This window comes from Portunus trituberculatus, chromosome 42, assembly GCF_017591435.1.
Source record: "Portunus trituberculatus isolate SZX2019 chromosome 42, ASM1759143v1, whole genome shotgun sequence".
NCBI classification, from domain to species: domain Eukaryota; kingdom Metazoa; phylum Arthropoda; class Malacostraca; order Decapoda; family Portunidae; genus Portunus; species Portunus trituberculatus.
In genome coordinates this window covers 6,145,674-6,217,762 of record NC_059296.1, presented here as the reverse complement: position 1 = coordinate 6,217,762, position 72,089 = coordinate 6,145,674, and the positions used below count along the sequence as shown (strand labels likewise).

Here is a 72,089-nt window from a genome sequence, read left to right as displayed (position 1 = left end):
ATGAAGTTCCAAGCGAGTATGAATTTGTGTTCAATGGCGAATAGAGGCCTCGCCGCTCACCGCCCTGCCTTCCCGGGTCAAGCCGCGCTCCTGGACCCCTACTATCACCCACATCCTATGGCTTACCCTTCATCTCGGTGTTATCTTCACTCATCGTCGTCTGATCTTTGGTAATCACCCAGCACTCAGGATAAAGCCGAAAAAACAAAGACGGTATCTCCCCACAGCCAGGCACGGCACGACCCTCACCAACTCTCGCGTGATCTCGCCTTTGACGAGATTTATAAGCCTCGTTTTTGTTGTCTTGCCAGATCGATCTTGAGCGCCAACACTAATCTTTATCGAATACGATTTTATGATTTTGAGTAAGATCTCTCGTTAGTTTTCTTAACAATACGCATAGTTTTTTTTTTTTATAAATAAGTCTAAAAGATCGTATCCGTCGAAATGAGACAATATAAAGAATATAAAAGAGTTCGAGATGAGGCCATTTTAACATAACAGACAGCGAGATTCTTCCAAAGATTTTAGGTACCTACAAGTATTCATAAGTATATCTTAATTAAGTACAATAATATGGCATAAATGAGATTCATTCATTGTGTGTGTGTGTGTGTGTGTGTGTGTGTGTGTGAATTAATGGTTTCAAAGGCGAACTTTGCACGAGACTGCCCATTCTATATGTAATTAATTCACTGGAAGAAAGGTCCACCAGAAAAAAAAAAAGCCCATTGGAAAAAGGACCCAATGGAAAAATACCACCCCCCCCCAAAAAAAAAAAAAAAAAAAACACGGAAAAAAGGCCCACAAGAAGAAAATATATATACATTTATTTCTTTTTACTTTCTTTGTCATTACATTCAGACCCTGCTCCACCAACTAAAGGCGCTCTGCAGAGCCTCTATTATATAGTAATTGAATATAAAATACAAATATCAACAATACCTAGCAGAATACTATATAAAATATTGTAAAAACTGATCACACACACACACACACGATAAAATCTAGCTATACATGTAATGTAGTTTAAGTAATCAAAACATAAAAATTGCACATTAAAATCTTACACAGTATAATGTTGAGTGACAGTCATATCTGACATATCATAGGCATCCCTGAATAAATATGTCTTTAGTCTTTTCTTAAAAAAGTTCAGTGCTATTGCTTGCCTTGACCTGCACTGGAAGCCTATTGTACAGTCTTGGAGCACACACTTGAAAGGCTCTGAAACCCGTATCTGAGTTACATCTTGGCTCATTTAGCCTGTACTCATCTGCTGCATGCCTCACTACAACACTTGTCCTAACCTCAAATGGATGCAATAACTTTCTTAAATAAACAGGTTTTCCAGTAGTCATGACTTGATAAGTTAACACACAAATTTTATAAGCAATACGAGCCTTTATCGGTAACCAATGCAACTCAATGAGTACAGGCGTTATTCTGTCGCGAGGTGAAACATATTTTATCATTCTGGCAGCCCTATTCATTGTCAGTTGTAATTTCCTTAATTGATAATTTGGCAGGTTATAATACAAGGAGTTGCAGTAGTCCAGCTTGGCTATTACATGATTTTGAATCAGAGACTTGACAGAATATTCATCCAAATATCTCCTTATGAAAGCAATGTTCCTCAGATTATACCTTGCCACTCTCACAGCCTCATTTATTTGATCATTTAAGCTTAAATACTTATCAACTATGACTCCCAAATCCTTAACCCTCTCAGATAAATAAATATTTGTACCATTTACATGTAAACTTTGCACTTCGTTAAACCTCCTAAGGCCACTCTTTTTTCCAATAAACAAACATTCAGTTTTCTCTACATTTAATTTCAACTGTTTTTTATTCATCCATCCCTTAATAAGAGCCATAACTCTTGTCAATGTATTTTCTGTATCTAAAATATTGTTAACTGTTAAGTAAAACTGAGTATCATCAGCATAGAGAGCGAAGGTTACATCAAATTCCTCCAAAATGAAAGACAATTCTATAGTATAAACACTAAATAATACCGGTCCCAGCACACTGCCTTGGGGAACACCTCTGTTGAGCTGACAGTGCTCAGAAAAGGAGCTCCCCACTTGGACACAATAACTCCTATTTACAAGGTAGCTCCTTAGGTACTGCAGTGCACGTTCTCTAACACCTATGATCTGCAGATCTTCTAACAGTACATCATGCACTACAGTATCAAAGGCAGCACTCATATCTAACAATATTAAAACACCACACTTTCCCTCATCCATCATACACAAAAAATCATTAGTGACACTACACAACGCTGTTTCAGTTGAGTATAACTTCCTATACGCAGACTGATTGTCAGGCAATACATGAATAGTAGATAAATAATCCATTAGCTGAACATGAATCACACTTTCAATAATCTTTGATAGGAATGATAGGTATGAAACTGGTCGGTATGAAGAAAGGCACTGCCGATCAAGTTTACCCTTTAGAGTATGTTTAACAATAGCAAGTTTCTCACTTTCTGGAAAAACACACTCACATATGCTCAAGTTGACAATTTTTAAGAGAATACTTGTGAGCTGTAAAAGTCTTCCCATTGGCTACATCTGACAGGAAATGGATCTCGAACACAATAAGTCTTTTTAACATTTTTTAACAATGTTTGTAGAGTATCTATACTGACCTCACTGAAAGAGACCAGACCAACATAGAGTATGTATATATATATATATATATATATATATATATATATATATATATATATATATATATATATATATATATATATATATATATATATATATATATATATATATATATATAAATAAATATATATATATATATATATATATATATATATATATATATATATATATATATATATATATATATATATATATATATATATATATATCATATATATATATATATATATATATATATATATATATATATATATATATATATATATATATATATATATATATATATATATATATCTTATGGATAAAATTGCTAGATATCCTTTTCCCCAGGGCACAGAGGTAATTGTCTATGCTGACATCTTGCTACAGTGTAATGCTCCTCGGACCCTTACCTCGGCCTTAAGCCATCATCCAGAGTTTGCAGACCAAGCATAAATTCCATAAAAATCAGTCTTGTGCAGTGCTGTAAATACTTGGGAGCTTAACTCAGTTTTACTAAGGATTCTCACTGTATTACCTATGTTCGCAATCAATGTTTGTTACGGCCCCTTACCTCGGCCTTAAGCCATCTTGAGTCCGTGTACTGACATGGGCCTTGTCATCAATGAAACAAACTAAATTTCAAGCAACTCCCAGAGTTTGCAGACCAAGCATAAATTCCACAAAAATCAGTCGTGTGCAGTGCTGTAAATATTTGGCTCAACTCAGTTTTACTAAGGATTCTCACTGTATTACCTATGTTCGCAATCAATGTTTGTTACAGCTTGCTCCCCTACAAGTGCTAGCTCACAGGGGCTATGGTGTGGGTATCCCAGTGCTTAGGATGTTCCACATTTCTGTTTTCAGGGCTTTAATAGACTACGCTGCTCCAGTCTTGTTTCAGCATAGTCCAACACAGCTGAAACCCTTGAGTACATTCAGAATGAGAGCGAGAGAGTAATCTTAGGCTGCCCCAAGACTGCAAAGCTTGAAGTTCTCCGAGCAGAATTGGACCTCCCCACCATGGTTTGTCGAATACATGAAATCACCTGCTGTGCACTGTGTCGGATGGCATGTAATGGTGCCAGCCAACCCTTGCATTTCCTTGCCCACAGAATTGGACCTCCCCACCATCGTTTGTCGAATACAGGAAATCACCTGCCGTGCACTGTGTCAGATGGCATGTAATGGTGCCAGCCAAACCTTGCGTTCCCTTGCCCACCTTCATGCTAACCCCAGGGCCCTTGCTAACTTACTTGAGACAGCTTTTAACATCACTAACCAAATTTGATGTCCTTGACTCCCTCAATTTTATTACCACCTCTGGTTCCCCCTCTTGGAGACCTCACAAAGCCAGTGTAGATATAGAAAAACTTGATGCTCCTGAATATAATCGGTTCCCACATGAACTTAAAGATCATTTTATGCATAAATTGTCTAACTACTCAAGACCTGTACATGTTTACTGTGATGGTTCAGTGGATGGTAGCAAATCTGGATTTAGCTTGTTCATCCACAACTGCACCTCTCCCTCTGAATACACTGACACTGAGGTGTCCAAGAGGCTTCCTGACAACCTGTCCTCTACAAGGGCAGAACTATATGCCATGCTAGGTTTACAAATTGTCCTTTGGGGAAAGATGTTTACTTTTTTGTTGATAGTCAGGGTGCCTTATATTCATTGTTGTCTAATTCCCCTGCTGATTGTGATCTCATCGACAAGGTCTTGGTGTCATTGATCTCTCTCAGAGATAATCTCAGTATGTTTCACCTGGGTGCCTTCTCATGTTGGCATTTCCCATAATGAAAAAGCTGATGTTCTTGCCCCTCACTGAGGACATTGCTGACTGTCCTGTTGAACACACTTATAATAACATCAAGGGTCAGCTTAAACGTCATGTTTGCAGCACCATTGCTCACCACACCAGTCCATGTTTTTTATACACATGTCCCAGCCACCATTTAAAAAACAATGAGACAACTCAGAACCTGTCTTCTCGGTGTCAGAACTGGTGGTTTAAAACAGTCAGTCCCTTGCTAATTCCACTGTTAATCCCCCTGTCTGCTCAACTGTGGCTCAACTAGGCTCATTATCAGAGAAGAAATTCAGGTGAGCCAAGCAAAACAGCTGCAGAGGGAAGGCCAGGAAATGAGGAGAGCTGGAGGGACCACTATGTTAGGACAGTGTTGCCATGTGTAGGCCTTATTTCATTTTTTCTTGTGTTCTAATGTGATTTGATTTTACAGAATGTCAAGAATGGCTAATCGTCTAAGAGACCTTAAAAGGGCAACTGAAAGGTTTTCAGGAATGTGTGGCACCTGTTAGAAGGCCAAGCAAGGGAGACGTGGCTGAGGACACTGAAATGAGAAGTGGGTGATGAATGTTGGGGAGACCTTCAAGAGATAGCACAAGATAGACTGTGGTGGCGAGAGTTCATTGAGGCCCTATGCATCCCCAAGGATGCCACAGGATATGATTAATTGATTGATTCTGGAACAAATGGCGAAGAGCAGAGTTGTTAACATTACCTGTCATCAGAACTCGCAGACATTATGTACAAATAAAGGCAATACCATCTCTGTTTTTTTTATGTACGAGGGAAAACAACCAAGGGCAAAAAAAAAAAAAAAAAATTGAAAATAAAGGCTCACTGGAATTGTAGTCTCCATAAAAGATTCAAGAGTTAGTCAAAATTCAGGGAGAAGTAAAAATTCGGAGAAATGTCTCGATAATTCTTTTAAAATAATTAAAATCATAGGAAGATGGAAGTATATACAGGAGCAGGCATTAGTGGTACTGTGTGGAACCATGCGCGCTTTGGGGTAGATGAATGTGTGGCAAGATTGCTTGTGTGGGTGTGAGGATCGGGTGTGGTTGAAGTTTGAGGGGGTTTGACGTGGTGTGGTTTACTGAGACTGGCGTGGGAGATGAGAATAAAGGGATGGGAGTGTCGGGACGGGAAAGTGCCGTGATGCGGGAGACGCTTGGAGAACGAGGGAGAAGGGTGTAACTGGAGTGTAAGTGAAATAACGATCGAGGAGGGAGAGTGAGTCTGACTGAGGCAGTGAAGTGTGTATTGGACAGTGTGGTGTTGTACATATGGAGATAATCAGTTAATTTTTGTCCATTACAGGAGTTGGTGATCCGAAGCCGTGACTGCAGCGATCCCGTGAGTCCTGCACCATCAGGGAAGGACTCCGGCTTCGCACTACGCCTTCATTGACCCTCCTCCCCTCACCCTACCAACTCCGGCGCCTCCGTCCCCGCCGGCCGCCGCAGCGGCAGCTGCAGCCGCCGCAGCTACCGCTCTCGGCGGTGGGGTACTGCCTCGCATTGGGCCTTCACTGCCGTCCCGCTAATACGTGCCGCCGTCGCCGCTACCGGCAGTGAAAGATTCTGCCTCGCATCGCAGACCACCTATTCAACGCCGACCTATTCAACGCCTGCTGCCACTTTACTTGACTTGTGTGTGTGTGTGTGTGTGTGTGTTCACTGTTTGATCTGCTGCAGTCTCTGACGAGACAGCCAGACGTTACCCTACGGACAAGCTCAGAGCTCATTATTTCCGATCTTCGGATAGGCCTGAGACCAGGCACACAACACACACCGGGAAAACAAGGTCACAACTCCTCGATTTACATCCCGTACCTACTCACTGCTAGGTGAACAGGGGCTACACGTGAAAGGAGACACACCCAAATATCTCCACCCGGCCGGGGAATCGAACCCCAGTCCTCTGGCTTGTGAAGCCAGCGCTCTAACCACTGAGCTACCGGGTGTGTGTGTGTGTGTGTGTGTGTGAAGTACACGACGATGTGTTGGAGAGCAAAACACCTGAAAGAAGCTGGTGAACCTTACAAAAAGATCTTCATTAAAAAAGACACGCATCCCGCTATACGAGAAGAATGGAAACGACTGAAGGAAGCCGAAAAGACCGAGAAGGAAAGGCCTGAGAATGCAGGATCCAACATTCACATCAATTATAAAGAACGCCAGCTGTACAAAGACGGTCAAGTTATTGATAAGTTTAATTTGATGTGTTTTTAGAAAGACCACGACAACAGACAGTGAAAGATATTAATGTGTTGGCTTGGAACATTAATGCAGTAAGAACAAAGTTAGAAAAACCTGTGGTTGAATCACTACTGTTACAATATGATATAGTCAGTCTGAGTGAAACGAAAACGAACCTAAGAATAAGTTTGCCGGGTTTTGTTACGCTTAGTGGAACGAGTAGTGTTTCGTCCCATCGTGGAGGAACAGTTGTTATGGTAAAGAACTACCTGGCCCGTTTTATTACTAACGTTGACTATTATAAAGACGATCAAGTGTGGTTTATGTTAAAATGTATTCCTAATGTGTTGTTTGGGTTTTGTTATATTCCACCTTATGATTCTGAATACTTCACCCATCAATCGTTTGCAGCCATACAGGAGAAAGTGTCTGACAATGATTGTAATTATATTATCATGGGGGACCTTAATTGCAGATTTGGTGTTTACGCACGTGAAATACCGCTCCGTAGTGAGATTCCGAGCGCTGAAAGGTATGAGTATCCAGTCCTCCCTGATCACGTGAATACTCCAAATGATAATGCCTATGTTTTATCAACTATATGTATTGATAATAAGATATTATTAGTGAATAACTTAAAGACAGAACGTAGCCATTTTAAAAGTGATATGACTTTTCGAAAAGGTGGAAATTGGGTGTCAGAACTTGATGTTTGTTTGGCTTCTCATGAAATTGTAAGGCATGTGAAATCCTTTTGTGTGCATAAGGTTGAATGCTTGCCATCGGATCATGCTCCCATCAGTATTTCGTTTAATGTTCCTGACGTCAGCCTTGACTCATTGTGTCGTCGTGCGTCTCACCTTGGAGGGCACGTGTTTGCAGAAATCCAGGATGAACGTGATTCGATGGTACGCAGACCTATTAAATTTGCCTCTATCGATAATGATGTGTTCTGTCGTGTTATGAACAATCTCGATGTGTCAAACTATGATGTTATTGCTGATGTTGATACTTTTTCCCAAAATGTATCTGATGATATATATGAGTGTGTGAAGAAGAGTCGCAGCGAGAGCGTGAGTCACCGGGTTGTCGATGGTAATACCAACCTTACTAGGTGGGAAAGGCTGCTGCAAGATAAAGATGACAAGCGTGTGTGGCAAGCCATCAACTGGAAAGGTTGTTTACACGATGATGCGTATACAGATTTGAAGCCCTCTGATGATGAGTTTAAATGTTTTTATGAAAACCTTTTAAATGTTCCAACAAACAACTTTGAAGAGGTATGCCAGAATACAAATGTTACAATACCACTGTTAGATGACCCAATTACCCCTGCCGAGGTTACCACTCAGGTTAATATGATGAAGGCTAACAAAGCTTGTGGCCCGGACGGTATCGCACCTGGAGTGTTAAAGTTGTTATCTGTTCAGTGGTTACTACTCATTACAACACTCTTTAACATGGTTTTTTCTACAGCACAGTATCCCACACTTTGGAGTAGAGCAAATTTCTTTACAATTTTTAAAAGGAGACAGGAGAGAGACACAGAATTACAGAGGAATTAGTGTAATAAACAGCATATCAAAATTATTTGATATGGTGTTGTGCGCCAGGTTAGAGATGTGGTTTACTCCGTACCGCGAGCAGGCAGGGGCACAAAAAGGCAGAGGCTGTACTGAACACATTGTAACGTTACGTATTTTAACTGACTTAGCGAGGAAGAAGAAGAAAAATTATTTGTCACTTTTATTGATTTTAGCCGAGCATATGATTTAGTTCCAAGGTACATGTTAATGCGTATATTGAAACGTCTAGGTTGTGGCGTGATCATGTTGGCAATCATTAGAGCTATGTACAGTATAACAGAAAGTGTTATTGGTACTGCAGTGTTTGCAGCTACTATTGGAGTACGTCAGGGGTCTCCTACATCTTGTTTATTATTTATACTGTATGTTAATGATTTGATTAGGCTGATTAAAGACAACTGCCGGGATGATGGCTTCTTAAAATGGTTGCATATTTTAATTTTAATGGATGATACTGTCTTACTTTCAACATCTAGAGAAAGAATGATTGAGAAATTGTCACTTATGAGTAAGTTTTGTAATGAGTATGGTATGAGGATGAATGAATCAAAGACCAAGTTCTTTGTGATACACGGCACCGCAGGGGACAATGAGGCAGTGCACGTCGGTGATTTAGTAATCGGGCGATGCACACGGTATATGTACCTGGGATCTATGTTCACTGCCGACGGATCGGTCTCGTCGTCAGTCAGGGCTCACGCTGATGCAAAAATGTCTCATGTCATTAAATTCATCTCCTTCTTAAGGAAAAATAATGATATTCCATTTCGTATCAAGAGACGCATATTCGATGCTTGTTTAATGACCTCTATTTTATACGGATGTGAGTCCTGGCTGGACGCAGATCTAAGGCCGGTACGAAAATTATATAATTGGTCATTGAAAAATTTACTTGATGTAAGATTGAGTACTTGTACCGATGTTTGTTTAGTGGAGGCGGGTTACCCACCATTACACTCTATAGTTAAGGATAAACAGAGAAGGTTTTTCTCAAAGATGTGGTCAGAGAGAGAAACAATGGTGGATGACCCGTTAGCTTTAGCAATAAAATTTCCTCAGAATATCGTTATCGGACACGTACTTATATTGAAAGTTTGTTGTATGACTCAACAAGTGACATAGATGAAGGTGTTAATGAAAGAAAATATTTATAATTCAACCTCCTCAAAACGTCTCACTTACAAAGTAATAAACCCCACCCTTTCTGTCCATTCTGTGTATAATACAGATACCCACATAAAGGAATTTCACCGGGTTGCGTTCACGCGTTTCCGGGTGTCTGCGCATTCACTTGCCGTAGAAGTTGGTAGGTGGAATAGGAGAGGACGAGGAAGGGTACCTTTGGAAGAAAGACTCTGTGTATGTGGGGATATCCAAACAGAGGCACATGTTGTTGAGCTGTGCACCTTCACTCAACACTTGAGACAAAGTTATAATTTCTCTAATATCTCTGATTTGTTCTCTGACAGATATAGCGATGCTGAAAGATGTTGTATATTGTATAAAATATTGGATATTTATAAGCCATAGACAATTGGTCACTCTTTTCAATACACTTCTAAAGTTAAATTAAATCAATTCCAGTTACTTGAATGTTATAAGATTTTTAGTAACTCATGTAAGTTTACTTCGGTTTTATTACTTTTATTGTGTTTACAAAGTTTTAGTTTTATGTGGTTAGTTTAATGTTTTAGGAATTGATTTAAGTTTACTGGGTTTTATTGATTTATTGTTGACAAGGTTTCAGTTTTATGTGGTTATTTAAAATTTTAGGAATTAATGTAAGTTTACTGGGTTTTATTAATTTTATTGTTTACAAGGTTTTACTTTTATGTGATTAGTTTAACGGTTTTTTGTTTTTTGTTTGTCTTTTTGAATATATTTCCTAAGATTAAGCTTTGTGTATTCTTTGGGTGGTAGCTTTAAGAGAATTTTCTTATTTTCTTTAGTTTGCTTGTTTGTTTGTTTTATTTTGTGAGTTACTGTGATAATAATATTGTCTTGTCATGCTTGAAAAGCTGATGTATGGTGATTTTGTTTATATGTAACGAGATCGTTAACACTGTCTATTTTTCTGGACCATTCCTTCAGCTGTATTAAAATTTGTTGTCGTGGTCAATAAAATTGAATTGTGTGTGTTTGTGTGGGTGTGCATGTCAGTACAACCACCACTGTTGTCACCAACACCGCTACAAGACTACTGCCGTAAAAGAAGGTTGTCTGTGAAGACAGTACGCATGTATATATGTTTATGATAACTATCTGTTACTAAATCTCTTACCAATGAGACACTATACTTAAACATATACCACATGTCGATTTATTGGCTACTGTGACATCTTTCTCTTCGTTATCGTGTCCAGCTTTTGTTATTTGTCAAAGCAGGAAATATTAATTGTGTCTTGTTGTATAGCGAGTGTTGGCAAATCCCAGGAGGCAAGAAACAAGGTGCTTAATTAAAAGGCAGACTATACTATTTCTCTCATTCTCTATTTCTACCGCATGATATACGAGTATTTCTGACAATAAACCACGGTGACAGGATACCAAGTAGAGGAATATAGACATTTTTCTATCTACGTACACATCTATCTTGTTATTTATATACGAATTCATTGACTACTCTATCTGCCTGCCTATCCATCCATCTGTTTGTTTATCCAACTGTCCATTTACAAATCTATCAACCTATCAAAATACCCGCTTATCCATCTATCTTCAGACAAGCATGTAAATACCACCACCATCATCACCACTGCTGCTAGTACCCGACATTCGCCCTCATGAACGGCAGCGTGTCAGTTATAGGGCGTGGGCATGGGCTTGGGTGGAGGCATGAGTGAGATATACGTGGTGTCAGGCGCTTATCCCATTCCCTTTTCCTGTGTCGTCTTCAGAGGTTCTCTACACACTTGTCAGGTTGTTACACGTGCACACTGGCCTACCGTAACACGTGCGGGGCCACGCGCGCCACACACCACCTACGGTACACTTCTTAGCGCCCTCGTACCGGTACCGCGCGCTGCCTTTTTGTGCCAAGGACCGACGCCGTCACTCTACCAGCCAGTCAGCCATTCAGTCAGTTATTCAGTCAGTAAGCCAAACAATCACTCAGCTAGACAGTCAGTCAATCAGTCAGTAAGTTAGTCACTCAGTCAGTCCCTCCATCAGTCAGTCAGTGAATCTATTAGTCAGACAGGTAATCTATCCGTCAATCTATCAGCCAGTCTGTCAATCAATATTCACGATGCAAAACAAGCAAACACACCACCAATAATTACCTCCACAATCACCACCACCACCAATACACAACACACTGACACCATCACCATCAACACTTTCTAAAGGTGCCTACTGACTTACTGCATTTCAACGCATCGTTTCATCGTTGCGTATCACCTTAAAATGCGATACGGTGCAACACGGTATTGTAGCCACTGTTTCCTAACCGCGTGGTGTATCATCGTTGAGTGATGCAACAGTGTCATTCAGTTTCTTCCTGACCGTAGCCATGAGTGCAAATGTGCAGTTGTCTGTGGCCACGTTTAGTTTTATTCATGCACATCAAATCCATAAAAGGAAAAATGAATGACGGCGTTGGTGGGTGTCTACACTCTATGCAAGTGGGGACATGTGTAATGGAACAACTACTGTGTTGACTGACTTAAAATTCCAGCATGTGACGGAACTGTATCAAAACGTGACAAGGATACACATATATAACTGATTTTGAGTTTGTCTGCAATTGGGGTCAAAATTGGAAAGATACTTGTGCCCGTCCACGACTTGCAACGCGACGATGCCACGCTTCTCGTCCACAAACACACACACACACACGAGGAGTGGTGAGTTATGTATAATTCCTTTGAGGTGACGCGGAAAGACCGACAAATAAGGATCGAACCCGTTGCGTATCATATTTTGATAAGTGGAGCGCTATCCCGTCAACACGCCTACGTAACAATGATTCGATACGTGGAAATGCAACAACTGCGTACCCGCATTAATTAAAACACAAACAATATTCATACACAGTGTTACACCCACAACCCTGACCGCCGCCCCTCCACCGCTCGTCTGGTCCCGCTGCCCGTGGGGTGGCCAGCCAGCCAGCCGAGGTGACTCGGCGGCGGAATAACCTTCCTTCAAGACGTGTTGTGTCCGTGGTGGAGGGAGGAACTGATGGCTGTGGTGGTGGTGGTGGTCGTTTTCTGAATTGTTTATTAATATTTATTAAACTGACCATGCTCATGTCATCTATTTCAGGTTATTTGTTGTACTTAATGCTTTGTAATACTGCTTGAATGATTTCTTAATGATTACACAGTATTTTACGTACATTTTATAGTTTTATACGTACTTTTGCAAAGAACGGACTTTTGCAATCTACGGACAGGGTCGTGCACGCATTTGTCCGTTGTTTCGAGGGTCGAGTGTATATAGGAGTATCATTCACAACATATCGTCATACCAATAGGTATGAAAAATAAACACAAGCAACAAAAACTGCACCACGTTACAAGACATTGGCCAGACACTTAAATTAAGTATTGCGTTAAAAGACTCACAAAACATCATCTTGGGAAACACGTAACAATACCTTTGTGCTTCACAACAGAAAACAAAAAAAGACACTTTTGTGATCTTTCTTCGAGACAGACAAGAAGGAACAAGTTGTTGTGATCACTACAGACACAGCCACGTCTACATCACACCTTGCAATAGTGTGAGTGACAACCACTACTACTACTACTACTACTTGGTACTAATTTACTGTCATGGCTTGGCAGCAAGATACACCGCGACGCACAGCTGAGCTCTCCGCCCCAGCCAGTGCCGGTCCCTGTCCAGCCAGTGACCCAACCTGCCCGCAAGAACCACTGGTGCCCTACACAGCCTGACACCCCAGAACATCTGCTCCTGCACTGCCCTCGTCACCATTCACACCGTGTAGCCCTCATCCACTCACTGTCTACCATTCACCCTCACAGGCCAACACCGACTGACCTCCTGGGTAGCTGCACAAATACCAATCAGGCTTTCAAGACTCTCAACCTCACCAGGACCTTCTTACAGAAAACAAATCAACTCCACCGTATTATAGCCTGAACACATCACCACCGCATACCGGACTTTTGGGGCACTAGAGGCTGTGACACACATCCTGCACGGCTCCAACAAACTCTTAAGAAGAAGATATTATATTTTTATTATTACACCAGACTGAGGAGTGGCTACACTCGCCTCTATGCCCACCTGCACAGGCTGGGCATGACCAACTCTCCTCACTGCCCCTGGTGGTGCCCTGCACAGTCTGACACCCAAGAACACCTGCTCCTGCACTCCCCTCATCACCACACCATGTGGCCCTCCTCCACTCACTGTCTGCTACCCACCCACACAGGCCAACACTGACTGACCTCCTGGGTGGCTGTACAAATACCAATCAGGCTTTCAAGACCCTCAACTTCACCAGGAATTTCTACTGCACCGCATATATCCTGAACACCTCACCACCGCATACCAGAGCTTTTGGGGCACTAGAGGCTGTAACACATAGCCTTCACGGCCCCAACAAACTCCTAGAAAAATAATTTTGATAATTAGTTACACTATATATTGTGTCTAAAAGTGTAGTGTATACTAGTCTGGGAGCCGTTTTTTAAGATGAATTAACGTAAATATTGAACCCCACAGGGGCACCTCCGCCTTGCCGTCCCGAGGTCAGTCCATCAATGTCTGCTTGCACTCCCCCTGTGTTTCCACACCCAGAGAGAGAAGCAATGCCAGAATCAACCACCACAGTAGATAAATAACCATTATTGTGGTAAATAAGACCGCCGTAGCGCAGTGGGACTGCATGCACTTTGTGGGCCTCAGGGTTCTCAATTGCACGGGTTCGAATCCTGGCCACAGTCTGAGGTTAGGAAGGGCATCCACTCGGGGTAACAGTTCCTAAATGCCAATACCGTACTCCTGACTTCTCTGTCAGGAGGCACCATCCTAGCCCTAATATAATAGGGAAACCGGAAGTGAAAAAAAGAAAAAAAACAGTGGTAAATATGGCAATGGTTGTGTATAGCCCCATTCAGACCAGCCGGACCCCACAATGACCTGGACCAACACCACGCCCAGTCCTATGTCAACTCCTCGACATTTCCTTCAACATAATCACCATCTTTTACAAACACTGATTTAAACTTGTTATTTAACATCTGAGCTATTTCTCGCTAATTTTCAATAATCTCTCCTTCCCCTTTCAGCTTCTGAATTGCACCTTTAATTTTTGTTTTACCATTAATGTATTTGTAAAAAAGTTCAGGATCACTTTCATATTTATCCACAATGTTTTTCTCATATTTAGCCTCTTCCTCTGTATACATATTCCGTGCTCTGTGATACTTTTCCTTTGTCCCTTCATTCCTTCTTTTTCTCATATTTTTCCATGCTTTATCTCTCTCTTCTTTGGCTTTTCTGCATTGCTCGTTAAACCACACTTTTTGATCTCTCTCTCTTGGCTTATATAAAGGGACTGTTTTCTGAACCACTTCGTCGTATACTCTCAGTACCTCTTCCAGCATTGCCTCTGTATTCAATTCCAAGATCCTCTCGAACCACATCCTCTCTCTAAAATATTTCTACATATTCTCTATGTCAGCCTTCTTAAAGTTGTACTTATTAATCGCAGTTTTCTGGGACTCACATTCCAATCCATATCTGAGCCACACTTCACATATTAGGACTACATGATCTCCTCTTCCTAGTGGGCTCTCAATCATTATATTACTTATTTCTTCTTCCTTTCTAGTAAATACTAGATCCAATCTTGGTGGGTTATCATCTCCTCTAACCCTTGTCATTTCTTTGATGTGTTGGTACAGAGCATTTTCTGTCATTTGATCAAATACTTTAGCTCCCCAACTCCCTTCCTCGCATTTCGGCTCCATACTTCCCCAGTCCACTTCTTTACAGTTAAAATCACCACAAAGTATGATGCGATTTGATCTTCTGATTAATTTTTCTAAAGTATCCAAGGTCTCTTTCCTCATTCTCTCGTGGCTTTGTCTTGTCCAAGCTCCTGTGTATGGTGCTATGTACGTCGTTATCACTGTTATTTTTTCATTTTCTTTCGTTGTAATTTCCACTGCTAACACTTCAGCTAATTCAGACTCAATCTCAATATTTTTCACCCTTAAATTATTGTGGACCAGAATACAAACTCCTCCACCAAATCTACCCACTATGTCTTTCCTCCAAATGTTGTATCCTTCCCAGCCAAACAACTCCAAATTTATCTCTTTTTTTACTTTAGTTTCCACCATACAAAATACCATGGGATTTTTTCCCTTAGCAAGTCTGCTATTTCTAGTCTTTTGGAGCTTATGCCATCCACATTGGTATAAATTAACCTTAGATCCACAAAGACTTCTTCCTTCACACCTCTTGTCACTACTCCCTGGGGGCCATCATCCTTCCTATGGCCCCTTCCACCTCTACTGGCACACCTCTCTTGAACAGTCTCACCAGTTTTCCCCTCCTTACAGCAAAAAAATATTTCTTAGCTTCTTCATCTGTTCTGTTTTCATTTTGACTTCTAGCCACTTTTCTCATCTCTTGAACTTTCATTCTCTCTGGCAATGACATATCTCTATTTATATAGATTTCTTTCATTCCCTCTATCCTTCTGAGAGAGAGAGAGAGAGAGAGAGAGAGAGAGAGAGAGAGAGAGAGAGAGAGAGAGAGAGAGAGAGAGAGAGAGAGAGAGAGAGAGAGAGAGAGAGAGAGAGAGAGAGAGAGAGAGAGAGAGAGAGCTACAGTATTTGAAATAATATCCAAGCAAGAGAAATCTCACCACAGGCCAACTTTGAAAATCACCATGCAGTCATAGGTGAGTCTCAGTACCTCCACCTCGTCCTGCAGTGCCAGCGTCCTCCCACTGAAGTGGAGGCTCAGGAGTACACTTGAGCTGGTGATGTGGAGCAGCTGGATCTTATCTTACTTCACGTGCCACATGATACGTCTCAGCTTGGTGTTGAGCTGAGTCATGACAGCAGATGTCTCCTCCTGGTTGTGGCTCTGGATCAGAGTGTGATTGTTTGTGTATGCCTTTATACTAAGGATGAGGTGCAGCAAGCCATTTACATAAATGTTCCAGAGAAGGCAGCCGAGACAGCTTCACTGAGGTGTCTGTCCTTCAGGAGTGCCCCGTCAATGCTCGTGGCATGGAACTTTGTGGCCAAGGCTGAGTGCCACACACAGTCAATAGCTCCTTCAATATCCAGAGCCACAACAATGACCCTGCCCTGATCGAGGGCTCCACCGAGCTCTGATGTAAACAGCAGGTGCAGGTCTGCTACTGACTTCCCCTGTTGAAATCCAAACTGCCTGGTGCACAGTAGGTAGTGTCTTTCAAGGTGCTATGCCACTCTCAAAGACTATTGTCTCCAGCACTTTGCTCAGCACTGGCAGCAGGGACATGGGCCGATAGTTTATCCACATTGGTTTTTTAACTTTCTATGCAGTGGCACTGCATTGCTAATTTTCCAACTTGTTGGCCACATGCTGGTTTAGAGGTAATTATTAAAGAGTGTGGCAAGTGGTTCACTGGCACACTGGTGAAGCAGGCCAGGACTAATGTTATCTGGCCCTACTGTCTCCCCCCCCCTCTCTCTCTCTCTGCCTTTATTCTTCCTTCTTCCTGTAATCCAATATCTTTTCTTCCTCCTCTAATCCCATATTTATCTTTATCCTCCTCCTGCTCCATGCAATTCAGCTAATAGAGACAAAAAATAATGTACCTGCATTGTATTTTATTGTTATTATATTCATTACAGAGAGAGAGAGAGAGAGAGAGAGAGAGAGAGAGAGAGAGAGAGAGAGAGAGAGAGAGAGAGAGAGAGAGAGAGAGAGAGAGAGAGAGAGAGAGAGAGAGAGAGAGAGAGAGGGGTGGGGGGGAATACAATTAATATGAGCAAAAGGTGTACAGACTTGCAAAAATACCTTCATGGAATAGTTTCTCTCTAGTTTATAAATCTCTCTTAATTTTGAGTCGTTTGACTGTTGTTATTCTTTTAGCAATAAACAATCCTATTTTTTCAGACAAGGGCACTTGCATGAAAAAAATGGTATTCAATGAGGGAGGCCCATAAGAGTGACTAGTATTCAAGGCTGGAGACCTTTGCTACGCAGAAAAGCATCAGGAGTTGGATCACGACCTAAGAAGTCTCGCAGAAGATCATGGGCGTCTTTTGAACCTCCAGGCTGCAAGATGCTCTGCCGGTACTTGGCACCAATGTCAGGGTTAAGGATTCCCTGCTTCTTGAAACAGCTGTCATACATATCCATGGAAAACACTTCACTCCACTGCAAACAAAAATAAAAAAGTAATTAAATCAGTGTAGTAATACTTTGGTTCCTAATCTGATCCAAATCTTTGGACTTATACCAACAGGATGTTAACCAAACAAATTTTTCCCAAAAGAAATAGAGAAAATTATCAATGCTTCCGTGAAAAACCTCATTGTTATTGTCATTCTATATAATACAGTGCATTGATTAGGTTGTACAAGTTACAATAATTCAAAGACTGCTTAATACTAAGTAAAATACATGACATTTTTGATGGCATACAAGATGCACAACATAAATGTTGACCAAGGGCTGAGTATGTTTTCACTAGCATTGCTTGTCTAATCACTACACTTTTTTCTTCTTTTTTTTTTTATGTAGGGAAGAGGGCCAGCCAAGGGCAAAAAAAAGTGCTGGCTCTTAAAAAAGTGAATAAAAGTGCCAAAACCATCAGCCAGAATTAGGGGAAGAAATGCCTTGATACCTCCCTCTTAAAAGAAGACAAGTTGTAGGAATTTGGAAATACAGATGCAGGGAGGGAGTTCCAGAGTTTACCAGTGAAAGGGATGAATGATTGAGAATACTGGTTAACTCTTGCATTACAGAGTTGGACAGAATAGGGATGAGAGAAAGAAGAAAGCCTTATGCAGCGAGGACGCAGGAGAAGGGTAGGCATGCAGTTAGCAAGATCAGTAGAACAGTTACCATGAAAATAGCAATAAAAGATAGAAAGGGATGCAACATTTCGGCGGTGAGAAAGAGACTGAAGACAGTTAGTCAGAGGAGGGAGTTGATGAGACGAAGAGCTTTCGATTCCACCCTATCAAGCAAAGCTGTGTGACTGGAACCCCCCCCAAACATGCGAAGAGTACTCCATACAGGGACGGATAAGGCCCTTATACAGAGTAAGCAGTTGGAGGGGCGAGAAAAACTGGCGGAGACGCCTCAGAACACCTAACTTCATAGAAGCTGTTTTAGCAAGAGATGAGATGTGAAGTTTCCAGTTAAGATTATGAGCAAAGGACAGACCGAGGATATTCATTGTGGAAGAGGGAGACAGTTGAGTGTCATTGAAGAAGAGGGATAGTTGTCTGGAAGGTTGTGTCGAGTTGATAGATGGAGGAATTGAGTTTTGAGGCATTGAAAACTACTAGATTTTCTCTGCCCCAATCGGAAATCTTAGAAAGATCGGAAGTCAGGCGTTCCGTGGCGTCCCGCGTGATCTGTTGATTTCCTGAAGGGTTGGACGTCTCTGAAAGAACGTGGAAAGATGTAGGGTGGTATCATCAGCGTAGGAGTGGATAGGGCAAGAAGTTTGGTTAAGAAGGTCATTAATGAATAATAGAAAGAGTGGGTGACAGGACAGAACCCTGAGGAACACCACTATTAATAGGTTTAGGAGAAGAACAGTAGCCGTCTACCACAGCAGCAATAGAGCGGTCGGAAAGGAAACTTGAGATAAAGTTGCAGAGAGAAGGATAGAAGCCGTAAGAGGGCAGTTTTGAAATCAAAGCTTTATGCCAGACTCTATCAAAAGCTTTTGATATGTCTAACGCAACAGCAAAAGTTTCACCGAAATCTCTAAAAGAGGATGACCAAGACTCAGTAAGGAAAGCCAGAAGATCACCAGTAGAGCGACCTTGACGGAAGCCATACTGGCGATCAGACAGAAGATTGTGAAGTGACAGATGTTTGAGAATCTTCCTATTCAGGATAGATTCAAAAACTTTAGACAAGCAAGAGATTAAAGCTATAGGACGGTAGTTTGAGGGGTTAGAACGGTCACCCTTTTAGGAACAGGCTGAATGTAGGCGAACTTCCAGCAGGAAGGAAAGGTAGAAGTCGATAGACAAAGTTGGAAGAGTTTGGCCAGGCAAGGTGCAAGCACAGAAGCACAGTTTTTGAGAACAATAGGAGGGACCCCATCAGGTCCATAAGCCTTCCGAGGGTTTAGGCCAGCAAGGGCATGGAAAACATCATTACGAAGAATTTTGATTGTAGACATGAAATAGTCAGAGGGAGGAGGAGAGGAGGACAAGCCCAGAATCGTCCAAGGTGGAGTTGTGAGCAAAGGTTTGAGAAAAGAGTTCAGCTTTAGAGACAGAAGAGATGGCAGTGGTGCCATCAGGATGAAATAAAGGAGGAAAGATGAAGAAGTGAAGTTATTTGAGATGTTTTTGGCTAGATGCCAGAAGTCACGAGGAGAGTTTGAGTTTGAAAGATTTTGACATTTCCTATTTATGAAAGAGTGTTTGGCAAGTTGAAGAACAGACTTGGCATGATTCCGGCAGAGATATAAAGTGCATGAGATTCAGGAGATGGAAGGCTCAAGTACCTTTTGTGGGCAACCTCTCTATCATGTATAGCACGAGAACAGGCTGAGTTAAACCAAGGTTTAGAAGGTTTAGGTTGAGAAAAGAATGAGGAATGTACGCCTCCATGCCAGATACTAACACCTCTGTTATGCGTTCAGCACAAAGAGATGGGTCTCTGACACGGAAGCAATAATCATTCCAGGAAAATCAGCATAATACCTCCTCAGGTCCCCCAACTGGCAGAGGCAAAACGCCAGAGGCACCTTCGCTTTGGGGGATCCTGTGGAGGGATTGGAAAATAAGGACAAGATACAGAAATGAGATTGTGATCGGAGGAGCCCAACGGAGATGAAAGGGTGACAGCATAAGCAGAAGGGTTAGAGGTGAGGAAGAGATCAAGAATGTTGGGCGTGTCTCCAAGACGGTCAGGAATACGAGTAGGATGTTGCACCAGTTGCTCTAGGTCATGGAGGATAGCAAAGTTGAAGGCTAGTTCACCAGGGTGGTCAATGAAGGGAGAAGAAAGCCAAAGCTGGTGGTGAACCTTGAAATCTCCAAGAATGGAAATCTCAGCGAAAGGGTAGAGGGACAGAATGTGCTCCACTTTAGAAGTTAAGTAGTCGAAGAAATTACTATAGTCAGAAGAGTTAGGGAGAGATAAACAGCACAGATGAATTTAGTTTGAGAGTGACTGTTAAGTCGTAGCCAGATGGTGGAAAATTCGGAAGACTCAAGAGCGTGGGCACGAGAGCAAGTTAAGTCGTTGCGTACATAGACGCAACATCCAGCTTTGGAATGAAAATGAGAATAGAGAAAGTAGGAGGGAACAGAGAAGGGCTACTGTCAGTTGCCTCAGACAGCTGTGTTTCGGTGAGGAAAAGAAGATGAGGTTTAGTAAAGGAGAGATGGTGTTCCACAGATTGAAAATTAGATCTAAGACCGTGAATGTTGCAGAAGTCAATGTAGAAAAAGTTGAGGGAGGTGTCAAGGCATTTGGGGTCTTCAACAGGAGAGGTGTCCGACCTGGGGACATTTTTGGTCCCTCCCAGAGGGGGACTCCGAGGCATTATTATTTTCGGGTCCTATTTTTCTTTTAAATTTTGATTTGAAGTGACGGGTGTATGTGTGGTAAAAGCATGTAGTTTTGTGTGAAGAAGGAGAGTTGTCTTTAGAGGGTAGGCTGTGACTGCCCCCTTGAGTTGTGAGACATAAAGGGAAACATTCAGCAAGATCACAACTAGCTTTAATGGAAGGTTCACAGCACCCCCTGAACTAGTGCTATTAGATCTCACTGGGATTAAGTTATTGTTTCGGTAGGTGTCTACTACCTCCTCCTCCACTACACCTTCATATAGCCTCCAAGTTGTGTTCATTCCAAGAAATATACAACCAAATACTCTGTTAATTGTTTCATATTTCCCATTGGTCTGATTTAAATACAGATAAATCTCAATTGATTTAAGAGAAGTCAAAGTGAACAGCCAGAGATCTGAAAAACTGACCAGATAGCCGTAGTATTGAGCATCATATCCCCCGGCTAAGTGTCCAAAGTTGGCTGGCATATTAGTGTTGGGGATGGGCTCAATGTCCATGATATCTTTGTAGGTCTGTGTGAAGAGAGCCTTGGTGTCAGCATCTCCTCTTGTGTGAATGGTCTGGTCAAAGGTCCCAAGGATAATCTGCCTTAAGTTGAATCCACCAGCATTGGCCTTTCGGGACTTTGCCAGCTTGTCAACAATCTCATCAGGGAGTGTTTTACTTGTCTGCAAGTAAATCAGTACATGCTCGTTTGTGTTCCACTGTAATAATTCATTAAAAAATACAATACTGGACAGAAACTTTAGTGAATTAGTGATTCAGAAGTATGACAGAACCAGTATTTCCTGATGTGTAACAAGAATTAATCCTTGCTTATTTTCTGAGGTTTCATTTGGGATGGGGCTGCACTGGAATTTAAGAATGTTACACACCATGTTTATCAGCCTCACAAAACTCTAGTTGTTATTTTCCCTCAAGGTCAAGAAGGTAAAGAAATACTAGCATGAATCCATACCTCATAGTGTCCAGACATGAGGGTGAGAGGCTCCTTCTCCCACACCCAGTTTTCCAACATCTGTGATGGGGCCTCCAGGAAGTCTCTCTCGACATGAGTTCCGGCAAACATGGCGAAGGTAGCACGAGAACATATGTGATGCATCACATGACCAAACTCATGAAAATAGGATTCTACCTACAAAGTAATAACATTATCAAAACAAATATCACTCAATCTTCACATTAAAATGAAACACTAAAAATTTTCTCCCAAACACATACCTCTGAATGATCCAACAATGCTGGCTTGTCTTTAGTGGGCTTGGTGAAGTTACACATCATTGCACACACAGCAACCTGTACAGAAAAGTGAACTGAAGAAACATCAAATGGAAATCAGGTAAATCATGTCTAGCAATTTTTCATACACTCTATACTCAACCAAGTATGTGTGTGTGTGTGTGTCTGTGTGTGTGTGTATATATATATATATATATATATATATATATATATATATATATATATATATATATATATATATATATATCGTTAAACGAGCAGATGGTAGTAAAAGGAAACCTTCGTTGTAGCGAAATTTTGTTGTGGGAACCTTCATTAAGCGGGAGTTGCCTGTATGTGTGTATATATATATATATATATATATATATATATATATATATATATATATATATATATATATATATATATATATATACAGGCACCATCCGAGTTACGACCTAGATCAGTTACGACCAACTGGTCTTAAGTCGAAACGGTCGTAAATCGGATATACATATGCACTCAAAATATATGTATGTTTATTTTAAGATCTATCTTTCTCATCCATTTTAAGTGTGAGATAACATTTATTTTTATACACAGCATTGTTTTCAGTTGCTTAGTTGATAATATATTAATATAGTAGGTTAAAGAAAGAAAAGACTTTTACGCCATTGGGTGGTGTGGAAACAAAGTCAAAATTTTAATACAGTAATCACTCGCTTATCCGGATTATAGCAGCCAAGGCCCTGGCGGATACGCAAAATATCCATATACGCGGAATTTCCTCTCCCAACCCCTTATAAATTGAGAAAAAAACATGTACATAACCCAAATGGGTAAGAAAACAATGAATGAAAGCACATTAAATGTCTGTGTATACAATAATGACTTCCTGGAGAATGATCGAATGATAACATATTAGATACATGTTTCTCTAGAAAATGTGAGGCTTGGGAAGGTGCCATCAGCAGCGTCATGGCAATCTGCTGTTTCACTGCTGAACTGGACACTATCTGAGTCATTATTAGAGTGTTGAAGTGAGATAATGATAGTGATGTATTTATTGTTCGTCTGGTGCAGCTTTCTACCTCTGTCTCAACATAATTTTTTGTAAGTGTTATTGTGAGAGCTGTCATGTAAAGTTGTGATGATGAAGGCAGTAAGAAAAAAAAAAAAAAAAAAGCGTTTGAAAAGATCATAACAGTCTTATGATATAGAGAGATGGAGAAGCCTGACAGAGAGGCATGGGGTGAGGCCAGCGTCTTGGAGAGGGAGATAACACACATGACGGAGGGGAGAGGGGAGAGGCCAGAATTAAAGTCCAGCTGTTTCACAACAATACATTTTTGTTTGTTTGTTTCTAGTTGTCTTCTCTTCTTGATGTTTCTCATTCTAATTCTCATCAACTTATACCTGTCAGGCAAAATTAGAGAGCTAAATGACACACCTCCCTACTTGACTCCCGGCCAAGTACTTTTTTAGGGCATGAGTCAGGCTAAGACATAATCACACAAGACATTTAAAAATGGCTTCCTGACGGAAAGGTTATTTAATTATCAAAAATAAACTCATAAATGACAGAGCAGCTCATCTTGGCCATTTGATACTTGGAAGTTCTGCCTTGGAGCGTCTCACAGAGAAATGTAAACAAACAACTCAACCACTTTTCGCTGCTAGAACTGGATATATATATATATATATATATATATATATATATATATATATATATATATATATATATATATATATATATATATATATATATATATATATATATATATATATATATATATATATATATATATATATATATATATATATATATGAGGGCGATTTCTATATTGGCATACTATAGCGTGAAAAGTAACATCTAGGAAGCAGAGAGAGAGAGAGAGAGAGAGAGAGAGAGAGAGAGAGAGAGAGAGAGAGAGAGAGAGAGAGAGAGAGAGAGAGAGAGAGAGAGAGAGAGAGAGAGAGAGAGAGAGAGAGAGAGAGAGAGAGAGAGAGAGAGAGAGAGAGAGAGAGAGAGAGAGAGAGAGAGAGAGAGAGAGAGAGAGAGAGAGAGAGAGAGAGAGAGGAAGGACGGGGAGGCAGTGAGAGACAGATGGGGTAGGAGGAAAAAAAAAAAGGAGCTAGAGGAGTCAGAGCAACCTCTGGCGGAAACATGGCAACGCTATAAAGGTGCGATCAGGTACCTGACCCCACCCTAACCTTTAATTTAGGATGGTACTGCTATATCCGCGATGGTATCTAGTCAACAAGTGAAGTGGTAGGATGCTGTGAGTGTGAGTCTGAGATGCTGTGCTGCCGTAACTCGTACACGATGCTGGGCGCTGCCACAACTATCTTACACGCGCTGCCAAACGTACAATACAGCAAACTCACAATAGGCATCTGCTGATCTGCTGGATGTGGTCGTAAGTACGAGTGGTTGTATCTTGCGTACGTTGTAAATCAAATAGCGATTGTATATATACATGTACAGGGAGTCCTCGGGTTACAACGGTCTCGACTTACGATGTTTCGTGGTTACGAACGCGCCCATAAAAACATAAAAAATAATATTAGGCGTCATTCCGTCTTACGTGGTTTACTGTTGTAAGCGACGCAAACAAACACGAACTAGTTTCGGGCGCGCGGCGGAAGAATACGCTTTGTTGTGGTTGTAGGGCGAGGAAGACGGCGTCTCAAGTCTCTGTACATACGCCATTTTGGTTGTTTGCACCATCTCTCTCTCTCTCTCTCTTGGTTATGGCTCCCAAGCGTAAGGCAGACTCTTCTGATGGTAGTGCATCAAAGAAGAGAAAGGCCATCACCATGGAAATTAAAGTGGACATTATAAAGAGATCACAAAGGGAGAAACACCAACAAACATTGGCCGGTCGCTTGGGCTTAGTCATTCCACTGTGGCTACCATCATCAAAGATAAAGAGCGATAAACAGCCCCAGTATCTCCAGCACCTTCTGCAGCTTCCTCTACACAATAAGCCTGTCTCTTCCTCCCTTGCAATGCCTCCTTCCAGTGTGCTAGCCAACCAAAGGAATAAAGGTAAGAATTCTCCTCCCTCCCCCGATGTTCCGACTTACGCTGAAATTTGGGTTATGACGCGTGTCAGGAACGGATCAACATCATAACCAGAGGACTCCCTGTATATACATGTATATATATATATATATATATACAGGCAACCCTCGCTTAATGAAGGTTCACACAACAAAATTTCGCTAGAACAAAGGTTTCCTTTTACTACCATCTGCTCATTTAACAAACACCAAACTCGCTTTAATGAAATTTTATCCAGGTAATTTTTCCAAGTTTGAAAGCCCCACCATATCACGCAAGCCAACAGGCTTTTGAATACACCAGCACCTCTCGTGGACAGAACACGCACCACTCATTCCCATAGTTCAAAACAACAACAGCATCAGTAGCAGCTCATCTTCACTCGCTCTACATGCCACCAAAACGCCCTGCAATGTTGCCTAGCATTGCTAAGAAGACCAGGAAGTCTCTTACTCTCAAAGTGAAGCTGGATATTATTCAGAGACACAAGAGAGGCGAGAAAGCTAATAGCACTGCTTCCCACCATGGCTTGACTCCATATACTGTCTACCATTTTCAAGTCAGCAGGCTCTATTAAGAAGGCTGGTGAGATCATATCTTCCTTGAAACCTAAAAGAACCACCTGAACTCGTGACTCTGCAATGGATAAAATGGAAACCCTTGTGGGAATGTGGTACATAAGTTTTGTATGCGGTACAATGATGTGCCCTTTGTTTACATTCCACAGGTTGCCAGCTAGCGTATTTCCTGCTCCATTATACCTCCCTTCATAAATTTAAGATCATCAACATTATAAAGTTACTTACATACATACATTAGTGTACATTATAATGACTTAGTCTTAAATTAAACTGCTTAAATGTGTAACTTCATAATTTTTTATTTCATTAAACCTTTTACTGTACTATGATGCACTCTCGCTTTGTTTATTCTCAATGGAAGCTCAAGTCAGGGGTTAAACTTGTTATAATTGGTTCGCTAAACGAAAATTCACTTAATGAAGGGTTTCTTAGGAACGTAACCACTTTGTTAAGCAGGGGTTGCCTGTATATATATATATATATATATATATATATATATATATATATATATATATATATATATATATATATATATAGATAGATAGATATTTCATTAAAAGTGATATTTAACTCAGCATTAGCTATTATCTTTAATAAGCTCTCTTTCTGTCTAAGGAGTGCCCTATTCTCTTTAGTGAGTATGTTGATGATTTTTCTGTAGAATATCATCTTTGCCAGATCGCGATTTCGGGTCCTAGACCCTTCTTTAGTGGCTATGGAGGTAGTAGTCATCTCAGAGGTTGAGGTGAATATGGCAGCACTATATGGTTGGCTGGCGGCTGAGCAGTCAGCTCGGCCTCTGATTGGCTGTGTGCAGGTGTTTTCCCATTGCTTCGCACTTGGGAGTGCTTTCACGTCTATGTTTTGTATGTTGAGGTTTGGCTCCAAGTTTTTAATGTAAAGGGCTTCTATGATGGGAAAGCGTCTATTGTCTTTGCAGCTCATGATCACTTCTGTGTTTTCTTCTATGTATTATCTTGTTAGGGCAGTCGTGTGCTTGTTTGAAGTGGTTCTTGGGCATGTCTGATGTGAGGTTGTAGCCGAGTCTCCTGTTCAATCACATCGTTGTCAAGCCAATAGAGGTTGATTGAAGGGCTGCTTGGCTGCACAGTTCCTTTGAGTGGAAGTGAACCTATATACAACATGAGATTGCTGAATTTTTTCTTTTCCTTGTGGTGGGCTGTTTCATAGTAGGAGGTGACTGGTTTTCTTACTCAAAAAGAGAACTTATCAAAGAAAGTAGCTAATGCTGAGTTAAGTATCTCTTTTAATGAAGCATGTTTAAAAGAGCATCTCCTGCCCATTTATACACTCAATATATATATATATATATATATATATATATATATATATATATATATATATATATATATATATATATATATATATACTTGGTTGAGTGTAGATCCATCAAAACGTAAAACATAGAGGTTGAATAAAAGCCGCAATAAAATACTAATCTTCTTAAAAATTACTTTTGCAAGAGGAGATGAGACATTTAATTGAACTGTTAGTGAAGAACAATCTAATTATGTTCAGTGTAAGGGAAAGAGACAAATGAGTCTTATGAAAGAAGGGATGGTTGTCTAGAACAATATGTCAAGGAGTGAAGTTGAGTTTTGAGACAATGAGCCTCACATATGACTGTATTCTACTAAATTTGACAATAACAAATATTTAAAGTTGTGTGTTTTGTGGCTTCTCCATATCTGCACAATTCTTGTTGAACTGGAAGCAGGCTGGACCTCAGTTAACACCAATTGTAAAGTACAACAAAATAAAAAGAACACACCATTTTGTTACTGGTTTATCTTTATATGCAATATTATGAACAAGTCCATAACCTTAACCCCTTCAGTCCGGGGATGTATATATACATCATGGTGACTACGCACGCCAGTCCGGTGATGTATATATACGTCTTGCGGGCCATAAGCGTTTTAAATGAGTGTACCCAAGAAAACCAGCAGTCATTCGTTCTCTTAGATATGTATATTATCTAGGAAAATGAATATATGTAACTATTATATCGCAGACAAGAATAAGTTTTTGCATGAAGGTTTATTTTTCTCTGTTTCGTCAGCTGTAGCAGCCACAGCCACCAGCTTACAGAGAGAGAGAGAGAGAGAGAGAGAGAGAGAGAGAGAGAGAGAGAGAGAGAGAGAGAGAGAGAGAGAGAGAGAGAGAGAGAGAGAGAGATGTTCACCACCATCCTCTGTCAGGTGATAATCTATCTGGTGATAATTCTCTCTCTCTCTCTCTCTCTCTCATAGTGTTTCCATTCGTAGTTTTTGCAGGTTTGTGTGTGTGTGTGTGTGTGTGTGTGTGTGTGTGTGTGTGTGTGTGTGTGTGTGTGTGTGTGTGTGTGTGTGTGTGTGCTGACATATTGAAGCTCTCTCTCTCTCTCTCTCTCTCTCTCTCGCAATTTATTTCGCGTTTGAAATAATGTATATTTTGCATGACAGGCGTATGTTGCCATTTGCTACACATACTGGCATGCAAATGCTAGATATATTAGGGGACTCTTTTCAACAATAAATAACAGTGTTTACCGCAAATGAGATGCCTCACTCTGATATAAGACGCTTTAGGCTATCTGTACAGACAGAAATACTATATATGGCAATTCATGATTGACATATATTGCGCAAATTTTTATAAGCTATATGGTCCATTTATCTTTCGTCATGGAGGGCAAGAGGGTGAAGGTGCCCTTATACCAGGTGTCAGAGCTGGAGTACTTCATTTTAGTAAGTATATAATTCATTATATGAAAACAAATTATATATTGTACTGTATATATTATGGAGGCTTTATTTTATTGAATGAAATCTAAAATTTATCTTTCTCTTTCCACAAGTCTGAGGATCCTGGTGGTGATGAAGTAGGGGTGGTGAGGGTCCGCCACCACCCTCTATGCCTGGAGCCACCACTCCCCACCACCCAATGCAAGACACCTCCTCTACCCACCTTCACCACCACCAGGCCACAGCCCTCCACCTCCGACTTCACAGCACTCCCTCCACCTCCGCCTTTCCTCACAGCCTCCACCTCCGGCTTCACCGCACTCCCTCCACCACCGCCTTTCCTCACAGCCTCCACCTCCGCCTTTCCTCACAGCCTCCACCTCCGGCTTCACCGCACTCCCTCCACCTCCGCCTTTCCTCACAGCCTCCACCTCCGGCTTCACCGCACTCCCCTCCACCTCCGCCTTTCCCTCACAGCCCTCCACCTCCGCCATCACAGCACCACCACCCAAGAGATTCAGGGAGAAATCTCCCGAACTGTAATAAAAAAAAAAAAAAAATAATAATAAAATATAAAAAGTAAAATTTTGTATTGTTTTGCTTTTTAGCATAGCAATGGGAAGTGTATTGTAACATACAAATATTTTTACACATCCTGATATATAGTATGTGATGAATATATTGAGTTTATGGCTAAAACATTGATTATTCAATACTAAAGCTTCAAATCTTGGCATGGAGCGCGGTGCGTGTTTTCTAACTTCCGGGGCGAATGGGTTAAGAACAACTAATTCTTAACTCAACAAATTAACCACCCTCTTGTGGCCTCAGTGTTACAGATTGGCTTAGGCTTTAGGTTGCACAATTACCTGTCGACTCCCATCTGCATTAACACACGAGGGCTGCAGAGGGAAAATGGCAGCATGTCCAAATTTGCCATCACGGGGGTAGAGATCCAGGAAGAAGTAGCCTAAATTCTCTCCACTTTGACGATCAGTCACCCGATACTGCAAAAAAGACATACAAAAGACAATCATTGAATGAATTGTCATTCTTCAATATCAAGAGAAAGAGAGAGAGTTACATAGAGTTACATAGAAGCACAGGCCACAACAGACCTTGCGGTCCTTATGAAGGCGGCCTGACTAACTACAACTACGATGATAAAAGAAGAAAAGGACAGCAAAGCAAAAGACTCTCTCTCCACCCTCCACTCCCTCCGGCATAAGCCGTACAGGAAAAACAGGTTGGAAATAAATACCTTACGGGGTTAGAGAAGGAAGTACCCGAAGGAAATTTTATAGGAAAGACTGAAAGTAGATGAAATGTGCCCCCATCTCCTAGGGCAAGGATTGGAGACAAGAAACTTATCAATATGACGTTTAAAGGTCTTGACAGTGTTGCAGTCTATCACTTCTCAAGGGAGCCCATTCCATAGATTAATCACTCGGTGAAAAACTTTTTTTTGATTCGTGAGATTTGAAGGGTTTGCCAACAATTTTACAGCCGTTTCCTCTCGTGTAGTTTGAATGGTCAATCTTGAAATATTTACTGCAGTCCATGTTATCAATGCCTTTGATGATTTTAACCCCTTCGTGCAGGATGTTAAAAAAGCCCGCCTGTATGATATACGGGTGGTAGTGCCGTCTTGCCGCGGAAACTCGTGCAAGCTTGTCAACTTGTCGTCTTTGTGTATTATGCTGCTATTTTTTAGTCACTATATCGCCTTCGAAGAGGAAAGTGGACGCTTCTCTCTTCGAGAGAGAGAGAGAGAGAGAGAGAGAGAGAGAGAGAGAGAGAGAGAGAGAGAGAGAGAGAGAGAGAGAGAGAGAGAGAGAGAGAGAGAGAGAGAGAGAGAGAGTGACATTTGCTAATATTTTAGACACAAGCGGGATGCATGTAGCTTATCTTTCGAGAGGAAGAGGGGAGGAGGGAAGGAGAGGGAAACGAAGGAGGAAGGAAGGAGAGAGAGAGAGAGAGAGAGAGAGAGAGAGAGAGAGAGAGAGAGAGAGAGAGAGAGAGAGAGAGAGAGAGAGAGAGAGAGAGAGAGAGAAAATTTGTTGTTTTATATTTGTGTGTGTGTGTGTGTGTGTGTGTGTGTGTGTGTGTGTGTGTGTGTGTGTGTGTGTGTGTGTGTGTGTGTGTGTGTGTGTGTTTCACAGATGTTACAAGGCGAGACGCATGTAACTTATCTTTCGAGAGGAGAGGGGATGGAGGGAGGGAGAGGGAGAGAGAGAGAGAGAGAGAGAGAGAGAGAGAGAGAGAGAGAGAGAGAGAGAGAGAGAGAGAGAGAGAGAGAGAGAGAGAGAGAGAGAGAGAGAGAGAGAGAGATGGGAACAGTCTATGCCATTGGGTAATTTTAGACACAAGGTGGGATGCATGTAGCTTATCTTTAGTGATTGGTGGAGACAAGGATGGTGGGAGGAGCACTAGGATTTCAAAGACAGCATACGGCGTGTGTAGTTGGTATCCAACACACTATACGTGACAACTGAACTGAAGAAAGCTCAGAAAAGAAATATGACGCCTACGTAGGCATTACCGTATTTGCTACTGGGGCTTCATGATGCCTACATAGGCGTCACCGTATTGAAGGGTTAAACACTTGTATTAAGTCACCTCTTAGTCTTCTTTGAGTTAGTGTGAATAGATAAATAGATTGTGGCTTTGCGGGGAAATGCCTCCTGTCCACGATCATGGTCCCATATTTGACGAGTCACAGAATTAAACCAAGCGCCTCCTGGCTGCTGCTAGTTGCCAGATGACATTCTCCCAGCCTCCCTCGACTCATGGGATGTGCCATCAGTTGCGTGGTAAGAAAAATATAGTCACAATGGCATCCACACAATAACAGTGGCGCCACCAGGGGGTGGCCTGGGGTGGCTGTGGCCACCCCTTCAAATCTGCTGACCACCCCACTGGCAAGTCACAAATATCGATTGCCAGTTTTATTTTTAAACAGTGTTGGCAGCACTTGAAAAAATTTTCAAGATCTTGAAAAATTAACCCTAACCTTTGAAAGCTTGAAAGAAAAAGTCTAAATCCCCAAAATCTTGAAAAATCTACACTGACTGTATAAAAGCCGTATAAAATGTTAGAGAGAGAGAGAGGTGGCGCTGGCTCAGCTGACAGCCTGATGCGTACAAATACACGTGGCAATGTAACATCACATCAGTTAAGCAAACACCGTCTGTGCGTCGCCTTCAATACGTTCTTCTGCTTTGTTTTGCTGGTAAGTGTATCCTACTAAAATGAAACTTAAGCGTTAAATTAATCGTATTATTCTTTACTGATATATTTTCACCCCCCAGCATATAGTGTATTATTCACTTAAAGACACTCCTTATTTATGTCCCACGAGAAAATAGTAAAGCTGAGTGTGCCATTCAAGGTGTGGTGTTGAGTAAATTGAGTAATCTAGCTGATGAGAGGGTAAAAAAATGCCATAGTAGGTGGGGTCACTGGGGTGTACTTGTAAGTATAATGATTCTTATGGAGCTCTGCAACAGGAGAATAAAGTTGTAATAATAGTACTAGTAAAATAAAATTCCTGAAATTATGACTTTAATTCTGGTGTGTCTCCCCAAGATTTTAAGTGGCTCCCCCATGGCCACCCCTATGAAATTTTTCTGCAGGCACCACTGCACAGTAGAGTATCAGATGCCCCCCTTTTCACAAATATTAATATTTTACGACGTCGCTAGTGGCTATTTGTGCATTTATTTACAGAAATAACATGAGTAATGATCAAATCTCTTTGTTAGGGAGCAGATATACCAGATATTCATTTACTGGTAATATACAGGCTACCCCCGTTTAATGAAGGGGTTACGTTCCTAAAAAACACTTCGTTAAGCGAAATTTTGTTAAGCGAACTGATTATAACAAGTTTAACCCCTGACTTGAACTTACACTAAGAGTAAGCAAAGTGAGAGTGCATCATAGTATGGTGAAAGGTTTAATGAAAGTAAAAATTATGAAGTTTAACATTTAGGCAGTTAAATTTAATTTAAGTCATTATAATGTACACTAATGTATGTATGTACGTAGCTTTATAATGTTGATGATCTTAAATTTATGAAGGGAGGGAGAGTGAAACGGGAAAGACACTAACCGGCAACCTGTGGAATGTAAACAAAGGGCGCATCATTGTACCGCATACAAAACATATGTACCACATTTCCACAACGCTTTCCATTTTATCCATTGTAGAGTCACGAGTTCAGGTGGTTCTTTTAGCTTGCAAGGAAGATACAGTCTCACCAGCCTTCTTAATAGTCTGCTGACTTGAAAATAGTAGAGACAGTAGATGGAGTCAAGATGGTGGCCAGCAATGCTATAGTTTTCTCGCCTCTCTCGTGTCTGTGAATAATATCCAGCTTCACTTTGAGAGTAAGAGACTTCCTGGTCTTCTTAGGAATGCTAGGCCACATTGCAAAGAGTTTTAGTGGGAAGTTGAGCGAGTGAAGACGAAGTGCTGCTGACGCTGTTGTGGGAGTGAGTGGTGCGTGTTGTCCATGAGAGGCTTGATCTTGATCTTGATCTTGATTCTACAGGTGTCCTAGGATTTCTCTTGAGGCAGGCCTTAGTATTTGCGGCTCCTGGTGTATTCAAAAGCTTGTTGGCCTGGATAAAACTTCGTTAAAGCGAGTTTGGTATTCGTTTAATGAGCAGATGGTAGTAAAATGAAACCTTCGTTGTAGCGAAATTTCGTTGTGTGAACCTTCGTTAAACGGGGGTTGCCTGTATTGCGTATTTAGTATGTTACCATATATGGACATGCGTATCCTTGCTCATGACCTCCTCTTCCTATTGTTTACATAACCTTATATATGATAAGCATCCTGAAACAAAGGAGGAGGATTGTAGGGGACCCTCAGTCTATGTTTGTCAGGAGTGATGGATAGTTCTCGACCCCTCTACCTCTCGTGGCCCCCCCACCTCGTCAGCCCCCTGCTACACCCGCGGTGCGGTGCGGCGTAGAAGGCCCGCAGTTGTTACCACACCGTATGCTATTGCCATGATTACAGCATCTGGAGATGAATATTCTGATGAGGAGGAAAACATTGATGAGGTAGCACTTGATGTGTCTAGTACTGAAAGTGAAGACTCATATTCTGAGCCAGACATGGAGTCATCTGATGCTTCTTCTTAGCCCCCAGCTCACCACCACTGCGTCCTCCTCCTCCTCCTCCTCCTCCCACGCGTGATGCCCAGTGTGCTAGACGACGCCTCTTACCTGCCCTCTGCCGCACGCGACCACAACGGCTTGCATTCACGTGGACAGATGGTGATGATTTTATTCCAAATGTGTATGATTTTGATAATGCATCGAGTGGAATTTCTGATGCTAGTGGCATCACAGATGACTCCACTATCCCAGGTTTTTTCAAGCTATTTGTGGACGATGCTGTCATAGATCTGATTGTTCGTGAAACTGATAAGTATTTTGCATGTTGGTTTTGGTGCATTTAGTGAAAACCGCAGTCATTTTATTTCTTGTTCTCCCCCCATCAAAAAAAAAAAAAAAAAAAAAAAACTCGTTTTGTTGTGTTCTATTGGTAAGAAAGCCAGTATTTTATGTTGAATTTCATAATAATAGTATGTACATAAAAAAAATACTCTGAAAACATATTTTATATTATTTATGTGGGCATAATGTATACACAGGTGTGAAAAATCATTACCCTAGCACATTCTGGAGCAGTTCTGAGCAACTTCAGTTCAAATCAGGCGGAAAATTCTGTGTAATTTAGTGAGAACACCTGCACAAGTTGCGGCGGAAAATAACCACCCGCTATGATGACAATACTCAACAGCGCATAACGTACCACCAGAAAGCCAACTTCCCATCATTATTGCACCACTTTCCAGTGTGGGTAGAGACCTAAATTTTTTACAGTAGATGCATAACACTCTATTATGCATGAAAATATTATTTTTTTTTTTCATTTTTGCAAACCTTGAATTTTTGGCCATATTTGCGGCTCACAGACATGACCCAAAAACCTATTTGCGCCCTGAAAGGGTTAATACAAGTGTTTAAAATCATCAAACGCATTGATAACATGGACTGCAGTAAATATTTCAAGATTGACCGTTCAAAAAAAATTGTTGGCAAACCCTTCAAATCTCACGAATCAAAAAAATTTTTTTCACCGAGAGAGAGAGAGAGAGAGAGAGAGAGAGATTCTTGTAGATAGTAGAGAGTCAGGGGAAAACGTGTGACTATCTAACAAGTGAAGAGGTCATCGGAGAAGCACTGTCTGCATACAGTGATGTACAGACTCTTCTGCCATGACCATTCCTTAAGGGGATATCTCCAGAGGGGATGTGATATCACACACAGATTGCAATAATCACAACATAAGAACTATCACTTCAGTTTTGCAAATCTTCAGCCTTTACTCAGTATTGAAAATGGTATATTTAACTCCTCTGTGAGCAAACTTCATCTATATATTTTCTCTTAAGAACATTATTTCTAGTTTACCTATTTTGGTTTCCATTTCCTAAAACACATAAAAATAGCATTATACAAGATTCCCTCAGCTCCTGAACTCACCAGTTTCACATCATCATGCCAAGTGTCAGCATCAGTTACGTGGGTGAACTGCAATCCCAACAAGGTCTGGTAGATGTTAAAGAGTCCTGAAGTCACCTTCTCCAGAGGAAAATACTGCCTCACCTGTTAGGTACAACAAGGATTACACCATTTATTCTGTATTAGAGAATGAAGTTTACATGGCTAAACATTGGAAATTCAGCACAGAGAGAGAGAGAGAGAGAGAGAGAGAGAGAGAGAGAGAGAGAGAGAGAGAGAGAGAGAGAGAGAGAGAGAGAGAGAGAGAGAGAGAGAGAGAGAGAGAGAGAGAAACCCAGAATATTCAATTGATAAAAGAATATGACAATTTAATGAAAGGCTTATTTTTGCTGTGTCCTGCAGATGGTCAATTGTACTTAAGATGTGGTAGAGACCAACCTTTATTTCTGAGACTAGTCACCACCAAAACACCTCATCCTAATCTTAATTCTTAACATTGACTTGCCTCATTTTGATCCACAGCATACATCTTCTCCTCCACTTGGTTCATGTAGTAACGCAAGTCCCAGAAGTCCAGCTGCCCATTGAACTCATAATTGTACTTTTCACACTGAAGAAAAATTATACTGCTTGTAAAATGTGAAGTGTTGATTGCATAACAAGAGGGAAGTTCTCAATAATAAATGTAAAAATATATACATAAAAGGTTAAAGGTTGAAACTAATAGCATTCATATAAAAAGAAATATTTATATCATAGATGTTTAAGATTATAAACATCATTTAAACAGCCTACAAAAAGCAACAAGTGTCTCCCCAGAGCCAATCCTCTGTGTGCCACTGCACCAGATAATTGCCACGGTAGGAAGTGAGCAAAGAAACCATCTATCAAGTCCTGCATACAGATGAACTGAGCCTGCTAATCAATATACTGCAACAATGACTGAATGTAATGCTTACAAACACATATGCAAGGCTGAGACAGATTAACCCCTTCTTCACCACAACCATCCATCGATGTAAACAAAGCATTCCCCCTTGTACTGCAACGCCCTTGCCTGTGCATCTGCGCACCTCATGCCCGTTGTTTTACCTAAAGTTTATTTCTAACTCAATGATGTTCACTTAATTTGAAATATATTTTTATAACAAGAGAGAAAAGCACAAAACAGTTACTTTACTGATGGAAGAAAATGTAATAATCATCATAGTGTGTGCTTTGCATAGATATACTGAAATATCTAAAACTACTGAACGGTAATTAGTAAATTCTTGTTTCAAGGATGGAAGCATATCAGATCACTTATCAGCAAATGGGTCATATAAGAGAGTGAAACACGATGCACTGGGATCGGGTGGGCTTGAGGCAGAATCATCACCAGACTGCTGTCCCTCACTTGCTGAAAGTGTTTCTGCACTAGTAATACTGTCAGTTTCACTGTCTTCTATCTATTTTCCAGGATCATACTCCAAATCACTCATATGGAGAGTCTTCCAATATATCATCACTATCTATCTCATAGTTATGATAATCATCACTGTTAGACAAGGAAGCAGACGCCATGATCTATAGCTAAAAGCGAGAAATCTCTCCAAGGCAGAAAATAGAAAACTTATGTTCTCGGGTGGACTATGGGAATAATATTTGTACTTTCAAACAAAATAATAATCATTGGTTTCAGTTCCTGCATGAAATACGAACCCCTATATTGATTGGCTATTGGGGGGGGTAAGGCTTGTGACTCAGGGATGGCTAAAAATAAAGCCTCAAGCATTTTGTTTTTGTTTGGGTAGGAAGCTGACACTATGTGGGGACTGAAAAAGGAAAATTCACACTCAGGGTTTAGTAATACACATTAATGTATTAGTGTGGTATGCATGTATCACGGCCATAATGCGCGATACCACAAGGTCGCTTCTGCATGTGGTACGCACATACAACAAAACAGTCTTGCAGTAAGGAAGGGGTTAACTACAATCATTGAACTATGAAAAGATATCTTTGATAGATCTTTTTTACAAGTAAAACTTAACAGTAACCAACTTTAATACCTCTTCCTTCTTGAATTTCAGCATAAGAACTTTCTCCTCTTCCCACAAAGGCTGGAGCTTCTCAGAGAGGTTGGCGAGAAAGTGTGCAACATTTTCAGGGTTTTTGGCCATACGCTCCTCCAGGACATAATGAGCGTGATTCTTGTAGCCCAACAACTCAGCTTGCTTCTGCCGTAAACTTATCAGTTCCTCCAAGATGGGTGTGTTTTCTTCCATACATCTGCAAAATAGTTGTCCATCACCACAACAATCACCATAAGCACCATTACCACACCACCACTAATTTCACCACCATAACCACCATATCACATTTAAGCTATGGATTTTCAATCTCATCCCACTCAATAAAGTACCAAAGTTGAAAAAAAGAAAAGGAAAACAATCTGATATGATAAAAAGCATCATGATAATTATTTTGATTTTTTCTACATCAATGCTACCACACATCATTTCATAGACATCTAATGCAGGCAAAGCTTTCCATTTGTAAACACAGACACACAAATCACATAATCTCCAAACCTATTCTTCCTTTGTGTTTCCACAATATTTTGATCACCACATTTCTACATTTCCATTATTTTTACTTATTTTCTAAGGGTTAATGTTGCGTATCATGGTTGACTTGCGCTACACCTAGGAAGGAAGGTTTTAATAGCCAGTCAGTGTGAGGGGAATGCATTGGCAAGGCTCCTTTGGCTATCCAATCTTTATGTCAAGACCTCACACTAACTTGGACTGACTGGCGGTGACCATGAGACGACGGGTGTTTGGAACGTGGCACTTCTTCGTTATGGGGAACAAATGAGGATACTTCATGGTCACTTCAAGCTTGTTTTCGTCTCCCTGTGCAAAATAAATTTGTCACTACATCACATTATATGATGCAAAGTTCACAACACTATTACTCAAGAACAAGAAAATAAAGGAAGCTGCAAGAAGCCATCAAGCCTACAAGTGGCAGTCCCCAAATATACTTCCACCCATCAGTCCCATGCTAAGTCTCTCAGAACTGCAAGAGGACAGAAAACTAAATGGGCTTTTTTTTTTTTTTTTTTTATCTTATGTTGCCCTTGGCCAACTTTCCTTTTACACACACACACACACAAAAAAAAAAAAAAAAAAAAAAAAAAAAAAAAATCCATACATGTTTAACCTTTATTTAAAGTTCCCTAACGACTTACACTAACAACCTAATTACTGAGTTCATTCCATTCATCTACTACTCTATTGGAGGACAAATTTCTTCCTTTCTCATTCTTAAACTCAAATTTATCATGCGTGAACCTGTTATTTCCTGTTCTATCCTGGTTTCTGACCTTAAGAATTGTTCATGACCCCCATGTTATAACCATTACACCACTTACAGACTTCTATCACACCCCCTTTTCACCTACACCTCTCTTAGTGTAAATTTAACAGGCTCAATCTCATTTCATCAGGAATATCACTTGTTCCCTGTATCATTTTAGTTGTTCTCCTTTACACAGATTCTGATAGAGCGACAGTGTGTGTGGAAAGGCCTACCAGACCTGGAAAGGCGGGTGCAGTAGTTTGACCAGTGTCCTTGAAGCGCTGCACTGACAACAATGTTGTCCTCAGCCTAACTCCTGTTTGAGTGGAAATAAGTGGGAGATCATGGCCAAACTTGTGTATGTAACCATCTCCTAAGGTTTCTATTTGTTTGTAGTCATTTCAGACATTTTGAGAGGGTGGGAGAAAGCAAAATACTAGCACAGTTAGCCTTTGTCTGGCACACCAGACAACAGATCATGCTCTCTCTATACCAGCTATAACTGAGGTGACTTGCACACTGGTGCCCATTCCTGGACAGTAAAAGTTGATAGTTAGTATTCCAGAAGCATCACAACATTTTGCCTTCCCAGGAGGCAGTTGTCACTTGTCAGCCTCTACCACTTACTGCCAAAGTAAATCATGTCACACCCATCACATCAATATTGTCTACACACTATATTATAAATGTGTTTGATCTGCTGCAGTCTCTGACGAGACAGCCAGACGTTACCCTAAGGAACGAGCTCAGAGCTCATTGTTTCCGATCTTCGGATAGGCCTGAGATCAGGCACACACCACACACCGGGACAACAAGGTCACAACTCCTTGATTTACATCCCGTACCTACTCACTGCTAGGTGAACAGGGGCTACAAATGTGTGTGTGTGTGTGTGTGTGTGTGTGTGTGTGTGTGTGTGTGTGTGTGTGTGTGTGTATATATATATATATATATATATATATATATATATATATATATATATATATATATATATATATATATATATATATATATATATATATATATGAATATAAATATATATACAGTAAGTCCTCATTATATGGCACATATGCGTTCCTGAAAACTTTACCGCATGTTGAATTTACCGTATACCGAACCCATTATAACATGTAATAATAGGGAATGCATTCCAGCACGTCAAAAGTCACCCCTACAGAAATGAAAATACATGAAAATAATCATTAAAAAAAAAAAAAAAAAAAAAAAAAAAAGTAAAGTACAGGCAACCCCTGTTTAACGAAGGTTCACACAACGAAATTTCACTACAACGAAGGTTTCATTTTACTACCATCTGCTCGTTAAACGAACACCAAACTCGCTTTAACGAAGTTTTATCCAGGTATTTTTTTCCAAATTTGAAAGCCCCACCGTATCATGCAAGCTGACAGGCTTTTGAATACACCAGGAGCTGCTGGTACTAAGGCCTGCCTCAGGAGAAGTCCTGAGACACCTGTAGAATAAAGATCAAGATCAAGCCTCTTGTGGACAACACAGGCACTGCCGATCCAAAGGCCTGACTCAGAAGAAATTCTGCGTCATCTCTAGCATCAAGATCAAGATCACGCGCACCACTCACTCCCCAGTCAAAATATAACAGCGTCACCAGTGCATCATAGTCACCAAGGCGTCTTGCATTGGGTGGTGGGGAGTGGTGGCTCCAGGCATAGAGGGTGGTGGCAGCCCCTCACCACCCCTACTTCATCCCCACCGGGATCCTCAGACTTGTGGAAAGAGAAAGATAAAATTTCGATTTCATTCAATAAAATAAAGCCTCCATAATATATACAGTACAATATATAATTTGTTTTCATATAATGAATTATATACTTACTAAAATGAAGTACTCCAGCTCCGACACCTGGTATAAGGGCACCTTCACCCTCTTGCCCTCCATGACGAAAGATGAATGGACCATATAGCTTATAAAAATTTGTGCAATATATGGCAATCATGAATTGCCATATTTGTCTGTACAGATAGCCTAAAGTGTCTTATATCAGAGTGAAGCATCTCATTTGCAGTAAACACTGTTATTTATTGTTGAAAAGAGTCCCCTAATATATCTAGCATTTGCATGCCAGTATGTGTAGCAAATGGCAACATATACCTGTCATGCAAAATATACATTATTTCAAACACGAAATAAATTGCGCGCGAACAGAGAAGAAGAAGAAGAGAGAGAGAGAGAGAGAGAGAGAGAGAGAGAGAGAGAGAGAGAGAGAGAGAGAGATAGGATTATCACTTGACATGTGAGACTGATAAGTTTTCTCTCTCTCTCTCTCTCTCTCTCTCTCTCTCTCTCTCTGTAAGCTGGTGGCTGTGGCTGCTAAAGCTGATGAAACAGAAAAAATAAACCTTCATGCGAAAACTTATTCTTGTCTGATATAATAGTTACATATATTCATTTTCCTAGATAATATACATATCTAAGAAAACTAATGGCTGCTGGTTTTCTTGGGTATACTCATCTAAAACGCTTATGGCCCGCAAGATGTAATAATACGTCCCTGGACTGGAGGTAAGGCTTTTGGACGTATATATACGTCACCGGACTGGCGCGTAGCCACCATGACGTATATATACGTCCCCGGACTGAAGGGGTTAAGAAGGCTGGTGAGACCGTATCTTCCTTGAAAGCTAAAAGAACCACCTGAACTCGTGACTCTACAATGGATAAAATGGAAAGCCTTGTGTCTTTCCCGTTTTATTCTCCCTCCCTTCATAAAGTTAAAATCATCTACATTACTAAGTTACGTACATACATACATTAGTGTACATTATAATGACTTAAATTAAACTATCTAAATGTTTAACTTCATAATTTTTACTTTCATTAAACCTTTTACTGTACTATGATGCACTCTCGCTTTGCTTACTCTTAATGGAAGTTCAAATCAGGGGTTAAACTTGTTATAATCGGTTCGCTTAACGAAGTGTTTTTTAGGAACATAACCCCTTCGTTAAGCAGGGGTTGCCTGTACTGCGCAAAAGAAATAAACAGAAAATGTTTTTATTTACATTTCAATCGCCATGTATTATATCAGATGATGTCCTTCCCGAGGCCAAGAGACAGTAGGGATTTCAGCCCTTACTCATCTTCTGCTGAGTGGGCAGACAAGGATAAGACATCGTCGTCTGGACTGTCGAAAGCAGATGTAGTAGGGCCAGCTGTAGCAGAGTCGGCACATTTCAATGGTTTGAAGAAAGAGGGTATAGAGGAAGGGCCAGCTGTAGCAGGGTCGGCACATTTCAATGATCTGAAGAAAGAGGATATTGAGGAAGGGCCGGCTGTAGCGGGGTCGGCAGGTGTGATAGGGACTGGCTTGAAGAACAAGTAGATGGAGGACTGTTTAGTTTTTCTTTAGTTTTTTCATCATAGATTTCTTGATAAACCTTGACACTTTTCTCTACGTCATGAGCCACTTTGCTACTCCTGGCAGGATTTGGGTCACGTTCCTTCAGGGTTTTCAGAGCTTTTTTCGACACCACCGAGACATTTTCTAAGAGTTTTGATGTCCAGGCCATGCACAGGTTCTTCTTCCTCATTTCCCTTTATTTCTGCCTCCTGTGATACCTTGTCTAGCTCTATAAGTTCATCATTTGAGAGAGCTTCAGCATGGCTTTCCAAAAGATCTTGAACATCATCATCATCAACTTCATCGAAGCCATCCCTATGGCACAGATTTACTATGTCATTTCTGATCGCACCGATGTCGTCTTCAGCGAAGCCTGGGAGGTCATGCCTGCATTCTGGCCATGCTTTATTCCACGTCAAATTCATGGTAGACGTCTTCACTTTGTCTCAAGATGACGATGTTATCTAAGGCGTGCTTGATGTTATATGACTTCCACCATTCATTGATAGTGGGCCTGCCAGGCCCATCTGTGTCCTTTATCAGTTGCTACATGGTTTGCTGCTGGTAGTAGGCTTTTAGTGTTTGCCATGATTATTATGAATATATTTGTGCTTACAATAGACCCTTCAATGTTCCATTTATTCATCTAATTAGTAATGCATGTAAGTAATATGTAATGTAATTAAAATAAAGGGGGGGAGGGAAAAGATAATAGGTTCCAAGGGTGGTCAAGTTAAAGTCAGGACTGTAAGTGACAGGGTGGTGTGGCGTGGATGAAGTCGTCACCTCTGCTCTCCTGCGCAGGGCACTCTCAGATGAAATGAGCGGATACCGTATCTGTGAATTTTTATTACCGTATAACAAATTAAGGGTACTACAGTAGTACTCCGCTTAACGAACGTTCGTCTAATGAATTTCTGGTTTAACTTACTATATAAAGTTAGACCAAAAAGTTCACATAATGTACAACCACATCCGTTTTACCGAATTTTCTGAGTTTAAATTTGCCGGGTGAAGGACCGAACGCGGCATATATATATATATATATATATATATATATATATATATATATATATATATATATATATATATATATACAGTAAGTCCTCGTTATAAGGTAGTTCTTTATCCGGTAAATTCACGGTTACGGTATTTGGAAATTACTACCCTCGATTCGATATACGGTAAAAGAAATTCACAGGTACGGAATCTGCTCATGTCATACGAGAGGGCCCAGTGCGGGGAAGCAGGAATGATGACGTCATCCATGCCACACCTCACCACCACTCACAGTACTGACTTACTTGACCACCCTTGTAGCCTCTTATCTCTTCCCCTACCCCCCTTTTTTTAACTGCATTACATATTACTTACATGCATTACTTATTAGATGAATAAATGGAAAATTAAAGGATCTATTGTAAGCACAAATATATTCATAATGATTATAGCAAACATTTAAAGCCTACTACCAGTGGCGAACCATGCAGCAATTGATAAAGGGCAGATGGGCCTGGCAAGCCCACTATCAGTGAATGGTGGAAGTCGTATAACATCAAGCACATCTTAGATAACATCAAGTCATCTTGGAACGAAGTGAAGACGTCTACCATGAACTTGGCATGGAATAAAGTATGGCCAGAATGCGCGCATGACTTCCCAGGCTTCGCTGAAGACAACATCAGTGCGATAAAAAATGACTTAGTAAATCTGTGCCATAGGGGTGGTTTCAAAGATGATGATGATGATGATGTTCAAGATCTTATGGAAAACCATGCTGAATCTCTCTCAAATGATGAACTTATAGAGCTAGACAAGGCATCACAGGAGGCAGAAAAAGGAGACAAGGAAGAACCTGTGTGTGGCCTGGACAACAAAACTCATAGAGAGTGTCTCGGTGGTATCGAAAAAGCTCTGGAAACCCTGAAGGAACGTGACCTAAATTCTGCCGGGAGTAGCAAAGTGGCTCATGACGTAGAGAAAAGTGTCAAGATTTATCAAGAAATCTATGATGAATAATCAAAAGTAAACAGTCCTCCATTTGCTCGTTCTTCAACCCAATAAGACATGCCGTCCCTATCACACCTGCCGACCCTGCTACAGCCGGCCCTTCCTCTATATCCTCTTTCTTCAAACCATTGAAATGTGCCGACCCTGCTACAGCTGGCCCTTCCTCTATATCCTCTTTCTTCAAACCATTGAAATGTGCCAACCCTGCTACAGCTGGCCCTACTACATCTGCTTTCGACAGTCCAGACGACGTCGTCTTATCCTTGTCTGCCCACTCAGCAGAAGATGAGTAAGGGCTGAAATCCCTACTGTCCCTTGGCCTCGGGAAGGACATCATCTGATAGAATACATGGCGATTGAAATGTAAATAAAAACATTTTCTGTTTGTTTCTTTTGTGCAGTACTTTACTTTTTTACTTTTTTTTTTTATGATTATTTTCATGTATTTTCATTTCTGTAGGGGTGACTTTTGACGTCCTGGAATGCATTCCCTATTATTACATGTTATAATGGGTTCGGTATACGGTAAATTTGATATGTGGTAAGGTTTTCAGGGACGCATATGTACCGTATAATGAGGACTTAATGTGTATATATATATATATATATATATATATATATATATATATATATATATATATATATATATATAGTCAACCCTCGGCTATCGCGACTTCGGCTATCGCGTTTTATTGCTATCGCGCACCCATGAAAAGCTGCTAAAATTTCATTATCGCGACCTCAGATGCCTCCTATCGCGTGCCCCGCCATGACGTCATGGAATATTTGAGCGCTCATTTGCCAAAACCGTCTTCCCGCCAAGATCAATTCGGCTATCGCGTTTTCGGCTATGGCGTGGCTATTTCGGCTCCAATTGGGAGCGATAGCTGAGGGTTAAGTGTACCAGATTTCCACAAAGCTTTCCATTTTATCCATTGTAGAGTCACGAGTACAGGTGATTCTCTTAGCTTGCAAGGAAGACACGGTCTCACCAGCCTTCTTAATAGAGTCTGCTGACTTGAAAATAGTAGAGACAGTAGATGGAGTCAATCTCTCATGTCTGTGAATAATATCCAGCTTCACTTCAAGAGCAAGAGACTTCCTGGTCTTCTTAGCAATGCTAGGCGACATTGCAGGGCGTTTTGGTGGTAAGTTGAGCGAGGGAAGATGAGCTGCTGCTGATGCTGTTAATGTTTTGAACAGGGGGAGTGAGTGGTGCGCGTGTTGTCCACGAGAGGCGCTGGTGTATTCAAAAGCCTGTCGGCTTGTGTGATACGGTGGTGCTTTCAATCTTGGGAAAAAATTACCAGGATAAAACTTTGTTAAAGCGAGTTTGGTGTTCGTTAAACGAGCAGATGGTAGTAAAATAAAACCTTCATTGTAGCGAAATTTCGTTGTGTGAACCTTCATTAAGCAGGAGTTGCCTATATATATATATATATATATATATATATATATATATATATATATATATATATATATATATATATATATATATATATATATATATATATATATATATATATATATACAGGCAACCCCCGTTTAACGAAGGGGTTACGTTCCTAAAAAAACACTTCGTTAAGCGAACCGATTATAACAAGTTTAACCCCTGATTTGAACTTCCATTGAGAGTAAGCAAAGCGAGAGTGCATCATAGTACAGTAAAAGGTCTCTCATGTCTGTGAATAATATCTAGCTTCATTTGGAGAGTAAGAGACTTCCTGGTCTTCTTACGAACACTAGGCCAATTGCAGGGCATTTTGGTGGTAAGTTGAGCTAGGGAAGACAAGCTGCTGCTGAGGCTGTTATGTTTTGACTGGGGAGTGAGTGTTGCACGTGTTGTCCACAAGAGGCTTGATCTTGATCTTGATCTTTATTCTATAAATGTCCCAGGATTTTTCCTGAGGCAGGCCTTAGTACCAGCAGCTCCTGGTGTATTCAAAAGCCTGTCAGCTTGCGTGATATGGTGGGGCTTTCAAATTTGTAAAAAAATTACCTGGATAAAACTTCGTTAAAGCAAGTTTGGTGTTCGTTAAACGAACAGATGGTAGTAAAATGAAACCTTTGTTGTAGCGAAATTTCGTTGTGTGAACCTTCGTTAAACGGGGGTTGCCTGTATATATAAAACTGCCTGCTTCCCATAGATACTCTTTAAGTAAACTTATAGGCACCATAGGCCACAATACATACATATATATATATATATATATATATATATATATATATATATATATATATATATATATATATTTGTATTGCCAGGCAAGATATTCTCTTGTAGGCATACGAGGCTGAAAGCTATAGCAATTTCTCCTTTATTGTTTTCTTATGTACGGTTTCTATTTGCCGTACTGTTTTCCGGTGTTCATCCAGTTGCTGGAGCAAAAGCTCAGTGAAGGGAGGCGACATTTTGAAACTACTTTGTTCCATTTTCAGGCTGAGTATATATATATATATATATATATATATATATATATATATATATATATATATATATATATATATATATATATATATATACAGGCAACCCGTTTAACAAAGGGGTTACGTTCCTAAAAACACTTAAGTTAAACGAACCGATTATAACAAGTATAACCCCTGATTTGAACTTCCATTGAGAGTAAGCAAAGTGAGAGTGCATCATAGTACAGTAAAAGGTTTAATGAAAGTAAAAATTATGAAGTTAAACATTTAGGTAGTTTAATTTAAGTCATTATAATGTACACTAATGTATGTATGTACGTAACTTTATAATGTTGATGATCTTAACTTTATGAAGGGAGGGAGAGTGAAACGGAAATACACTAACCGGCAACCTGTGGAATGTAAACAAAGTGCGCATCATGGTACTGCATACAAAACTTATGTACCACATTTCCACAAGGCTTTCCATTTTATCCATTGTAGAGTCATGAGTTCTGGTGGTTCTTTTAGCTTGCAAGGAAGATGAGGTCTCACTAGCCTTCTTAATAGAGTATCTTGACTTGAAAATAGTAGACAGTAGATGGAGTCAAGCCATGGTGGGAAGCAATGTTATTAGTTTTCTGGCCTCTCTCGTCTGTGAATAATACCCAGCTTCACTTCGAGAGTAAGACACTTCCTGGTCTTCTTAGGAACGTTAGGCCACATTGCAGGGTGTTTTGGTGGTAAGTTGAACTAAGGAAGATGAGCTGCTGGTGACGCTGTTATGTTTTGACTGGGCAGTGAGTGGTGTGTGTGATCTTGATCTTGATCTTGATGCTACAGGTGACACAGAATTTCTTCTGAGTCAGGCCTTTGTATCGGCAGAGCCTGTGTTGTCCACGAGAGGCTTGATCTTGATCTTTATTCTATAGGTGTCTCAGGATTCCTCCTGAGGCAGGCCTTAGTACCAGCAGCTCCTGATGTATTCAAAAGCCTGTCAGCTTGCATGATACAGTGGGGCTTTCAAATTTGGAAAAAAATTACTTGGATAAAACTTCATTAAAGCGAGTTTGGTGTTCGTTAAACGAGCAGATGGTAGTAAAATGAAACCTTCGTTAAAGCGAAATTTCGTTGTGTGAACCTTCGTTAAACGGGAGTTGCCTGTATATATATATAGTGTTCAAGCTATACACTAAATAAAGCATTAGAACCAACATTCACTGAAATAGAAAACAAAGCCAATCCATGGACAGACTGTTTTGCTGAACTTTTTCTGCTCTTTATGTCAGCACACTTCCAATTATCACCACTACCATTTATTCTCATGTACAGTAATTAGGAATACAAGAAAGAAACACTACCTGAGTGAGTTCATCAATGAAGTCCTCCGGCATGCCAGCTAATTCTTCACGAGTGAAAAACAATTTTGTGTTGTCTTCGTTTAGATTTCTTTGGAACTTTATGCTCAACTCAGACATACGTTTCTTTATCTTCTTCACTTCCTGCTGGATTTCCTCAGACAAATGCAAGCCTGAAAAGAATAATGTTATTTCATTTGCATGACAATAACAGCACTATATAGTATATATATGGCTGAAAAAGCACCTGCTAGACAAATTGTAACTTGTGATTCTGTGTGGTGAGGCAAAGAGTCCATAACAAAAATGACAAAGAGAATTATTTATTTTTCTATAGTAAGAGAGACATTGGCTTAGGGCAACCAGAGAGAGAGAGAGAGAGAGAGAGAGAGAGAGAGAGAGAGAGAGAGAGAGAGAGAGAGAGAGAGAGAGAGAGAGAGAGAGAGAGAGAGAGAGAGAGAGAGAGAGAGACCCACTGAGATACCAGTCCCTGAAGCATTGTTTCTGAAGCAGTGGTGGCCGCTTCCTGATGGGTACAAGGATGCCAATGAATAATTAGAGCAAAATGTATTGTTATAAATTAATGTGTACTCTTTAAGGAGGGAAAAGAAATGGAAGATTTAAAAATAAAAATGAAATAAAAGAAAGTATTTTATTTTTTGTATTTCAGCAACGAGGGGATGTAAGAACTGACTACTGATTTGAAAAGGATGCATATAATGAATAAGGTTAAAAGCCACTGCCCTAAAGGGAAGTCATAAGGATTGTCTAAAATAAAAGCACAAGTGTCTTAAACCCTTGCTGTTGAAAAGAGCTCATCATAGGAAGGAGGAAATAAATAGTAGGCAGGCAAGTCCAGTTCCAGACTTTGACACATTTTATTCCTGTACTCACCATTACGTTTGCCATGAAGAATGAGTTTCTCCACCAGCCTCTTCTGCTCTGCAGTGAGACCATCTGTGCTGACACTCTCCTTGAATTCCACAACTCGGTCAAAGATGTCCTTCCTCATGCTGGAAAATTAGGAAGTCATTCATTATCTTTAAAATTGTGTCAAGTTTACTACAAAACTAATGCTATAACATGATGTTTGATAAACTATTTAATTTACACACACAAACACACACACACACACACACACACACACACAATGTCACATGATGGAACTAGGAAAGAGTAAGAGAAGACCAGTATGGAACTATTTGATGGGAGAGGAGCAAATAACAAAGACTAAAGAGGAAAAAGATCTTGGAGTGATCATACAAGAAAATCTGAGCCTTGATAAACACATGACTAAGATATTTGGACAATCATATAGGATGTTGACTAATATAAGAGTGGCATTTCATTACATGGATAAAGATATGCTGAAAAAAATCATCACAAGCATGATATGCCCAAGGCTGGAATATGCAGCAGTGGTATGGTCTCCGAGTTCTAAAAAAAAAGATATAAGAAAACTGGAAAGGATACAGAAGATTGCTACAAAGATGTTGCCGGAATTAAAGGACCTCACATATGAAGAACGACTGAAGGAAATGGGATTGCCAACCTTACAAGATAGAACAATGTATAAAATAGTAAATGATATTGAAAAGATAGACAAAGAAGACCTGGTGATGTTGGCGGAAGAGGATGGAAGGACAAGAGGACATGAAAAGAAGATCAGGATGAGGTAGTGTGTGAAGGATGTTGGAAAATAGTTTTCCACACAGAACGGTGGAAAAATGGAATACATTGGACAATGGAATTGTCGCAGCACATAGTGTGCATAACTTCAAAGAAAAAACAGATAAATGGAGACATGGAGACAGGACACTATGAGCCCCGCTCGAACCCTGTACAATACAACTAAGTAAATACAACTAGGTAAATACACACACACACTATTGGTTAGCACGCTCGACTCACAATCGAGAGGGCCGGGTTCGAGTCCCGGTAAGCAGCGAGGCAAATTGGCAAGCCTCTTAATGTGTAACCCCTGTTCACCTAGCAGTAAATAGGAACAGGATGTAACTCAAGGGGTTGTGGCCTCGCTTTCCCGGTTTGTGTTGTGTGTTGATGTGGTCTCAGTCCTACCGGAAGATCGGTCTATGAGCTCTGAGCTCGCTCCGTAATGGGGAAGACTGGCTGGGTGACCAGCAGGCGACCGAGGTGAATTACACACACACACACACACACACACACACACACACACACACACACACACACACACACACATGCATAAACATCATTACATCTCCAGAAAACATTATAGTAATAGGACTTTGCTTTAGTATTAGAGAAAATTTATACATCAAATAAGCATACTCATCCCTATTAGTTACTGTTAAGATCCATGAAAATTTTACCACAGAATGGAAGACACTGAATGATTCTTTGTCTGTAATTAACCTCAAAGGCTCAAACTTAACATCTTAATTTTCTGGCACATGAAAGGAAACGGTCTGGTAACAATCACTTGCAACACACCTCATTTCCACATCAAATTCCTCCAGCTTCTGTTCCGCCTTGCTGGAAGCTTCTCGTACTGCCTTGTCCACTGCAGCATGCTGAGGAAAGTCCACTGGCGACCCTTGAGTGGATCGCTCCGTCATCAAGTCTGCAAGTTGCTGCATAAAACAGAAGTGTAAATTATATGAAAAAAGACTTTTAAAATAATCTTCTAAAAAGCATCACCATACTTGTGTTTCCCAAGTAAATGAAAAGATAATAAAACAAAAACCTTCTAATTTCACTTACATTACAACCAAAAGGATACAGAATGGTAGTAATGTGAAGTATCTGAATCCTAAAAGGTCAGTAAATGAGACAATGTTTGGTTCCCAGCAGCAGCAGGGCAGTGAGTGAAGGTAGGAGGGAGAGAGAAATAGTGGTGGTGAGTGCATCCTGTCTGCATGCACATATGCATGTGCTTGTGTGCACATGCACATGCACACACAGGGTTCCTCTGTGGCAGACCAAACTGTCCAACTTCCTTAAAATGACTGTGTACAATTTTTCAGTGTCATCTATCTCCTCTGGAGTTGCAAGTCTTTGCTTTGTTCATCCAGCTGGCTGATGTCCCCCATATGTGTTGGAGGGAATATAAGGTCTGAGGAAGGTACAATCATCTGCTGGTTATCCAGCCATCCATTACTTTACAGAGAGAGATCAGACCTCATAGCTAGTGACAGGTAAGCCTGAGACCACTCACACGCTACACACTAGGACAACAAGGGCAAAACCACTCCAATTATATCTGTACCAAATTAGTGCTTGGAGAACAAGAGCTAAACATTGAGAAGCTCACCCATTTGTCTCACTGCACCTAAGCCATGAAACTTAACCTTTTCTGTTGTGAATTAAAGTGTACTGACCATACACTACATAGTGTGTGTTTGTGTATGTTAGTGTTAGTGTATTAAGTGTGTATTTACCTAGTTGTATTGTACAGGGTTCAAGCGGGGCTCATAGTGTCCTGTCTCCATATCTCTATTTATCAAATTTTTCTTTAAAGTTATGCACACTGTGTGTGTGTGTGTGTGTGTGTGTGTGTGTGTGTGTTTCACTGCTTGATCTGCTGCAGTCTCTGACGAGACAGCCAGACGTTACCCTACGGAACGAGCTAAGAGTTCATTATTTCCGATCTTCGGATAGGCCTGAGACCAGGTACACACCACACACCGGGACAACAAGGTCACAACTCCTCGATTTACATCCCGTACCTACTCACTGTTAGGTGAACAGGGGCTACACGTGAAAGGAGACACACCCAAATATCTCCACCCGGCCGGGGAATCGAACCCCAGTTCTCTGGCTTGTGAAGCCAGCGCTCTATCCACTGTGTGTGTGTGTGTGTGTGTAATTCACCACAGTTATCCAGGTGATCACCAAGCTAGTTGTTCCCCTATGGAAAGTCAATTGGTATACACAAGAATAGACCCACACTGCCGATGGCCTCCACATATTCCAGACAATATTACCATATATCTTGTATACATTCATATACAGCTCTTTGTAATTACAAGGAACAAATGACACCTTAGCACAAAAACACGCATTTATATGAGACTTATCAATGCTGGTAGCACCTTATGAAATGACATGATTAGAAAAGGATAAGAAAGCCTGAAATAACTTGCAATATGAACTACACCATTGTAAAGTTAGAGCCTCCGGAAATACATGCATCGATACCATTAGGATAATGTCAAAGAAACATACTGAGACTCTTAGAAAAAACTGAAGGAGTTTAAGGTATTGTTTCAATCACAATTTTCCTCTTACCTTGATCACATTCTCATAGGTAACTTGAGTCAGGGATAGAGATCCTACACTGTTATAGGCTGAGCGCTGCTTTGCAATGAGAGCATCTGTTTGCTTCTCTATGTCTTCAGGGGTTATCTTTCTGAAGTCAAACACTCCATTAATTCCCTGAGGTGCTGGCATGGTGCTGGTGGCCTGAAAATTATTCACAATACATTTGAGGATGCTGAAATGTGAGCATTTCATAAATATTTCACAGTTCCAGTGTTAATATGTTCAACATTAAGATTGTCCCTTGGAAAAAGACTTTTGATTTTCCCTTGAAACTGCAGGAAAAACCTTGTATAATAAGTGAAACATATTCTCTAGACTATTCTAACAGGTCCTTATTCTGACTCCTAGCTAGTGAGATTCTTCTGATTTTTCTTAAGCTTTGCCAACACTATAATGATTTACAGGTCCCCCCATCTGTCCTCGTTTCCTGGCACCCTTTCACAGCTCTTTCACATAGCTGATTTGACGTTACATATATGAAACCAAGCTATTGGTCAACAACACACACGCAGGCATGTGCACACACACACATGCTCACACCATGTTGGGCTGTGACCTTTGACTTCTTCCACTACCTGAGTGGGCACTGATTAATTAAATGGTCTTACAATCTGACTCCACTAGTTACCCGTTTATTTCTTTTTCTTATTCTTCTTCCATGGCCAGGCAAATATAATTTCCTCCATTTATTATGTCTTTCCTCCCTCTTTCCTTTGCTGACCAATAGTGAGGCTTCATGTATGTGACATCAAATCAGCTGTGCAAAAGAGCTGTGAAGGAGGACCCAGGAAACAAGGAGAGCTGATGGGACTTGTATATTACGACAGTGTCGTTTTGCCCATCTTAGTCAATGAAGAGAGCAAATAAATGCATGAGCTTCAGCAAGTCTCTTAATCTCTTCCCCCAGTCCCTGGGTGGCCCTGAATGAACCTTTATCATCTGCAACATCACTAGCCTCTGTGCCTTGCCACTGCCACCATGTAGTGTACTTTTCATAATCTGATCTTTCAAACAGACAGCTCAAGTGAGTCCTGACACAAATCACTCATGACCTTCCATACCATTATCAGATCACCATCGTGGTACAGTGGATCCGTGCGTGCTTTGGGATCCGAGGGGTCTCCAAGCGGACGGGTTCGAATCCTGTCTATGGTCTGAGTGTAGGTTGGGCTTCCTCACTCGGGGCAACGGTTTCCTAGCGGGTGGGCTTTGAAATAGGAGGTACCCTTAATAAGTATCCCCTTTAGCCCATAAATTCCCGTGAAAAGCCCACATGGTATAAAAAAAAAAAAAAAAAAAAAGCTGACCCTAAATAGAAAATAAGTTAAGCCTGGCCAGTTGCTCAGCATAAGATAAATCAGCAAAACCATAAATGTTCTTAGTCTACTGTCTCTGATTCGATTCAATTTAAAATTTAAATCACCAATATAAACTGTGCTCCACAACACATTAACAGAAAAAAAAAAAAAAAATTAAGACAAATATGAGTGATAAATATATGTGACATAAAGACTGAAGTTCTAGCAGTGTCTTGCTAGAACTGGAGTGTATCTTTAAGCGCCCTCAATAGTGTGTGGATGACACTCAGGGAGATGTCAGTCAGGCCGGTGCTGTTCATGTGCCAGACAAGCTGTCTGAGGGTGTGTGTGGCCCTAACCACAAAATACAGCTCTGCACTACCATAGTAAAGACATCCTGTCACCTACCTCTCAGCTGGCGTGGTTGGGGGTTGCCAGCGGTCACCAGATCTCCGCCAGAAATACACCGTTACAATATAGCAAAAGAACTCTCACCCTAACCTTCCCCTTTAAATTGTAAAGAAAATATTAAGATTGTTTCATTGACAATATTTGAATTGTAAAGAAAATATTAAGAAGAGAGAGAGAGAGAGAGAGAGAGAGAGAGAGAGAGAGAGAGAGAGAGAGAGAGAGAGAGAGAGAGAGAGAGAGATTCTATCATATACACACACCACACGCCCTAATAGTGTAACAGAGAGAGTTCTTTGGCTTTATTGGTAACAGTGTACATCTGGCTGAGATCTGGCGGCGGCTTACAACCCTAATCCCACACAGCTGAGAGGTAGGTGACGGGATGTCTATTCTATGGTAGTGCCCAGAGCTCATCTAATCAAGCTTACACCCATTACTTCTAGTTATTTCTAAACCAACTCTTACTAACTCAAAAGAATGTTACCTTGACAACTCATCAGGAAACCTCACAATAAGCACACTGGACAGCTAAACATCAGCTGGCCTTCTAGTACCACTACTATGGCCACTACCACTACCAGTACTACCGTTTTGCCGCTATACGCCTACTCACCAAAAGTTTCCTTGACGGTGGACACACTGGGAGCCTGAATAAAAGTGACCTGAAGGAGTGAGGCAAAACAGCAGTAGAGAAGCGACACAGCGTGGCACTGACCATCAGTCCGAGTTTCATGGTACGACGCGGCTCGGCAAGGGAAAACAAGAACTGCAAATATTTCTCCTCTCCTACTTTCCCGCTTTATTTCTCAAACCTATTAATTTGTGAATATTTTATTATTCTGTATACAAAGACTTCTGGAATAGTGTTACTGGTCTATGGTAGTTGGGTTTTAAAGAGGAAGGCGAAGTTCAATCCAAAGTAGGCGATTCGAACGCAATGTTGTTATAAAGTCGAGAGAAAATGTTAAATCAAACCATGCAATTGTCACCATTCTGAAATTCAACGATGAATATCTTTTTATTATCTGCTGCTTGTTGAGTAAATATAGAAAAAGATAACAATGCAGAGAGAGAGAGAGAGAGAGAGAGAGAGAGAGAGAGAGAGAGAGAGAGAGAGAGTTATGGAATAGAGGAAAAATGCTAAAATATATATTACGTCATGTAAAAAAAGAAAAGTGCAAGCAGCATTTCATCAAGTATCATAAACATTGCCTTTCATTTACTTCTGGGCCAAAAATTTATGTTCGGTGTGGCTGTTTTTTGCCGAGCCCTTTGCAGGTGTTTGTCTCGTGCCATTATTTCTTTGTCTCTCATGTCATATTTCACTCAGAAGGCATCATTAATTAGGTCTCCAGAACGCAGTGAACTTTTACAAACAATTAAATAACTTTGAAATTAATCCGTAGAAGTGCAGTCAGCGGGTGAAAAGCTGCCTATATATAGGTGTCTCACCCACGACTGCTTCATCTTTTCAGAAACGCTTTGCTCTCTCACCATCACTACTTCCCAAAGACTCTAGTTGAAGATCCTCGCGCTTTTAAAATTCTTTTTATGTTTCTGGTGATAGATTGGCAAGATTTCAAGTATATTAAAAATGAAAACTGTCTTGAAAATCCGGCTAATTGTCTCTGTGGCCACAGAAAATTGTCGTAGTGAGAGGGGAAGGCATTTCTGCATCGTTACGTTGCATCGCAACCACCACCATTCATCATCACCACATTGCCACTACCTCTCACTCACAATCTCCACGCTACATCGCAATCACCATCATTCGTTATCTGCGCGCCAAATGATTGCCCGCCACAACCACCACCGTAACTCACAAGTCAGTCTGAGGTTAGCTACATAAAGAGCTGAGGAACATCAATCACTATCGCTGTCTTTCATGGCCGTAATAATTGAAGGTGGTACTATGTTAATATTAATGATCTCTTTCTCACAAAAAGGGAAAACATGAAAAAGGAAATCTATTGAAGCAGTTCAAATAAAGTCAAATTTCAATCCACATCTAATACATATGTAATTCTGCCGTAGAGATTCACCTCAATGCATAGATTAGAAGATATCCAGTATACTGTAGCCTTGTTGATGATGCAGGACTGGAACAAAGAAACAGTACTTACTCATAGTAGGTACATAAGGGAAAAATGTCAACAGTATATAAAGTAAAGTCAATTCTAACATATTCAAAGGAAGAAATGGTTGGTAACGGAAGACTTATTTGAATGTTTTCCTATATATATATATATATATATATATATATATATATATATATATATATATATATATATATATATATATATATATATATATATATATATATATATATATATATATATATATATATATATATATATATATATATATATATATATATATATATATATATATATATATATTACTTCAGTCTAGTGATTTGATGACATATCCTGATTCTTCAGATGCTTCTTTGAAAAAGTAAAAGAAATGGAGGCTAGGTAAAAAAAAAAAAAAAAAAAAAAAAATATATATATATATATATATATATATATATATATATATATATATATATATATATATATATATATATATATATATATATATATATGTTACGGTTTGCAAACGTAAGTCGTCACCCGGCTGCGGTTAGCTGCTACAGCTCACTAGACTGTTATTCTGGCAAAATCGCCAACTTTATTACGGTCAGTACAGTGGGGATTATAAAACACTCCACAGAGTCCCCACTACTATAACTCACAGCCGACGTAACCCTCAGGTTATTTCAAGGTCGCCAACAGTGTATAATTTCCCCCACTGTAAGGGAATCTCCTCAGCAACTCCTCCTCCTGTACCCAACCAAGTAGAATTTATAAATGGTAGATGTTATGTGTAACAGGGCGAGGCCTTAATACCCCCTAGAGAAACCGCCCACAAGGACAATTCCACCCACTTCTCTATGAAGTATTAATGCCTCTCCACCCGCCTTGTCCACAGACTGTGATAACTCACAGACCGGAACAACGCGCGCGGTATATTATATTACTATACTATCCTACTACAACAAGTGCTTACTAACACCTGTTAGACTGACATCCCTGGCCTACTACTACTGCAATATATGATGTGTACAGCACATCCGGTGATGTACACACAAGCCCAGACACCACCTACGGGTGACACCCACTATATACTCGTCGCAGACACGTCTGGCGGACGACACTACGCACTACTGGCCGACATGAAGCCTCTCAGCATTCAATAGTGTGTGGCTACTACCACTACAATACAGTTTACTACTGAAACTATACAAAGATGGTGGGGCACACAGCCACCCAACAAAACACACTGGTGACCACAGCCACCAACAGCAACAACGGGACGAAACAATAACGCGTCCCTCCGCGTCGCCACACCCGAGTGGACGAACGCACAACAGGAAATGCAGCCCCAACCGGCTACACTTTCCTCAGGACAACAAGCCCGTTGTCCTACACAGCCACGGTCTACCCAGTAGCAAGCCAGCTACTCAACAGGAGGGCACAACTCCCAGACCAATGACTAGTGAGTAACAAGAACAGCCCAGCAACACGTGTCTACACCCTGTTCCAGAAACCAAGAGCGCACGTGTCTACCTCCGCTGAAGACTGGCTGGTTACTATAAACAGTATACTACTGAAACTACACAACAGATGGTGGGGGCACACAGCCGCCGACCAAACACACTGGTGACCACGGCCACCAACAACAAAACAAACAGGACGAGACAAAACGTGTCTCTCCGCGTTGCCGCCACAATAAAGGACGGACGCACGAGAAATGTAGCCAAACTTACTACACCTCTCCTAGAGCAACAAGCCCGTCGCCCCAACAGTCATGGTCTACCCAGTAGCAAGCCAGCTACTCAACAGGAGGGCACAACTCCCAGACCAATGACTAGCGAGTAACAAGAGAAGCCCAGCAACACGAATCTCCCTAACACTGTGCCAGACCGACGAGAGTGCGTGTCTATCTCCACTGAAGACTACCTCTGTACTGAGTCCCGATCGCAACGAGAAGCATGGAGAGGGAGGAGGGCCGTCTGCTCAACAGAAAAGCCCGAGGGGCCCGCGATGGGTGGCCATAGGCTTCACATATAATAATATAATAAATTAATGGGGATTAAGACGGTGCCCATCACAATATATATATATATATATATATATATATATATATATATATATATATATATATATATATTAGTTTTTGTGTATGTAAGATATTTAAAGTAGATTGAGAGATAGAGAGAGAGAGAGAGAGAGAGAGAGAGAGAGAGAGAGAGAGAGAGAGAGAGAGAGAGAGAGAGAGAGAGAATGAAGTCTAGTACCTACTATGCAATTCACTTTCAAAAGGATAATAATTAACAGACTACATGGTAAAAATTCATAACTTAAAATGAGCCCAGAAAAGATAAGAAATTCACTGAACATCTAGAAAAAAAAAAGAGAAAACAAACGAGAAAGAAAGAATAACATAACAGGTTTAATATTAAGATAAATAATTGGATCTATAGTGTAAGGTAAATGTATATATAACAAATAGCTTTGTGCAAGGATAATAAAAAACAATCAGTCACCCAGAGATAATATAATCTGTACTGCTTTGCTCGGCTGGCGAGGAAGACTAAACTAAAAATGTCTAACCTGCAAGGAATAACAAACATCCTAACAAGTAATTGATAAAACGTGTAATAGTGGGCGATAGTACAAAAAGTGACAGTGAAGCCATGAGAACACTGCGCCATACGTACGTAAGTGTGATGAAGGGCCGGCTCGCTCACCAGCATATACCAGAAGTGTGGGAGTTCCTCAAGAATGGAGGGTTGGGTGAATAACAAGGTGATTTAACCCCTTCAGTCCTGGGACTAATTTTTCCTTTATGGTTTGTGTACAATTAGACCATTTCATTGACATTAAGAAGGGTCAATGAAGGCTAGAAAATTGATAGCCAGAGTCTTCACTATTCTAATACCCACATAAGTTTCTGAAGCTGTATAAAATCATCAAATAGGAAACAGAATGAATATGCATGGAAGCGCGTCATGTTACTCAAGTGGTTAAAAGACCATCACAAGGCAGACTGGCTTGTTCCCTCTGCCTCTTACCTCCCTCCTTCCCATTCTCGAGAAACACCCACACTCATGGGCTAGTGTTGGGTTGTCCCTTGTTCCCTCAGCCTCTTACCTCCCTCCTTCCCATTCTCGAGAAACACCCACACTCATGGGCTAGTGTTGGGTTGTTGTCCCCAAGAATTTATGCTTTATCTTCAGTGTCTACTTTTTAGATCTTTGAGGCTATTGGGATAAAGATAACAAACATTTGTGCCGTGGTTTTGTTATCACTTTTTCTGTGTCATTATTCCCTGTGTTATGAATTATTTGCTTCATTGTTTGTTATTCCAATCAGCAAAAAAGAAAAAAAAAAGTCACATCCCATTGCTTGTCTGTCTGCTGAGATCGAGATGGTCCCATCCCATCCCATGTGTGTGTGTGATTCACCTTGATCACATACTGGACTCGTCGTAATGGCCACTTTCATTAATTCCCAGAGAGTCAAGTTACCATAGTGTGATGCTTGGGTGGGCTGAAACCTCCCCCCCACCCACACGCAAGCACGCACACACCCACCCACCCAACCATCCACACACACACCTTGTTTCCTCTTTGCAGGGGATGGTTGTTCATCATCTAACACCTTTGCACATCAATAAGGGAACATTGAACGGTCATGTGTGGATAAAAATACATTCATACGAGTCTGTCATAAACGAAGATGAATTCAAATAACTTGTATAGAAAGAATTTATTGATATAAATAACATTCTCCTTACACAGTATTAGGACACGTAGAAACATACAAAACGTAAAGACAGACATCTACGTCATTTATGCATTCACGACATTGAAGTATGACAAAAAAAAAAAAAAAAAAAAAAAAAAGAATGAAAAATAGACTAGACAACAAACAGACGGGTCAAGGATAATGAAAAAAACAAACAAACAAACAAACAAACTCATACAAAGTCTATTAAATATTTCCTCGAACAACAATAAGGAATGGACTATGAATGCCAGGAAGCTGCATTAGACTTTGATGGCTGGCTGGGACGTGGAGCCCCTTCGCTTACCACCAGCCGCCCTCTGGCATGACAATGACTGACGATGTGCTGGCGTCTTGAGGCGTAAAGACCACCAGACAGACTAGAGCTGCGGCTAACCAGTGTGGCAGGTCAGCCAGTATCGTGGTGACAATGAGAATGATGAGCAGAGTGACTGGCGAGTGTAACACCGATTGCGAAACGAACATGAAAAAGACTTCCAATATGTTTAACAAGTGACGATAATAATAATAATAACAATAATAATAATAATAATAATGATAATAATAATAATAATAATAATAATCAAATAATAGTATATTATTATTATTGACTTATAATTATAATAATGATAATGATAATGATAATGATAATAATAATAATAATAATAATAATAATGACAATAATAATAATGACAATAATAATAATGATAATAGTAATAATAATAATGATAATAATAATAATAATAATAATAATAATAATAATGGTAATAATAATAATAATAATGGTGGTAATAATAATAATAATAATAATAATAATAATAATAATAGTAAATAATAATAATAATAATGATGATGATATAATAATAATAATAATAATAATAATAATAATAATAATAATAATAATGATAGTAAATATGTCTAACAATAATAAAATGGTGATGTATAGAGGTAGAGAAGAAAGATCCTTTGGAAATGTTGGGTTTGACTAGGCATTACATATACGTAGTATATAACAAGCATGGAATATAATAATTGTAGAACTGTACAGGAAAATCTAGAATTTGATACTAATAATAAATATCTCTTTTCTGTCTCCCGTTATATATGTAAAAAAAAAATAATAAAAAACAAATAAATAAATAACGAAAAAAAAAAGAAAAAAAGAAAAGGTAGCCGAGGTACCTTTGATTTTGGGCGTCTAATACTAGGTCACTTTCACCAGTATGAGCGAGACGAACTTTGGCTTGAGTCACAGCACCATAGAAGGGGGGGGGGGCAACGCCAGAGACGCCGCCTGTACACACCAGTCACTTACAGCAGTAACCCCTGAGCCACACCCAGGTACGGATACGGGTGCAGCAGGTTGAACAGCACAGCGAACAGAGTGCAGGCTGCGTACACCCCGAGGGCCACCCACCACAGCAGCTGCTCGTGGAGGCGCTGCTCAAAGTTCTTAAGGACGACCAAGCCCAGAGTGAGACCCGCCAGCGCCCCTGTGAGGTGCGCCACGTACGACACAGGCAGACCAACAGTCTCGTGCGCGTACCTGTCGTAGATCGCGAAACCCACGTCAGCGCTCGCTGCGATAAAGAGAAAGAAGGGTGATTAAAGATTTGGCTTTTCTTTTTTATGCTGCAGTAATAGGCCTATATGTGCACGTTGGTATCCTGGCTAGTTTGATGAAAGCTTACAAGTGTAACAAGTAAGAAGGCTCTAAGCAAGGGATGCATTAATCTACAAAGTTTGTAAATAATTAGCAGGCGTTGTCATCCAGGGATAAAATAATATCTTGGAAGGCAGCGGTGGTGGTGTGCATTGCAATACCCACGAGTGCCATGGAACACGAGCCGTGTCACGAAGGCAACACACCCCAAGCTATTCCTGTCCACCCAAAACCAACCACTTTTCTTCCTACACATGCAGGCCGCACCACTCCATTCAATGCTGGAACCTCTATCACCGTGAACCTTCTGCTCTTTTTCCTCTCTGCTCCCCTTCAGACTTTTGATGCTTTATGCAGACCACTCTCATACATACACCTTTAATTGATTCTCTCTCTCTCTCTCTCTCTCTCTCTCTCTCTCTGTTGTGTGTGTGTGTGTGTGTGTGTGTGTGTGTGTGTGTGTGTGTAGTTATTCCTCCCTGAAAATTTCAGCCTACCTACCTGTAAGAACGGGCGACAAGTTGCCTTAAATACGATTTAGTCCTATAGAATAAAGTCAGCAGTTTGGCAAGGTGTGAAAGAATCATCGGTTACTCACCAACGAAAAAGACGCCGATAAGTCTGAGGATGCCGAACTGCATATTATTGTAATTAATAAGCACGTTGGCGAGGTGCGCCGCGAGCAGGGCGTACACTCCACCCGACGCCCCCACAAGATACACGTCCGCATCGAAGACGGAGGTGCCGAGGGAACCGGCGAGAACCCCAGCCAGATACACTGTACCTATCCTGGCTGATCCGTGCACCATCTCCAGCGGGAGGCCCACCAGCAGCTGCACCAGCAAGTTAAAGGCCAAGTGAACCCATCTGAAGGCAGAACACAAACAATAAACAATATTTCCAACTTGACAACGAATCATGCCATTTTTTCATGACACTATCAGTAAATTGTGGACTGCGTGGAATACAGCATATAAGCGACTATCTGTTCACGCGCCACGCATGAAGTTTCATTGTATCGTGCTACTCACCCCGCGTGAAGGTAGGCGTAGAAGATGAATCTCCAGACTTGCTGCCGCTTGTCTGGTCTGTAGATGAAAGGCGAATCCACGGCCACAGGTCCCGCCACGTTCATCTCGCCAGTGATGATAGTGTAGTAGGCGAACACCCCGAGCTGCGGACAAACAACGACAATGAATGACTATGCACAGATTTACGATACAATGAAATATTTGAAAATAAACAAACTTAATGCTGCATGCCTGTCGCTACGGTATCAAGCACTGGAATGGTGGATACAATAAATCTGAAAAAACATTTCCTTCACGCATGAACTCTGTTTCCTATATCCCGGAGACAATCTCCATTGGTGTTCTCTTATCAGCAAAAGCCACGCCGATATTCAGCTATATAGCATTTGTCTTTGGCTGGCAGCACACGTCGCAGTAGTTAGAAGGACGGGCCGCGGCATACTTTGGTGACCCCCGACGGCGCCATCCTCTCAGCTGATGTCATGCAGAGGGAGGGAGGGAGCTGTGCCAAGCCGAGCCTCACGCCTCCACTCACACAACTACAACCCATTTTTACTAACACTTCTAATGCCTCAATTCCTTGGAGACTTTTCTAGACCCACAGATGCGAGGAGGAACACGACTACCGTCAAGCAGGAAGTGGTGTTCCCCATTACTCGCTGCCGCTACCTTACAAAACACGTGCCTAGCCAGAAATAAACATGGATGCAGTTTGGGGGATGTAACTGGGCAAGAGACGGGCGCCATGTCCCTACCACCTCAATGTCTACTCGTGTCATCTTTGACCTGCCCTTCGCTTCATCACCACCGTAGCCATCTCTCCAAAAAAGACACATTAAGGTCACAAAACATGAGCGGAAGTGTTTCTAGGTGGTTGCAATGGGTGGTTGGTACCGTTGGCACCTCCTCCTCTGGCACGACCGTCAGGCATCCCCACGGTGCCACAAACTTACGATCGTTGCCTAAACTCTACAGGTGGCGCGGCTGGCTAAGTTTGCCCGCTGAATATCTCCTGCTACCAGTCAACAAGTATGGCGTCTGAGGCTTTTTGTTGAGTGGCACGTGGTGACAAGCCAGACAGGACCGCAGCACGCAGCACTGCAGGACACCGCCGCTCTTGTGTAACACCGCGAGGGAGGCGCCGAAGCTCTCACTCCCACTAACGTTACAGAATTAGCATGAACCTCTCACATGTAAACAAAACCACTACACCTCCGCAACAAGCCATAGCTGGAAGGCAGGAAGTGCACCCTGACTGCCTCGTGTGGGGTGCATGAGATACCACCGCGAACGAATATTTTTGGCGAATACTCTACCGCCACTGACGGTTGACATAAGACTTGGCGCAGGAGAGATCTTCCCATACAAGATACCCGGAGGGGACTCAGCATCAGGACTGACCAGACACACATGCATTTATATCTGGTTACATGCTTCCTTTGTACGCACACTGCATCAGGAACTCCTCTTTAATATATAATTCCCATCGTCCGTTACTTGTGTACAAGAGGAATTCACCTTCTAAAGAACATAGATAAAGTGTGCAGTTGCAATGGTGTTGTTGCAAGCGAGGCGCGTGAACAGCGCGAATGAGGACGGGCAGACAGTGTCACACAGGCTGGAACCTCTATCACCGTGAACCTTATGCTCTTTTTCCTCTTTGCTCTCCTTCAGATCGGTGAGCACAAAGTTAATACTAATGCTCGTGATACAGGACTTCACTCCATCCATACCTCGCACACGATCTCCTCAGGCTTTGCAGCAACCACCACCACCACCACAGAACCAAGCAGGCACGCACTCTCCTGCATGACAGCTCCTTGTCGGCCATCACAATTATAAACACTAGGTGACGAAGTGATGACGTAAAATATGGACAGTGTAAAACTAGAGCAGTACGTGTGTGTGTGTGTGTGTGTGTGTGTGTGTGTGTGTGTGTGTGTGTGTGTGTGTGTGTGTAGTTCAGTGACTATACTTGGCTCAGCGTCACACTCCAGCCACAAAACTGCCATCACAGCCTTTCACCGTCGCTTGCCCTCACCCTATTCGAAACCTTGCCGAAGAACAAATCACACGTCATTCATCTTGTTATTCTTGAGTTTCGATCCCTTAGATACCTAGCGAATGTAAACTGAATTTGTTGCCTAAGTGTGTGTGTGTGTGTGTGTGTGTGTGTGTGTGTGTGTGTGTGTGTGTGTGTGTGTGTGTGTAGAGCGGAGCGTGCCTGTGGCCCAGTGGTTGATTACATACCACTGGGGACACATGTGGCGGCGACTGCCCCACCGCAGCTCATAACGGAATAAAGTGAGTGCCTCGCCATGTATGTAGGTAGGGTGGTGGTGAACAGCTACTAAACTGGCACCATACAACGATACCAGAGCTAGAAATAATCAGATGAAGTGGCCACAGTTGTGATGGTCGTGGGAGGCTTGGAATATGAGACAGGGTGGAAGAAACTGTGTAGGAGGCAGGTGGCGGCGGCGGCAAGTTTGGTGACATGGACAGACCACCAAGGGAGCAGGTAATCATGGGACAGCATCGCGTGGAGGCCGCCTAGTCTGGAGTGTCTGGTGAGGCGCGGCGTCTTCCAGCTGACTCTCACACGTGTGGGAGACGGGAGGACGGGAGTCTCGGTCAGGACACGACGGAGGACGGGACACCTGCATCCTATCTTGTGCTCATCCCGTCCTCCACCACATCCTCTCATATCCACCACACAGCCACACATCATTATTGCCTGATGAAACAAGGAGGCTCGCGAGGGAAAGGTGACACGTGCCTCCACTTCACCTAGCACTAGTTAATTTCACTCCGTAATGAGATTATTCCACACCACGCCACTATCCACTCTAAGCTGCCAGCCTCAGATGGTCAGTGTATGAAGACATAGTATTGTAAAGACAATGTTTAGTGGATGGCAGAGGGTGAACGGTGAATGGAAGAGGACGAGGAAAACAGCAGGAAGTGAGGATACAAGTATGCACAGTATAGCATGAAGTGGAGGAGTGTTTTGAAAGGTGGAGAATGGAAAACGTATATTGAAGGAAGCAAGGTAGGCAAAATGGCAGCCGAGAGTAACAGACACTTGGCCATCCTCCATCGCAAAGCCCCAACACCATTCGTGAGTCCCTTTCCTTTCTTGGGCCCGCGTACCACCTGACGTCCACCATCACCACCACCACCACAGTTTCCCTGCCAATAGAGACTCAAGGGATTATCCTTCCTTGTCTGTTGGTATACTAAACATTCTCTCTCTCTCTTCCCAAGCAGAGGCGGCGGCGGCAGAGAGAGAGAGAGAGAGAGAGAGAGAGAGAGAGAGAGAGAGAGAGAGAGAGAGAGAGAGAGAGAGAGAGAGAGCGCATAGAACGAAGAGTAAATTTTGTAAGAGGAAAAGAAGAAAAGTTTCTCCTAATAACATAACAACCTATAATTCTCACTGTAAATTTGCACACTACACCGGAAACACTGAGGCACTAAGCAATGAGACCTTCCTTATCCCTCTACACTCTTTGCAACAACCATCCTTTCTCCTGCACCACTTGGCTCATTCACTCCTCCACCCTAGCCTACCTACAACATGCCACGCCTTGCATATATATACACAAAATTGAGAGGCTGAGAGACAAATCCATTCTCTGCACTGTACTTGTTCTTGGATGATTAAAAAGCATGTAACCTTAAAAAGCCACGAGGGAGGAGAGGGAAAGGTTGGCAGCAGATCGTCATTTCTCTCTGGGCTTGTGTCTCGGCAAATGCGATGATACTTTGGTGTGTGTAGTGTACAGTGCGTATAGGAATGCCGGGTTTACTGCACATACTTTCAACTCTTTCCATTTCATCTGGCGCAGACACACTATCCAGACACACAAACCTTATGTGATACTGTATAGGCCTGCATGTTGCCCCGTTAACATGTAAAGGTAGCGAGATCATGGATCGAGGAGGAGGAGGAGGAGGAGGAGGAGGAGGAGGAGGAGGAGAAGCCTTTTCATGAGATTCAGTTGCAGCTGTATGAGGAGGGGGAAGAGGATGAACTGGAAGCAGAGGACGAGGGACCTTGATGGGTTTCTACTGATATTGAATAGCTCACAAATTATCGACCCACGGCCTGATGAAGGGAAAGAATAGTGCAGTACCTGTGATGTGTGTGTGTATTTAATTCACCACCATGGTCGTCTGCTGGTCACCCAGCCAGTCCTCCCTTTTACAGAGCGAGCTCGGAGCTCATAGACCGATCTTCGGATAGGACTGAGACCACAACACACTCCACACACCGGGAAAGCAAGGCCACAACCCCTCGAGTTACATTCCGTACCTATTTACTGCTAGGTGAACAGGGGCTACACATAAGAGGCTTGCCCATTTGCCTCGCCGCTTCCCTGGACTCAAACCCGGGGCCTCTCGATTGTGAGTAGAGCGTGCTTACCACTACACTACGCGGTGTGTGTGTGTGTGTGTGTGTGAGAGAGAGAGAGAGAGAGAGAGAGAGAGAGAGAGAGAGAGAGAGAGAGAGAGAGAGAGAGAGAGAGAGGAATAGTAGAAGGAAAAGGCTGGAGGTCGGAGTGAACGCGCTTCAAGTGATGGCTGCAGCACGGCGTAAATATTTGGACTGCTTCTATCACGGCCAGGCAGGGAACAACACAACGCCCACACCTGCATGCATTTCTCTCTTCGGCCACATAACTTCATAAATTCATGAGGAAACACAACCAAATTTCTAATCTCCTCCCCTCCCCTACATGGTTTTTATTCAAGCCACCACCTAGTCCACCACGCTGCCAACTAAAATTCCGTTTGAGAGAGAGAGAGAGAGAGAGAGAGAGATACACGCTCCCTCCCTGACTATCTGCCGCCGCTGCCTCCTCCTCCTTCCTGGCACCTCATGACTGGTGTTTGTTGACATCTTGTATCCAGGCAACGGGGTGATCAGGCTGATATTTGGTCACCGAGAGGATCGATGAACTGTCCTTCGCGCCGAGTTTCTCCTTTCCCTTCTCTTTCAATTCACTTTTGGAACGCCTACGCCCAGACTGCGTTTACTTCCAGCCACGCGCCCCACGGATTCACTTGTGTCAAGCAGGTCGGGAAGCGATGACAGACAGAGAGACAGAGTGTGTGTGTGTGTGTGTGTGCGTGTGTGTGTGTGTGTGTACAAATGTGCAGGCAGAGCAAGGTATGGCAAGACATGATGTCATCCTCGGTTCCCATCACCCATCACAATGGTACAGCTTCACTTCCACAGGCGTCCTGCTCTGCAGGCTTACCACAGCGCTGTGCCACACCCATACAACCCATGGCATTGTGGAGTAAGCTTTGCTGACTCACCTGGACTAGAGTGACAGCGATGATGAAGAGCGGCGGCGGCCAACACCTGTAGTGGTCAGCGTAGTACTTCCTGTCCCGCTCTTCTGTTAGGAACTCGTCAGCGATGAGACGAACCATCCTGAAACACCAACACTTTCACTGTAATCGTAACTCACTCACCACAGCATGTCACATTGCTGCCTTCACGCGATTGATTTGTAGTGATATGCATACATTCTTTGGCTTCAAGCAAGATACGCTTATAACTATGAACTCGAACAGCTACTGTATCATTGTAAAGGAAAAAAAAAAAAAAAAACTCGTTGGTTCAGTCTGCACCTTGTACTGTACACCTATGCACCACAGTGACACAAACACCACAATAATTACCGCAGACAGTGCTGACACCACCGCACACTGGCCCGCACGCTCCACTCACATATCCTGAGCACAACACACGGCACCACATAGTACATAATCAGCCCTCGTCTGGCACTAATACACGATGCCACATGTTTCATGGAGCAGCCTGACTCAGCGACTAACCAGTGCCAACCCTTACAAGGCACCCGCTGGCTAGGCATTCCACGAGTGCCAACGTGAAAATGAAAAGACAAAAAAAAAAAGATTGGGGGAAGCAACGGTGTCCTTTGTGGTAGTGAGTTACTCGCACACTCGTCGACACTAAAATTCAAGCTAAATACTGAACAAAATCCTGCACATTCCCGAGGCAAGGAAATCGATGAGCTTTGACTCGGGGCACCATGACCTGCAAGAATTGATTGCTGGAGTTGGCAAGCCTGAGGAAGCCCTAAGATTGCGTGTTCTACAAGTCGCACCTCCACAACTTGCGTCAACCCCTTTCCACACTCCCCCATATGTGCCTGTGCCTCTGATTGAAAGGGAGTCACACTTGCACTCCCTAATCTGTGTACCATTACCTAAGACTATAGCCTCGGCAATAACATTTTCTCATATGCTACAACAGTTACTGTAGCGGGGCATAATGTACCAAAGTGAGGCTCTCATGTGACTACAATACACACTACGAGTCACACTTACTTGTTAAATATAGGAGGTTCGTGGAAGAGGAGGTGGAAGTCGTTCTCAGAGGCGACTTGTCGATCTCTGTGGTGAACGGCACATTTGAACGACCGACTCCTCTTCCCGCTCATCTGCAGAAGAATAAGCACTTGGTTAATCCCTCAGATATACTAAGTTTGTTTTCTTTGCTTCTCACTTAACATAAAAACTTCAGATAATACAAAAGAATAATAAAATTAAAACAATTATCAGCCTTTACCAAATCCTAAAAAAAAAAGAAAAAACCGGTCAACATTGCTTAGAGCTGAGGAGACAACATTATGGTGAAACAGCCACCTGTCAAACCTTAAGTTAGTGAAATGGAGAAGCAATCGATTGCCAAGCATCTGTGTTCAGCTGATGGTGGTAGGTGAAGAGTGATTAGAGGATGAAAAGTTCAGTGTTTGGTATACATACAGTACGTCCATAATACACAATGAAGGAGCACTGGCTATTTCTAAGCAAAATAAGACACTTCCCCTAAACATTGCACGACTGAAAAGTATTTGCAGTCTCCTTCAGCGGATACATGATAAAAATAGGTTCAAGCAGCAATCAATTAGTTAATTATAATAATAATAAAAAGCCATTCCGACCGAATTTTCTATAATTCTCTGTCACCAATGAAACAAGTAGAGAAGTACCACATTTAGCCTGGACGTCACGGACGGGGAATGTGATTCAATAATTAGATACGACGCGTGGTGAAGGGCACGCCAATGAAGGCACCGTTCAGCTACACCTGCACGGGTACACCTAACTGTTGTAATACTAACACACACACACACACACGGAACACTGTCATCAACCAGCACACTGGATATGAGGTATTACGCACATAATATAGGAGAAAGTTTACCTGGAGGCGAATCCCTTGGAAACATTTCTTTTCGGATCATCGTTTCAGAGTCGAATATTATTATTGTTATCTTCGCTTTTTTTTTCAGAAAAGTTCGTGTGAAACTCTCAACACTGTCGAAGAAGCTGTGTCTCTTCCTCGCAGAACCAACCACTCCATGCGTGCGTGTGACACAAATTAGTGCGGAAAAAAACAAACAGATAATAGACTAAGAAAACTTAAATAACGAACAACCTGAGGCGAAACAAATAAAAACAAACAAACAAACACGAGAGTTAACGAGAGGCACGTACACACACCACTACGACCACACGCCGACTGAGACTATTTTCGCGGGCTCCCGCCCTCCCCTCCTCATTCTTTCCCCCACTCCCCCGAACCACCGTCTGCCTGCTTTTTTACAGTCGCACCAGCTAATTCGCGAAATGCTTTCCTATGTATTATCCGTGATTTTCTTCCAATTATCTTTATACTGAGAGAGAGAGAGAGAGAGAGAGAGAGAGATCGCACTTCGCATGGTACTTGTTTTGTTACAGGTCACATCACCATCGCTCTTTGACAGCCTTCGCCAAAAGATGTCCCTGTAGAAACTCGTTTTCGTCTGTGCTAACACTCCAGTCGTCTCGTGTACTACATTACGCTCTGGCTGATAACGATGTCTACGTTTTGTCTGGAATCTTTGCTAACCAATGTGCTGTAGCATGTTACCTTTTCGCTCTTCTAAGTTGCAATGCTGACACCAGAACACACACACACACACACACACACACACAACACATAACGCAATGAACAGTGGGTTTTTTTTATCGCAACTTTTTATGCCTTTTGCCGGTTTTCTCTCTTACATAAAAGAAAAAGAGGTCTAATTTAGGACCTCGAGATTGACATACGAGTAGTTCTGTCACTCTTGTCTTGTTTCAGCACGCGGCGTGGTTCTTCTCCAGAATCACTGCTCCACGCCGATCTATATAATACGTATAGCACAGTGCAGTATATGTAACGTGTTTACCGTCAGTGAGAGTTTTGGTGAGTGCTCGGCCTTAGTGTGTCGTACACAAGCCTTAAAATGTGCGGTGTTCGGCGAGTCCAGCAAGCTCCGGCGAGCCACGGAGCTCCAACACACTCGGAAATGAGCAGTACACTGACTTGCATTTGTTTATAGCTGGGGTTTGTGGGTAACTTCTGAATAGGATTCTTATTGTGTCTATAGTTCTTTTGTCCAATGATGTGCCACCACCTCTTAACACCACGAGCTGCGCCAATGGGAATTTGCTATATGTATTCGTAGGCGGGGCACAGCTGGGCAGACAGGGGCACAGAGACATCTGTGTGCGCAGTTCAGCCATGGCCACTAGTGACATTAGTTGTAAAGGTTGAGAATTTGATTACTGGGAAATCATCGCTCCTGCGATGCAAGTCAGTGTACAATCGAGAAGAGGACCAGCCAGGACCTTCATCCTTTCGTTAAGGTATTGTGAGGAGGAGTATTGGTAAAGGTAGGGAGGGCATATTGTGTGAAGCTATAAGAGAACCGGTGTGGGGGGAGGGAAACTGCCCCAAAGCAAGGATACGGTAGGTTAGGTTTATGTTAGCGTTGGAGGAGGGGTCCGGAGGGGCGCAGATCCCCGGTTAAGTTAGGTCACATTAGGTTAGATTAGTGTTGTCTGGGGGAACAGCCCCTCCGGTTAGGTCAGGTTCCGTTAGGTTAGGTTTTTGTCCTTAGATTTTTTTGGATAGCCATTCTCGCCTCTTTTGGCTCCCCCTCAAAACTCCCGATTTCCTACAGTCCCCCAAGCTTGTCGGGGAGCAGTGGTTCTGTAGTTTTACCCGCGGCATGGTGAAAAGGATAAGGAGCACTGAATCACTCTTGAGATATAAGAACGATAGTTGTGCCTGCGTGCCAATGATATGGCCATGCCCTGCCATTGCATATCTAGTGCATCTGGCCTATTCAACACTGGAATGTGTGCATGTACACCATAAAACAGGTAATGTCAGTGAGACGTTTTCGCTAATTATGTACATTGTCAGTTTACACACACACACACACATATATTATATATTTTTAGTTGTATAAGAAGAGTTTGTTGACATGTACTACAGTTGAACGTTGTATGTAGGAAAGCTGAACGAGGAAGCGACAGTTGCCTTTATTAATGATACAGCCGTAGCAGAACAAAACATTGCAGTGAACCCTCTCTAAACACAAATCTAAAAGCTTTTCCTCATATCACAAAGAACTAATGTGTTGACAAACTTGAAGAGGAAGAGAAATATAATGAAGAAATAACAATACAATACCAAAATTGTAAAGCCCAATATGAGAGAGAGAGAGAGAGAGAGAGAAACATACTTACAAACTTTTGAGGGGAGGTCTTCCAGTGCGGTTCCAGTAAATCCTCGCTACGTCAAATCACACTGAAACTCGATTTTACTTTCACTTGCACGAATAAAATCCTCAATTGTACACCATAAAACATAAGTTTCTTTTATCTATTAAAAGCACACTGCATAACAACACTAAAATAACTTCAACTTTTTCACTTGATAGCGAGGTGAAGGACTAGAGGAGGAGGAGGAGGAGCGGAGAGCGCGAGCGAGGGAGCGCACATCCACTCCCTTCAAGCTC

The 72,089-nt window shown here is 41.5% G+C and overlaps 3 protein-coding genes across 9 annotated transcripts in view; all 3 read right to left on the bottom strand.

The window, feature by feature from the left end:
• LOC123517769 (YTH domain-containing protein 1-like) overlaps positions 1 to 280 on the bottom strand; it is a 55,829-nt gene extending 55,549 nt beyond the window's left edge. For all 5 annotated transcript variants that reach the window (XR_006678577.1, XM_045278202.1, XM_045278204.1 and 2 more), the window contains exon 1: positions 127 to 280. Coding sequence is in view for 4 of the 5 variants with exons in the window: in XM_045278202.1 (XP_045134137.1) it covers positions 127 to 154 (28 nt within the window). In the remaining variant the exon portion in view is untranslated. The remainder of the gene's footprint in view (positions 1 to 126) is intronic.
• Positions 281 to 17,273: 16,993 nt separating this feature from the next.
• On the bottom strand, positions 17,274 to 54,457 carry LOC123517768 (thimet oligopeptidase-like). The gene is made up of 14 exons (XM_045278201.1): positions 54,300 to 54,457; positions 51,945 to 52,118; positions 50,148 to 50,287; positions 48,570 to 48,688; positions 47,679 to 47,848; positions 37,964 to 38,076; positions 37,231 to 37,450; positions 35,685 to 35,789; positions 35,201 to 35,323; positions 29,505 to 29,642; positions 22,244 to 22,318; positions 21,981 to 22,157; positions 21,430 to 21,690; positions 17,274 to 17,627 (listed from the first exon to the last, which is right to left on the bottom strand). The coding sequence occupies exons 1-14, from the start codon at positions 54,417 to 54,419 to the stop codon at positions 17,427 to 17,429; spliced, it is 2,136 nt and encodes a 711-aa protein (XP_045134136.1). The 5' UTR covers positions 54,420 to 54,457; the 3' UTR covers positions 17,274 to 17,426.
• Positions 54,458 to 60,365: 5,908 nt separating this feature from the next.
• The window catches only part of LOC123517767 (protein rhomboid-like), a 281,348-nt gene continuing 269,624 nt past the window's right edge, over positions 60,366 to 72,089 (bottom strand). The window contains exons 1-6 of one of the 3 annotated variants that reach the window (XM_045278198.1): positions 71,818 to 72,089; positions 68,581 to 68,693; positions 67,540 to 67,657; positions 62,215 to 62,357; positions 61,782 to 62,050; positions 60,366 to 61,100 (exon numbers count right to left, since the gene is read on the bottom strand). The exon at positions 71,818 to 72,089 is cut by the window's right edge and continues 35 nt beyond it. In XM_045278198.1, the coding sequence (XP_045134133.1) occupies positions 60,832 to 61,100; positions 61,782 to 62,050; positions 62,215 to 62,357; positions 67,540 to 67,657; positions 68,581 to 68,693 (912 nt within the window). In that variant the 5' untranslated portion in view covers positions 71,818 to 72,089 and the 3' untranslated portion in view covers positions 60,366 to 60,831. Of the gene's footprint in view, positions 61,101 to 61,781; positions 62,051 to 62,214; positions 62,358 to 67,539; positions 67,658 to 68,580; positions 68,694 to 69,460; positions 69,788 to 71,817 lie in introns of those variants that run through there. The other 2 variants (XM_045278197.1, XM_045278199.1) reach the window with 2 other exon arrangements.

Excerpts from the sequence above, each read along its gene's own strand:
- LOC123517768 (XM_045278201.1), bottom strand. The coding sequence starts at position 54,419 with ATGAAACTCGGACTGATGGTCAGTGCCACGCTGTGTCGCTTCTCTACT. Across the intron at positions 35,324-35,684 it reads ATGCTGTGGATCAAAATGAG|GTGAGGCAGTATTTTCCTCT; the intron begins GCAAGTCAATGT and ends TGTACCTAACAG. Across the intron at positions 29,643-35,200 it reads GGCATGATGATGTGAAACTG|TATCGGGTGACTGATCGTCA; the intron begins GTGAGTTCAGGA and ends TCTTTTTTGCAG.